Consider the following 69,923-nt stretch of genomic DNA (forward strand, 5'->3'; position numbering starts at 1 on the left):
TCTGGGTGCTGGTTTCTTTGCAGTATCTACTGGGTCTCCAGTTGATGTGGTATACATTCTGAAACCTACTGTCCAAGTTTATGTAGAGTTTGGTTTTCTGTTTCTTTTAAGTTTTGTTTTGGGTCTTTTTGTTGCAGCAAATCTGATATAAAGAGCATAAAGGTGAGGGTAGGGTGATAGGAGCATTTTAATGTGATATTTTAATAGTTAATTCCTCACATTTTGCTTAGTTAATTCCTTAACTGAATCGATTTTAATTCAATTTTTATTTTTAGGTACATTGGAGTAAATGAAGGTGAAATGAGCGTTAGGTCCATAATTACCTAGAAATGATGGAGAAGAATGAAAATGCACTAAAAAGTCAACCTTGAATATTTTCTTACTCCGGCTAGGAGAATCAGAGCCAAGCAAGGAAGAAGGAGCGGCCGCCTGACCAAATGAACTCGAAATGAGCTGAAACTCTCCAGATCCATTCTAGACACCCAAATGATCATTTCTTATGAAGAGTGCCAGAGAAAAATATGAGTGGAAGGCCTTCAAACAATCAGCCCAATTTTCTACAGAAGTAAAACCGGAAAACTGGACCTGTAAGAGGTCCAGCAGCATTTCCGGCCCAACCACATGGCATAAAGCTCTGAAAATTTGTCAGGATGATCTACACTCATAGTGGAACATTTTTTATGAAGAAGTCGAAGGCTCATTCTGAATTTTTGATGGAGAAATAATTGAAGGAATAAAGGGGAAGAAACTGACCTGAAAACAGCTCAACACCACATATTCATGTTTCCCACCCATATGAAGAAAGCATTTCTTTTTCCTTGGATACAATTTTTCTACCCTAAAAGATCATCATCACTTCCACATTTCTTCACCTTCATGCTTTGCTTTCATCATTACCTCATCTTTTACATATTTTACAAACCACTCTCATACTCCACTTTCATTATTTTTCTTCATCTCATCATTTCACTCTTCTTTTTCTTCCCTATTTAAACACCTTCTCCTCTCACTCTCAAATACCAATTCCTTCATCCATTCCATCTTCTTTATCTCTCCATTTCCCTTCCATTTTTCCACCAATTCCTTCATCCATCTCATCTTCTTTGTCTCTCCATTTCCTTCCCATTTTTCCACACATTCCTTCATCCATTTCATCTCCTTGTCTCACCATTTCCTTTCCATTTTTCCACACATTCCTTCATCCATTCCATCTCCTTGTCTCTCCATTTCCTCTCCATATTTCTTTTTCATTCTCTAGTTTTCTTGTTCTTCATTTTCAAGCCAAGAGAAAGAGAAGCCATGCAATACATCAATTTCCTAACCGCCATCCACCCTTGTGTCGTCCCTAGAAGATTGCTTGCTTTCAAGGATCTTCAAGTTCTTCGTCTCAAGGCTTTATCATTCATCTTCCAAGGTGTATTATATCCTTTCTCTTGTTTTCTTTGTTTGATTTTGTAAGACTATGAATTCTAGTTAACAATAATGTTTAGGGCAAAGTTTAAGCCCAATTTCTATGTTTAAATAAAGTTTTCGAATTCTATAATTATGATTCTAAGTTGCTTATGTGAGTTTGTTCGATTAAATTTGCTTTACAGAAAACTTTTATATGTTTATCTTATTTGGGTCGACACTTATAGGATTTGCATGTAATTGGTGCTAGGTTTAAGAACATGAAATCGACTTTTCGTTTTGTGTAACTTGAATCAAAAGTAGTAAAGGTTCTGGACAAGAATCGAATTTAATTGAAGAGAATTGCAATTAGGTGGACTTTTCCATAACTAAGTTGTACACTTGAGTTGATAGCCTTTCTCTATGTGTAATGCGTTAAACATGACATGATTGACTAGCTTTCTAGGGTTTGATTGCATGTTTGATAGGATTAATCTAGGTGCTTTCGCTTAGGTTAATTAGCATTGAAAAGTAAAATATGGGAAATCATTTGCTTTCGAATGTTTCACATGATCAACTCCTCTCTCATGACTTGGAAGAACAATTATAGGGTTTGAATCGAATTTGATTACATGGAATTGATTTTGATCTTTGTTCCTTGCGTTCCACCCTTGTATATATGTTTTTACGTTTTCTTTATTTTATTTATTTTAATTTTAATTTTAAGAATCCTAATCCCCCCCTTATTTGTGTTTACTTGTATATATTTCTATTCTTTATTTTATTTTTGTAAATAATACTTTATTATTTTAATTCTTTATTTGTTTATACAATTGTATATATTTATATTCTTTATTTTATTTTTGTAAATAATACTTTTCTTTATTTGTTTCACAATTACAAGTGTACCCTCAATCCCCGGATAGAACGATCCCTACTTACTTATACTACTAACGACATTTCAGGGTTAAATTGCGCGCTTGCTTTGAGCGACATCAATTTTTGGCGCCGTTGCCGGGGATTGAAAAATCACTTGCTAAATTGTGTCATTTATTGTATATATTTGTTGTATATAAATTGTTTAAAACTTAGTTTAAATATTATTTATATTATTGAACACGAATTTTAATTGTAGGTTGTAAATTGAGAGGAATAGGTGAAGTCTCTTTTGTTAATATTGGCCTAAACCCCTTATTGGTACCTAGCTCAGGTCCCTTAAGGTTGTGGGCGGCCTTTATTAACACTTGTTGAACTGTCTTCACACTTATGAACTTTCTCATCTTAGTAAGAAAGCCTATGTGAAATGGTGTCTAGGAAGGGGACAACGTTCACGACGGGTTTTTGAATCCAGAAGTGCTTGCAAATGGGCCTAAACCACTATGTGGGAGTAGCTCATGCCAAAATGGATTTTTCCTCTCGTGTTCGCCCTCCCCCACCTGGCCATTTTAGTAAGGTTGCCCAAACGATTTGAAAGGGAGTTTGTGTCTAGGCTACTATACTTGGGCCGCACGTCCACTTGATTTACCGCTTGGAATTTGATTCGATATCAATAATGTTTATAATAAAAGAAATACTTGTGAATACTCTATACGTGTAAATTATTTTGTTGTTTCACACTTTAATACTTGTAAAAATACTTTTCACGTTTTATACTCACTTGAGTACTTAACTTGTGTCTTATGTACAATATACTTGTTAATTATACTTGTAGTTTGTAATTAATAGTTATACTTGTTTTTATTTTGTATTTCTTTGTTAATTATAGTTACTAACTTTATTTAATGTAGGTACCGTCTGGCTGCAAGACGTAAAATACAAGCGCTACTTGGGAGGCAACCCAATTCAGAATATAATCAGATTTGCTTTCTCTTTCCCTATTTTTTTTATTTTTCATTTTTTTCTCTATTGTTTTTATTTTAGGATTTGTTTTCGTAAATGTCTTCTATCTATGCTTACTTATTTCATTGCATGCTTTTAATTGATTACATTGAAGATAATGCAATATTTAAGTGTGGGGAAGGGATTTATATTTTTGTCTTTCATTTTGAGTCCTATATTTATATTTGTCTTTTATTTTTTGAGTCCTTTATATATAAAAAAAAAAAAAAAAAAAAAACTGCATTCATTCAGTCTTATTAAATTCAGCTATTTACAAAAAAAAAAAAAAAATTAAAAATTAAAAAAAAAAAAAAAAAAACTTTATACACTATACTAAGCTATGTCTGCATTTCCGTAGGAGTTGAGGCTGAGCTCAAGGGAAATGCGAGAGTCAACGCCATAGCCGCTACCTCCCTCGGAAGTAGTCTTCATGTTGCCAAAGATGTCCTCACCATGCATGGGGAATAGTGGAAGGGTTTCAATCTCCTGGTGATCTCCTCCTCGTTGTTCCATGAAAGATTGTCCTCCTGTTGTGCCAAATGAGGCAGTACTGGTATTAGTGTTGAAGGGTGAGGAGGAATATGGGTCAACACCATAGCCGACACGTGACCCAAAGTTTAGATCAATGGATCTACCATCATCAGTAGAACTAGTAGATCCAAAATTGAGATCGAGAGATCCACCAACCGGAACGTTCCGAAATTCCTTCAACTTCTGCCTCTCACGAGCCTTGAGGTTCTGGAACCAAAAGAAGACGTTTTTGTCCTCGATCTGCCCATACTGTTTCAGATGGAGGCAGATCTCTTGAATCTGCTCTGGAGTTGGGTACTTAAAACCCTTATCATAGTAAAGGCCCTTGAGGATTCTTAGTTGAGGCGGTGTGGGAGCCCACCGGTTATTAGTCCCGGCTGCTTGGTTATTTCCTCCATCCTCGATTTGTTGCTGGGTCTGTTGCTCCATTAGTTGCAGAGTTTGTGGTTCCATGTTGATGAAGAAAGGATTTGAGTTTCGAAAGAAAGGCTGAAGGGTTGAGAGAGAAAGACTGGAACTCGGAAGAATTTTCTTTTGGAGTGAACAGTCGCTCAGAATGCACCTATTTATAGAACGAGTGAGCAGATCTCCACCGTTGGATCGACGATCTCTGAGATTAAATCTACGCGTTGGATTGAAGTCACCCGAAAACACGGAAAAGCTGTTGGCTCGTGAAGGACACGTGGGGGAACCAAACTGATCTCGAGGAGCTGTGACAGATAAGCTACAGCCGAAAGCAGGTTTAATTGCCGTGAATCAAGGAAAAGAAAGGACGCGTGGGGAATCAAACGAATCTCGAGGATCCGTGACAGACAAGCTATAGCCGAAAGCATGCCATAAATCCAGGAAAAGAAAGGAATATTTACACGTGGGGGAGTTTCTTGGGCCGTGAACTATCATAACTCTTCTCCTTCCCGGAGAAGCTTTGTTAAAACCGTATGCTTGTTGAGATTTCTAAACCTATTTTGTGCTTCATATATACATCTTTTTTGTCTCCTCCAGATTTTACTAAGGTTGTCTAAGCGTGCAGTTTCAAATTCCTTCTACTTCCTCATGGCTCGAACCAAGGTTACCCCTCGCAGGGGCGTCAATCAACGCCGTGTTCTCTCTTTGGAGGAAGAAGGTCGTCAAGCGGCCACTAGAGCTGGGCTTACTCGTCCATGGGACCATCGTCCTATCCGTGAGCGTACCCGCAGTCCCCCTCCTCTGCCTCGTCGCTCTCCCAGACTGCATCCCGGAGAGTCTTCTTCCTCACCAGCTGCTCGTGCTCCTCGCCCTATGGCCACCCTGGAAAGCTTGTCGGATTCAATTGATGATTTGCGCTCCTCTCTCCGCGATGGTATTATGGTGACAGATTGGAGAGTCAATTGCATGATCGATTACATCTCTGAGATGAACTGCTCTTTGATCCGCTGTCACACTGCAATAAACAAGCTTGCTCAGGAAGTCAATAACTTGCAGAGTTATCCTCCTGGGTTTCCTCGCAAGGACGCTACTGCATCACAACATGAGGACCCGCCTCCGAAGGCTGAAACCAGCAAGAGGGCTGCCACTCGCCCGCATACCGCTCCTCCAAAGGAGTAAATGGAGGTACAAGTCTAGGCTGAAAGACTTTAAACATTAAGCGCTGCATGGGAGGCAACCCATTTCAACTGTAGCTGTGGAGGAGCCATCAAACGCAGATTTGCTTTCTTGAACTCTTCCTTCTATTTTATTTTCTTAAATTTTAAGTTGTTTTAGGTTTTGTTGTGTTCGTTTTCTCTTCTATGCTTGATTTATGCTTTGCATGATTTATATTTGTTTATACATTGAGGACAATGCATGAATTAAGTATGGGGGAAGGGTTATTGCTTTATTGTGTTTTTAGTAGTTAGTATATAAAAAAAAAAATGAAAAATAGTTGATGTTGGATTGTGTTTTTTGTGTTTTTAGTTGATGTTGTGATACACTAAGGTATATTGGATTAAACATAGTCTTGAAAAAGGGTAGCTGTTTCAGTCCCATTGCACATCGAGACTCCCTGTTCCCGTACCTAAGTGTTGAAATTAATTAAATTGTAAAAAAAAAAAAAAAAAAAAAAAAAAAAAAAGTTGGTTTTAGAGTGTTTTTGTGTGTGTGAGTCTTAGGATGCTCCTAACGTCTAGGATGAATATGTCTCCGAATTCATGACTGAAGGTTTTCACAATCAAAATAGAACTTAATTGAATTCTGTGGTTAATCGACATTATGATACTTGTATGAAAATTTGAGATAGGATTGTAACTTGGTTCATTAAGCATGCTAGGATTAAGTCTAATTCATTTGACCCGAAGTGAGCTATTGAGCTAAAATACTTTCTTTTCGAGTGCTTAATTGATAATTCCAGAATTTCGTGGCTGTATTTGCAAAACTTCATCATTCTTTGAAAATCCAATGATCATGTGCCATAGATTTTAATGGACTAGAGAATACTAGAACTCGACTGTTGTGACTGTCAAAACTTGTATGCCATAATATGCACTGATCCTGGATATGATAGAAGGCATTAGGGTAACCACCAAAGCCAAACAAGCATGTGTCCCCAATTGTGCCCGTCGTGGGACTCCTTAGAATGAACCCCTTTGAGCCTACGTTGAAAACCTTTGTTTCATCACCCTCACTACCCTACCATGAGCTTAGTACAGGAAATCTCTACCCTTGTCTTAAGGACTTAGTAGAGCATGACATAGTATGTAGGGGTGACGATGAAAGACAAGTGTGGGGTGGGGAAAATCCAAGAAAAAAAAGAAAAAAAAAAAAGAAAGAAAAGCGGCAAAAGAGAAGAAAAATTGAAAAAAAAAAAAACTCTTGGGAAAATGTTGAAGTGTGGTTTTGGACTTGCAAATTTGTAGAAGGCTCAAAGTTGAAAATTATGCCTTTGTCCATTCCCATGTTGGTTAGAGTGAAGGTTTGGCCCAAAACAATGATATTTGGTTTACAAAAATGATGACATAAGGTGGTCCTTATATGCTCTGCTAGGTCCTTAGGATTTTTTTTTGTATCCTTAGCTTAGCCCCATTACAACCTGTTTTAAGTGCTAACTTGATCCTTGAGATGGGCAGTCTTTGGTTAGTGGAGTCAGTTACGCAGTCGAGCTTATGGTTTAGGTCCATTTGTGCACTTAGTCATTTCATGAGGTCTTTAAAAATTCTTCACAAAATGTGTTTATTGATGAAATATGCAAGCTGTTTGTTGCCTTACAATTTGTTCTCTTGCATATACTTGAGTGTGAAGCTTTTAAGCATAGCCATTTCTGAGAGAAAAATCGAGAGTATGCCCTGTAAGTTTGGATTGGACTTGTTCGAAACATGCTATCATTCACTGTATAACTTAAGTTCTCCATATCTTGCTTAGTCATATGAATGTCACAGGTTTATTAACCATGGAATTATCTTTGTGATTTTGACTAAGTGTTTAACGTGAAAGCCATGAGTTTGGAGTCTCTGAGACAACAGTTAGGAGCAATAGAGTCATTTACTTGCCTTTTGTCAAGTCTTTGTTCTGTTTTGGATTTTTTTTGTTTTGTTTTGCTAAGGGACTAGCAAAACCTAAGTGTGGGGGAATTTGATAGGAGCATTTTAATGTGATATTTTAATAGTTAATTCCTCACATTTTGCTTAGTTAATTCCTTAACTGAATCGATTTTAATTCAATTTTTATTTTTAGGTACATTGGAGTAAATGAAGGTGAAATGAGCGTTAGGTCCATAATTACCTAGAAATGATGGAGAAGAATGAAAATGCACTAAAAAGTCAACCTTGAATATTTTCTTACTCCGGCTAGGAGAATCAGAGCCAAGCAAGGAAGAAGGAGCGGCCGCCTGACCAAATGAACTCGAAATGAGCTGAAACTCTCCAGATCCATTCTAGACACCCAAATGATCATTTCTTATGAAGAGTGCCAGAGAAAAATATGAGTGGAAGGCCTTCAAACAATCAGCCCAATTTTCTACAGAAGTAAAACCGGAAAACTGGACCTGTAAGAGGTCCAGCAGCATTTCCGGCCCAACCACATGGCATAAAGCTCTGAAAATTTGTCAGGATGATCTACACTCATAGTGGAACATTTTTTATGAAGAAGTCGAAGGCTCATTCTGAATTTTTGATGGAGAAATAATTGAAGGAATAAAGGGGAAGAAACTGACCTGAAAACAGCTCAACACCACATATTCATGTTTCCCACCCATATGAAGAAAGCATTTCTTTTTCCTTGGATACAATTTTTCTACCCTAAAAGATCATCATCACTTCCACATTTCTTCACCTTCATGCTTTGCTTTCATCATTACCTCATCTTTTACATATTTTACAAACCACTCTCATACTCCACTTTCATTATTTTTCTTCATCTCATCATTTCACTCTTCTTTTTCTTCCCTATTTAAACACCTTCTCCTCTCACTCTCAAATACCAATTCCTTCATCCATTCCATCTTCTTTATCTCTCCATTTCCCTTCCATTTTCCACCAATTCCTTCATCCATCTCATCTTCTTTGTCTCTCCATTTCCTTTCCATTTTTCCACACATTCCTTCATCCATTTCATCTCCTTGTCTCACCATTTCCTTTCCATTTTTCCACACATTCCTTCATCCATTCCATCTCCTTGTCTCTCCATTTCCTCTCCATATTTCTTTTTCATTCTCTAGTTTTCTTGTTCTTCATTTTCAAGCCAAGAGAAAGAGAAGCCATGCAATACATCAATTTCCTAACCGCCATCCACCCTTGTGTCGTCCCTAGAAGATTGCTTGCTTTCAAGGATCTTCAAGTTCTTCGTCTCAAGGCTTTATCATTCATCTTCCAAGGTGTATTATATCCTTTCTCTTGTTTTCTTTGTTTGATTTTGTAAGACTATGAATTCTAGTTAACAATAATGTTTAGGGCAAAGTTTAAGCCCAATTTCTATGTTTAAATAAAGTTTTCGAATTCTATAATTATGATTCTAAGTTGCTTATGTGAGTTTGTTCGATTAAATTTGCTTTACAGAAAACTTTTATATGTTTATCTTATTTGGGTCGACACTTATAGGATTTGCATGTAATTGGTGCTAGGTTTAAGAACATGAAATCGACTTTTCGTTTTGTGTAACTTGAATCAAAAGTAGTAAAGGTTCTGGACAAGAATCGAATTTAATTGAAGAGAATTGCAATTAGGTGGACTTTTCCATAACTAAGTTGTACACTTGAGTTGATAGCCTTTCTCTATGTGTAATGCGTTAAACATGACATGATTGACTAGCTTTCTAGGGTTTGATTGCATGTTTGATAGGATTAATCTAGGTGCTTTCGCTTAGGTTAATTAGCATTGAAAAGTAAAATATGGGAAATCATTTGCTTTCGAATGTTTCACATGATCAACTCCTCTCTCATGACTTGGAAGAACAATTATAGGGTTTGAATCGAATTTGATTACATGGAATTGATTTTGATCTTTGTTCCTTGCGTTCCACCCTTGTATATATGTTTTTACGTTTTCTTTATTTTATTTATTTTAATTTTAATTTTAAGAATCCTAATCCCCCCCTTATTTGTGTTTACTTGTATATATTTCTATTCTTTATTTTATTTTTGTAAATAATACTTTATTATTTTAATTCTTTATTTGTTTATACAATTGTATATATTTATATTCTTTATTTTATTTTTGTAAATAATACTTTTCTTTATTTGTTTCACAATTACAAGTGTACCCTCAATCCCCGGAATAGAACGATCCCTACTTCTTATACTACTAACGACATTTCAGGGTTAAATTATGCGCTTCCCAAAGGCGCATCATAGGGGTGATTAAGAAGAAGAGGAACGCTGTGCTGAATACATGTTGTTGATCTTCTCAAGATTGTCCTCGATATTAATGTATATAGAAGGGTAAGTTATATGGTTCATTAGATTTTTTGCCCAAAAGAGCTTTCATATCTTGGTTTTTGATTATTGAACACCTGTCTGTTGTATTTGTGTTTGAATTTGGACTGCATTGATGAATAGAATCTTGATATGCCATTTGAATACAACTTATGATTTGTATTGAATGAAATTATTAGGCTACCTGCGTATAGGATTTGGAGTTGATGTTTATGCATGCTGTTCTGATCGACTTTTTAGTTTATCTAGGATTCATCCCCATCTGTGAATAACATTCTTCTTCTAGACTCTGAAGGGAAGCGTGTGGCTGTCAAGTATTACTCAGATGATTGGCCAACAAATGGTGCAAAGCTAGCTTTTGAAAAATCTGTATTCGCTAAGACTCTAAAGACCAATGCAAGGCTAGAAGGTACATACAGTGCCAGTCCAGTGATATTTTCTTTTTCTTTTATCGATATATATATGTTACAGAAAGTGATGTTATATCACCGCATTTACAGTTTTCATAATTTACTATTGTGTCTTATGCAGCGGAGATAATGATGTTCGACAGCAACATTGTTATATACAAGTTTATGCAGGACCTTCACTTCTTTGTGACTGGAGGCGACGATGAAAACGAACTCATTTTAGCCACTGTACTTCAGGGATTCTTTGATGCAGTTGCCCTTCTCTTGAGGTACGTACACTTAATTGGTCTTAATTCTTTCCAACTCCTTTTACTTTTGATGATCATTTATTTCGGACCTTTGTTATATATTCATACATGTCCTACTTGCTGGCACAATGTCGACAAAAGGGAGGCGCTAGAGAACCTGGATCTCATACTTCTATGCTTTGATGAGATCGTAGATGGAGGGTAGTTTCTTATATAGTCACTCTGAAGTTAGCACACTCTTTGATGAGTATGGCAAAGTCAACGAGTATCGGATTATACATCTCATGTACTTAACTTGTATTGCAGGATGATACTTGAAACAGATCCAACTGTTATCGCAGGAAAGGTAGCAACTCATACCATTTGCTGGTTGTGCTTTTGAGTTATGGGATGTATATATGCCTTGCATTAAAGCTTTTTAGGAATTATGTCAACTACTAAGTACAAACCATTTTGTTTCAGTGGGAGAGAAGAAGTAAAGCAGCATATTTCCAGGAGGATATCGATGTGGTCAGAACTGAGTGGGCAAAGTTTGTGGTTAAAACATATATGTAAGATTTGTGTTGGTACTTCTTGGAGACTTAGTTCAAAGTTTGTGGTTATGTTTTGGCTGGACAAGATCAGTAGCTAGTACTTTGAATTGATATGTAAGAAATACTTTAACAATTGGGTACTCTATTTCTAGTTTCGGTGTGTTTTGGCAATGTATGACAATGATGTGCTATAGTAAATGACATTTGAACCAATTTGTGTTTCATATTTGCCTATTTCCAGAATCAGTACCCGTAGTGCTTGCAATTAATTATGGTATCATCAGACAACACATAAATTTACACACATAATACCTATTGTCTGAGGAACATTCACACAACAGTTTTACTAAAGGACACATTGTGTGTAATTCCTTGCAACAACAGGGGAAAAAAGTATCTGTAGTCTGAGGTTCATTTCAGACAACAGATGCTTCCGGCACATTGTTATCTCATACGCATTCAGACAACACATGCATCTCGCAAACTGTTATCTTAAATAAATTTCAGACAACAGGGGAAAAAAGTATCTGTCGTCTGAGGTTCATTTCAGACAACAGATTCTTCCGGCACATTGTTATCTCATACGCATTCAGACAACACATGCATCTCGAAAACTGTTATCTTAAATAAATATCAGACAACAGGGGAAAAAAGAATCTGTCGTCTGAGGTTCATTTCAGACAACAGATTCTTCCGGCACATTGTTATCTCATACGCATTCAGACAACACTTACATCTCTCAAACTGTTATCTTAAATATATTTCAGACAACAGGGGAAAAAAGTATCTGTCGTCTGAGGTTCATTTCACTCAACACCAAAATAACAAGCAGTTGTCTAAGTCAACACGCATTAGATTTTGGGTAAATTCAGACAACAAATTTTTGCTTATATGTGTTGTGTGACTGAGCAACAGACAACTGTTTATCGACAGTTGTCTGAATGAGGTCAATCAGACATCAGGCTACTAGACAACAGCAGGTTTTTCATTCAGACAACAGTCGTTCGACAGTTGTCTGATTAACTTTGTGGTATAGTGAGATGCTCACGGCCTAGTCCTTGCTTCTTCCTTCCTTGCTTGAAAACGCCAAAGGTTGAACTAGAGAATGGAGAGAGCTTCCGCGCGTAGAGAGAATTTTCTGAATTGTCAAGTGGTGTGAGATGTTTAGGGATGTAGAGTTTATATAGGGAATGGCAATGCTTGGCCTCCAAGCCGTGATTTTCTATTTATTTTCTCAAGGAATTAAATTAATAATTCCACATAGCTTCCACCAATGAGTAATTGACAAATAAGCCTTAGTGTGTCATCCAACCAATCACAAAACTCCAAGAAGATTCCCTAAGATATTCTTACCGAAATTCCTTGAATATTTTCTTATTTTCTTCTTGTAATTTCGGCCAAAATATACTTAGGGTTTCTAGGAATGAATCTAGACGCCATTTGGTGCTTTTCTTGATGTCCACACTTTTTCTTTCCATAAACTTCACCCTAGAAAATCTCTTGCGTAATCTTTTATTTCTTCTTGATTTTTCACGCCACTTTTCTCTCCTCCCTTTGGTTTTCACGGCAACACATCCCTTGGGTTTACTTCTTGCGTCACAAACCCTAATTTCATGGGCTTTCATGGGCCTTGATCCATTCTGCCGAAAATCCATAGAGTTCTTGGGCCTCGTTGCTTCATCTTCAAGCCTTTTCTTCCTCCAACGTCTAAACACATTATTTTTCCATTTCTTTTTCATGGTTGTGTTGGAAACTTGCTTGGGAAGCTTTCCTCCATTTTGCAGGATTTCCTGGTTGGACTAGGAAAGCTTATTTCTTCATTTCTGCTCAATTGTGTGACCCATTTTGTCTCATATTCGCTCGTCTTGACGTTCGCAAGCTCCTCTTTCCATTCGTGCGTTCATTTCCATTTTTTAGCTCGGAGGTCCTGAAAATAGAAACTATACTGAAAATAGAAACTTTCTAAAAATGAAAAATAGAAACTTTCCTAAACTGAAAATGGAAACTTGCCAGAAATGAGAAATGGAAACTACAAAAATGGAAACTTCCTACAATAAGGAACTTTCCCAATCAAAGAATGGAAACTTTCCCAAACAGGGATTTTTCAAGGAAATGGCGCAGAAAAATGTAGGGAAATGCAGTTAAAACGTCGCATTAAAATGCTCCGATCAGTAAGATTTCCGGCAACCTCCGGCGAGATAATAAAACCTACTATCACCAATAACAAAAGCTACTCCTTACCAAAAAACCTATGCTCCCCAAAACGGAAAGCTATTATCCCCACCAACAAAAGATACTGTCACCAATACCAAAAACTACTCTCATCAGCAACAAATGCTACTCTTACCAAACTCTCACCAACACCAAAAACTACTTTCACTAACAACAAAAGTTACTGTCATCAACACCAACGAGCTACTCTCACTAACATTAGAGAGCTACTAACATAGGTACAGAAAGCTACGATCACTATTATGGAAAACCACTATAATAGTTACAGCAAGCTACTGATTTGAAAAAAAAAAAAAAAAACTATTGACATTAGCTTGAAAATATACTAACATAGACACATAAAGCTACTATCACGATATTGAAATGCCACTAGAACAATTACACGGAGCTGCTAACTTGCAATAATGAAAATGAAAATAGAAGCTATTGACATCATGTTAAAAAGATCCTAACACAGACATAGAAAGATACTATCACTATGTTGATAGACCGCTATAACAGTTATAGAGAGTTACTAACTACAACAAATAACATACAAGAAATGGTTCATTATTCATCAATCAAAATACATCACAACACCATCAGAAAATAGAATTCAACCACAAAAACAAAAATACAAACCAGACTAAAACACCATCAAAAACATACATACCATAAGATCAAAATTGAACAATGAGGCAGAAAATTAAGATCCAATTTCATTACCATAACTCAAAACAATACAAAAGCTACTCAGAAATCAAAACAATTGTAAAATTCATAGTAATTGCCCAAATCAAACCAAAGCTATCAAACTGAATGAAAAAAAAAAAAACAATACAGGAGTTTCTGCCATTTCCAAAAACAGTAGCAATATATGATTCAAACCACAAATCTATAAGAAAATCAAAAACTTAGCACAACGAACCATAGAACGATCAATTCTGGTGAGCTATATTTCTGCAACGTGGCAGTACAGTACCTTTTTCTTGGCCTCTTCCTCCTCTCTGTGCTTTTGGAAGGGAATCTTCTTCTGTGTAATAGAAAGGAGCACAGTTTGCATCATATTCTGAAATTAGTTAACGCCGATTCATCAATTAAATAAAATTTGCATACAGCATGAAAAAAAGATATCATTCTAAGCTAGGAATTTCAAAAGCCAATCTCCGAACCAAATCTACTTACCGTGTTTGCAGGCTTGAAGCTTAAGCTATGGAGGAGGACGACTATGAACATAGAAGGTGTATGATCAAACCACACTTAGGATGGAGGAATCTGAGGGAGTCGTCGAGGGAGCTTGAGACAGAGACGTGGCCGGTGGAGTTAAGAGAAAGAGGAGAGAATCAGAGACCTGGTTCTAGTTGCCATCGTGCATCAGAGATCCATTTTCTGAGTCCGAGATCTAGTCGAGAAACGGCGCATCTGACGGGGATTTAGTTCCAGTCGCCGAAGTGATGTGGAGAGGAGTGTTTCGCTGGAGAGAGAGAGAGAGAGAGAGAGAGAGAGAGAGAGAGAGGCAGAGGAGAGAATCGGAGATCTGGTTCCAGTCCGCGTCGTGCATTAGAGATCCAGTTCGTGCATTGGAGATCCAGTCGCGAAATGACGTCGTATGTCATGCGTCAGAGATTCAGTTCTGATCACCGACGTGAAGGTGGAGAGGAGTATTTCACCAGAGGTGGAGGGGGAGAGAGAAAGAGATAGAGTTCAGAATTCTTTTTTATAATTGCAAAGAGATATGAGAAATTTTTGTTTGTTATAAGGTGGATGGGTAAAATTGTCATTGCTGAAAATAATTTGGGTCTGAAATGGCCTTGTTTGTACAAAAAACAATAGGTGGCCTTATGGCTAATTAAAGTTTCAATGTGACACTTACGAGTAATTTTCTATAAAATTGCCCACTTGCTCCACTAACAGTTTTTTAACCTCATTACCCAAAACACTCTAAGAGATTATTTGCCTAATACCCAATTAATTCTTTTTAATTTATTTTTGGGACTTTTTTGCCCTCTCCTTCTTTCTCACTTAGAGGGAGGAGTCATCCTTCACCTTGCCGGCCTCCGGTGACCAGTGGTAGGGCGCCGACTCCCGTGACTGGAATCCGGCGATCGATGATCGGAATCCGGCGACCGATCATCGAAATCAGGAATCTGGCTACCGGACTGGTGTCCGGATTCAGGCGTCTGAATTTATTGCCCCCTAATAATACCCAATAACCATATTATTGCCCCTCAGTAATCATATTATTGCCCCCTAATACTCATATTATTGTCTCCCAATAATCATATTATTGCCTCCCAAAATCATATTATTTCCGTCCAGTGAATTGCATAAACTCCCAAAACCAAAATGAATACACTACAGGCACAATTGATCATATTATTGCCCTCCAGTAATCATATTATTGCCCCCCAATACTCATATTATTGCCTCCTAATAATCATATTATTACCTCAATAATCATATTATTACCCTCCAATAATCATATTATTGCACTCAAGTGAACCAAAATGAATACATTACAGATACAAAAAAAAAATACAAAAAAAAAAAAATCTCAGGATACCAAAAAAAAAAAATCTCTATGCACCCACTGGAGTGTGAGGCCAATGCAAGAGTGGTCAGGGAGTGTTTTAGGGTGAAGACAACGTTGGAGAGGAGTCGATTCGGGCTAGGATCAGAGTCGGATCGGCGGTGGGGCTGAGTTGTTGCAATGGGCCTTGGATCGTTGGATATGTGGTTTCGGTGACGGCGACACTGGAGGTGAATCGATCGAGTTGTTGGCTCGAAGTCGAAGGTGGGGCGCCGGAGCAGGCATGGCAGAGAGAGAGATAGAGAATCTGGTTCGGGTGACGGCGGCGCTCGGAGGTTGAGTTCGAATCTGGCAGTGCTCCGATCTTGGGGCTGGCTTGGGGGACCCATGACGGTTGAGATCATCTCTGATGGTGGTGGAGACTTGATGGAGGTGGTGGCCCGAAGCCGCCGGAGCAGCCATGGCACAAAGAGATAGAGAGAGAGCGAAGCCGGAGGTAGGGCGCGGCACAGAGAGAGAGTCTGAGAGGAAAGAGTTTAATAGGGGGCAAAACTGTCACTAGAGGTTGGATTGGGAAAATGGGGTTAAAAAACTCTTAGTGGAATAAGTGGGCAATATTCATGCTAAAATTGGGTAAGTGGTCACGGCCCCTTTTTTTTAATGAAAGAATCATATTCCCTGAATAAAGGAAGATTAAAAATATGATACCTCTCTACTTTTGTGCTCTATATGTGATGCTGATGAGAAGCCCTCCATTTGCGCCTTTATTATTATTTTGGGTTTTTATCCATTTACTCCATTTCTAGGAATTTTTTTCCCACTTACCTCATTAAGTTTTTTTAATTCCCTCTTACCCAATACATTCTAAGGGAGTCTTCCCTAATACCCATTAAGATTTTTTTTAAAATTTGTTTTTAATACCATTTTACCCCTCACCCTTTTGTTAATTAGAGAGAGAGAGAGAATGAAAGAGAGAGAAACCATAGGAGACTTTGCCGGATCCCATCACTGGCCACCAGAATCCTGTCATCGGTCGCCGGAATCAGGCCAACTTTCGCCGACGTCAGGTCGCCGGATTCCGGCCAACTTTCGCCGGATTCTGGTCACCGACCGCCGCCCATCGGACCTTTCAGAAAACCTCACTGGAAATGTTTATTACCCCAATAGACATCTATTGCCCACTAATAAAGGGGCAATAGACCTATTGCCCCCCAATAGACGTCTATCAACCATGTATTGCCCCTAATAGAACTTTTGGTCTATTGCCCCCAATAGACGTCTATTCCCCCCCCCCCCCCCATAGGACTTTCAGTCGCCAGAATAAGAACTAATCTTATATTTAGACAAATAAAACTTTGATTAAAGAAAAAAAATGAGAATATTACATCAATTCAAAACGCCTATTGTCCCCCAATAGACCCTTAACACACTTCTATTGCCCTCCAATAAACGTCTTTTGCCCCCCAGTAGACATTTAAAACTTTTTTTTTCTTTCCTTCAGTCCCATTACTTAAAAAAAAAAAATTGATTTGGGCACCCAGTCTTCTTCTTCCCCCTTCTTTCCCGGTTGCAGACCATCGAATCCCTTTCTTCTTCGTTGTTTTCCCCAGTTTCAGAAATTTTTTCTATCATAATTTCTTTTGATTGATCTGCACCCACAAAATCGTTCAATCACAGCCTTAGATTTCAAAACAAAAGGAATTAGCAACTAAAAGAGAGTGAGAGACAGAAAGTACAAACGCAGAACATGACGCCGGCGATGCTGAAGATGACGACGGAAAACGTCGGTGCTGGAAAATGATGGGGGAAAAGGCCGACAGAGGGATGAGTGCAGGGAAGAAGGCTGGACCTTCCGTCTTCAAGCCATCAAACCTAGCCAACGACGGAGAATTGGTCGCAGATGAAAGCTGGGAGGAGAGAGAGACGATTTCTTTGACCTCGTCGCCCCAGCGTCATCGGACCTCTTCGCCGGCACCTCAGATCTACAACCACATAAAGTAGAGAGAAATACTTTAGAGAGAGAGAGAGAGAGAGAGAGAGAGAGTTTCAGATCGGGAGGAGGAGGAGAAGAAGAGAGAGGGGTTGATGTTGATGACGTTATTGTAATTCTTTAATTAGTTTGAGGGCAAAATAGTCATTTTCTATTAATTTGGATAGGTGGGAACAAAAATCTCTTACTGAGGTAAGTGTGATAATTTTCCCTCATTTTGGGGCTTTGGGTCAAAGACCCAAAAAAAAAAAAAGGAATATGATTCTTTCCTTCTATAGTGAGGACTATCATAGTATCTATCATACACACAAAAATAAAAATAAAAAAATATAAAAAATTCCCCTACCAAGAAGAAAAAAAAAATCATCACACTAGAAATCAAGTGTCCACATCAGTAGCATTCCAATTAATCTAATTAAACAAATTGAAATAAGAGAAGAATAAATATAAAAACAAAATTAAGAGTAAAGGCTGATGAAACCTGTAGGCTGTAGCCATTGGACGTCATTGATAGCCATTAGACGAATTCAACTCCTTTTCCTTGAAAGTTCGAATTAATCATGTAATCTCAATTGAGAGATATTTTAATTTCAGTATCAAATGTATGAGGATTTTTTTTCAATCCCCTAGATTCCATCAATTCCCTCACCCCCTTTTACGTCTTCCCATCTCCCTGCTTCTGCACATACATGTAAGCCAAAAGTGTGTAGTACCCACAATGATCAGGTTTTAACTTACACTTTGCTGCCCAACTCGCCAACTTTATGTTCCCATGGATTTGACATGCCCCAAGCAAAGAACCCCAAATATTGGCATCTGGTGCAATTGGCATACCTTTAATAATTTCTACTGCTTCTTCCACGAGACCAGCTCGGCCAAGGAGATCACCATGCAAGCATAGTGCTTTTGCGTAGGCTCACAATTTCCTGCCAACATTCCCTCAAATTGTCTTTCCCTTCTCAATTAGGCCTCCCTAAAAGATGACAAAACTATGAAACTGAATCATACTCACACCACCTTCCCTCCACCATTGCTTCAAAGAAACTGACTGCAGAGTCAATCTCACCTCACTCCTCCAAATCATCTCATCAAAAACCTGTTTCGAAGCATTCACATTCCAACAATTGCCGTACCCATCAACCAATGCATTTGCAATAGTCATCTGGGTACCCAAACCACACTTGACAACATAGCAATGAATCTGAACCCACCATCAGTTCATCTGCGAGCTCTGCACAAATGGGCAACGCACTAATAACGATAACAACCCAATTCCCAGAGTCTTCTCCCTATAAACAATGCGGTGCCTCCAATAATTGTATTCCATGACACAACATTTCTCCAAGGCATTTCATCAGACACCTTGTGTGCATCCCTTAGATTCCCACAATCACCATAAAACGATCGAAAATATCCATCCCTTCAACACCTCCATAACATCCGAACACGCCTCGATTACAAAAGGTAAACTATGATCATCCACTTTAGCAATGATGCATGCCCCTTCTGAATCTGCGAGGGGCGGTGGTGTAACTGAGCATGAGAGAGGAGCAGAGAGACACTGGGGAGGTAACTGAGCATGAGAGAGGAGCAGAGAGAGACACTGTGGGGAGAGCCAAGGCGTGGAGTTGTTTGGTTTGGGCATTGGAGCTCAGTGTGAGGAGATTGGAATCAGGGTAATTTGTGCATGGTTTTGATTGAGAATAGTGGTGCCTTGTCAAAGTGTCTAAGAGCAACACCCTTTGGTGTTGTGGGGAGGGCTGGAGTCTGTAACTGAGAAGATGTGAATGGAGTGCAAACTTCTTTGACATGCATAGATACATGTAGGTCATGTCAACTAATGAATTACAGTATTTCGACCAGATCATCATCTTGACTAGTCTAGGTGATCTTGGGTCATTAAAGCATAAAGGATTCCCTAACAATCAGATGGTACATTTGAACAATAGGAGGTTCGAGAGTAAGGTCAAGCTTTTAACACAAGTAAACAATGGACAATCATGCTCGGGAAAAACAATTTTAGAACAACACTTTTTTCTTTTCTTTTTTTGACAATTAAGGTAAAAGAAACAAAGAAAACAGAAACAAAACAGGAAAAAAAAGAAAAGAAAAAAACCCATGAAACAAGCTCTCATGGGGGAGCTGAAACAGCATCAGACAGCAAGATGTGGAGAAGGGTTGGAGGTGGATTCTGAATCCAATTCAGAGGACACTCCGACCTTGAAGCAAGATGAGCAACGTGATCAGCTACTTTATTTGCTTCCCTACTGATCCAAGACCAGTTGATACTAGAAAGAGAAGAGGCCATACACCTGATCTGTCTTAACCAAGAAGCTGAAGACCAGGAAACCACTCCTTTAGGGGATTTCAAAGCTGATATGAGAGAAAGGCAATCAGCTTCCATAGATATAGAGTCGAGAGATTTAGATTTAGCCAAATGCAGGCCCAGTTGAGCAAAAACAAGTTAAATAATCTACACATTAATTTTCACTGAAACTATTATTGCACTTGGTGCAAGTGTAGAAAGTAGTTGCCCCCTCATCAGCTGATCTCATCTGTACAAAAAGATATCAAATAAATTAAAACATGGCAACTAAGAAGATAAAAGAGAATAGTAAAGAGCAAAGATCCGTCATAGAATACCTGTCTAGAAAAATACGTATGCTCATTGTGGCCACACTTTTCACATTTTTTCATGTCCGTCTGTTTTAGAGAGAAAATAGTATTAGAAAATTAATGAAACAAATATAAAGCCTTATGAAGATTGGAAAGTGCATTTACCTTTGCCAATTCAGTCTTTTCCTCCTTAATTGTTGATTTGCCTAGCTCCCTTTGAATATCCTGCAACAAGGACACTCAGGGAGTAATGACTTGGTGCTATGATTAGTAAGAACGTGGAAAATGATATAAAGTCTGGTTATCTATTCAGCTTGATCCAGATGCTACTATTAGATTGTAAACCGACAAAGTCAACAACTCAACATCCAGGGTGCATAATTTAACAACGATGTCAAGTATACCATCGGGTTAAAATCAGAACCTAGGCCATCATCTAAATGAAGCAAAGCCATATCATTCCTATAGTGCAAAGGGGCAAAGAACTGTCGACGCCAACAACAACCTCTGTCATGGAGTAAACCTCCCACAACTGAAATAGGACATTATCTATCATTTATCTCCTCTCTCTCATCTTGTCCCCAGTAAAAATTTATGTTTCTTGCATCTATACATGTTAGTAGTTACTAACAAACACATCTAATATGAAAGACATAAGAGCTTATCTGCATAAAAGAAGATGCACATCAGGCCATCAGCAAGTACAAAGCATACCTCTTTACTGACTGTGTATGAATATTTACATTTGGAGAGCCCTGAAACAACGATGATCATATCAGAAATTCACAAAACTAGGGAAAGAAATATTAAGATACCATTAAACTTCTAGTACATTTTTGGTTCTGAAATGGACTTGAGAATCATCTACGCCAAGCAATAGAATGCCCAAACATACACATGTCATTTATAAGAACACACTCGATTCATTTATCCCTCAATCATGCAAATCAATTTCGATACCCAAAAACAGATTATGCAATTCAGCTGGCTCTACCTTCTATAGGTCGCGGATGGTCGCAATAGGGGCATCGGCCAGGTTTAGCATAAGGAGTTGTCGTCAAAGATAGCATATACCCACAGCTGTTGCAGAACAGGAAAGCACGAGACTCTGACATGGACGACATTGTTGAAAGTAACCCTATATGCATTCACAAAAGTAAAATCCATGAGATATTTTGCTGCATGAATTCTCTGGAGCATTTGCTCAAACAGCAAATGGGCACAACTGATCTAACTCACCAAACCATCCAAATTTTGAAATGAAATTCAAGTTCAAAGATCAAAGTTCAAACAGAAGGACAAGCATAAAAGTCAAAAACAACTTCATGATTCTTCCATATCTTCCTCATCATCAAGTTGCAAAATCACCACTACTACTATTGTCATTGTGACTGCAGATTACCATAAACTCTTCATAAATCACAATCCTAAATGGCTTAAATTCCTAATGATGAACTGAACTGATAAAAGTAATGATAATCCTCAGTTCCTTACATACCCATGACCCATCAAATTATCCTCAATTCAATACCTCACATCAAGCTCAAAATAATAAACACGAATCACAGGACAAATCACCTCTATAGAGTCTCGGGAAGACACAGAGCAGTGAAGAAGAGAGAGCGGCGGGCAACCCAAAGATTGTGACTTTGCGTAAACTCTAAAACCCTTTATAAAACCCTAATCTCTGATTTTTTTTCTTCTTCTTTTTTTTTTTCTTTTTCTTTCGAGAGTGAAGATCTCTGATAAGGAAAGAGGTGCACCTACAGTGCTTGGGCACTGACAGCGTGCTGATCACGTGACCATTAAAAGTTTTATTTTTTTTATTTTTTTATTTTTTTATTATTTTTTTTTGGCACCCCTTAATCCCTTGCATGAAAAAATTGCAGATAGAATTTCAAAAGAAGTACACAGAATTGTTCTCAAACTAGCTCAAGAACTAGCTGTGTTACTGAAAAATGGAATGAATAAATAGTCTCTGTCTACATGACTGAGTTTTCCATATGAAGCGTACCAACTATAGGGAGTCTTATCATGCTCGTATACTGGTATGATTTGTTTGTTTATTGTATGCTACATACCGTACTTTTTAAACACAACTACCCTTTCATTCTTTGATGGTTCTGTTAAATGGTCTCTGTAGTTGAATTATGGGCAGCATCACATTCTATAATTGTTGTCATTGTGCTCAAGTCTGTGCCAGGTTATCTTATAGACTCCATCCTTAAGTGGATTGTCCGCGTGCTAGCATGCATCCTTCTTGGAAAACTTTAGTGTCTTCACTTCGATCAAGCTTTCAAACAGTACTGATTCTGCCCAGGCAGTGCATAAAGTTATTGTTTCAATCTTTCTTTCATCACGATTGGATGTGAGTCTACTAGATGTTGTCAGCTTAATGTTTATAATTGAAAGTCTCTGACATTTCAACTTCTTAATTTCTCTTAATCAGAGCTTGATAATGCTTTCGACACTTGATCATGCTGATCGCAATGCATGTTTGGGTAGTGAAGCAACAAAATGGACTTCAAGCAATCAGGTTTTTGCGGAGATGCTGTACGTGCTCTATCTAGTTCTTCAAATGACCTACTTTCGGCCAGGCAGGCATATCATTCTTGCTATAAGAAGTCCCTGGAGAGGATGTTGTGCATCACCCAATTGGGGACTTCTGCAAGGTATGACTTCAAGTGTATGTTTCCGCCGAAAAGGAACATGAATACTTTCTAATTAAGAAGACTTTTCTATTGAGTTACTAGATGATTGCAATTTCCTTTCCTATTGTATTGAAAACAGAAAGTGATGCACTTTTACCATTTTATGCCTTCTTTCACTTTTCAATTCATGAAAATGCCTTCTTTAATTTACAAGCAAGTAGAACCCTAGACAGATTAGACTACTATAGGCTCTAAGCCTCCCACTGATTTGTTACTTAAAACTGTCGCATAATGGTTGGTAGCAGCGGGACAGAATTAGGCCAGTTTAATTAAAGTTTCAAGCATAACATCCTATTGTTTCATAGTTTAATTAAATTTTCAAGCATAACATCCTACTGTTTCATATTTAATGTGTATATTCTTACTAGGAAATTAATCATCTGAACTTATCAATCAAATGCAATTTCTTTAAAAGTTTATTTTCTTTGCACCAAATAGAGAATTACTGCCTAACTTGCTCCTCCAGCTTCTTGTTAACTCACTGATTGATATACTTTATTAGGATGATGAGGTGAATATGACTGATAAAATCAAAGCATAAATTGCTCCATGGAAAGTTCTCAGAGAGGTACAATCATGAGGATATCATCAGAATGTTGGCTAAACGGAGCAGGGCACAAATCAATGCAACCTCTACAATTATTTTTTGGCCAGGTATCTGTAGACTTTGTTGTACTTCTTTTTCTTATTGTTATCCAACAAAAAAGAAAAAGATTGGTTGCATTTGCACCCTTATACTGTTGAGTATTTGATTATGTTTTAGCAAAATGTCACTCTAATTTGGAAAGCTCTGCTTCCCATCTCCAGAATTTATTGTTTAATCAGTGTTAATTTCAATCTTACAGGATTTGAAAGCTGTGACCCCTACAATAAGGATCTAGTCTTTGATTCCCCCTGAGAGTTATTTTGAGAGGCGATGTTAAGAGACAAAGAGCATGAAGGAGTTGACTACAATGGCTGAATGGCTCATGGAGTACTGGGAATGGAGAAAGGATCAAGCCATTTAGAAGACACTTGATGGAGATTATGAGTCCATGCTTCTCGTCTTAGTGTTGTACTATGATAATGCCAAATGAAATGCGTTTGGTTCTTTTGTTTTATGGTTATGCCTCAAATAAAATTATCTGCAACAATATGATAATTACAGATTCATATTATAGGAAGAAATAGTTTTCCTTCACCATTGTTGGCAAAAATGCTCTGACGAGCAAAACTTGTAGTGGAGAATTTGATTTTTTCCTCTTCTTGGTAAGATTGGTTTATACATAGACACGCGTCCTAAAAAACTATATATGACACAACATAAATGTTAGAACCACAGATTCTTTGCATATCTCTTCCTCAAATCAAGCTTCAGTTACAACAACCAAAACTCCTCCATTAAATGACTTATCTCCAGCTTGATATTGTTGTTGTCAAGGATCTGTTATGGCTAGAGTTTAGCATCAGTTACAAGGCTTGGATTGAGCAGCTTAATATTGTTGTAATTACAATTGAATGCTTTCTGTAAATGTAATCATGTATATTGCTATATATTGTAAAGAGTGCAATTGCACAAGTCAATGAAAATCAATTTCTTCATGGTATCAGATTAGGTCTCGGATCCTCACCTGTATTTTCTTCCTTCTCTACCCCTACCCAAAACACTTCTCAGTTCATCAAACTTACTGAAACCAATTACTTAGTATGGCTACGACAGATCAAACCTTACCTCCGTGGTGCCAATCTTTGGGGCTATGTGGATGGCACCATTCCAGAGCCTGCCACGAATGCTTCTACGACTATTTCCAACCCTGAGCATGACAAATGGGTTACCGTTGATCAACAAATTGTGAGCATTCTCAATACCTCCTTAACTGAAAACATAGCTCGTCTTACCGTTGGATTCGACACTTCCAAATCCATCTGGGACTGGTGGTCTAGCCATTTTGCTCAGAAGTCTGCTGCAAGTGCCACAAGTCTCAAGCTTCAGCTTTTCGACCTCCACAAGGGCACCCAAATTGTTGATGCATACCTCCAACAAGCAAAGTCCATTGCTGACTCTCTGGCCTCCATCAATCAACCAGTTTCTGATGCCGATCTTGTCGTCGCCACACTCCATGGCCTTGGTCAGGAATACCTCATGCTGCGTACGGCGCTTGCCCAGTCTACTCTCCCTGATTTTTCTGGTCTCCGTGCGAGGATCTTAGCCTTCGAAGCTCAACAAACTGTTCGTCCCACAGATTCCCCTGCCACTACCAACGCCGTCGTGGAGGTGCATCTCGCCCTTTCCCCACAGCGCCATCGCAGCCCGTCTTTTCTCCACCCGGGTCTTCTTCTTCTTGGCAAGCACGTCCTAATTGGCACAGTGGGCTTTTAGGCCCAAGTCCACAGTGGTGTCCGAATTGTCACACAAATCAGCATCATCTCTATCAGTGTCCACATCGTTTCACTGGCCCATCCACTGCCCCTTCCTTTGCTGGTGCCCATTTTTTGGGTGATCCTACTTGGTATCCTGATACAGGTGCTGCTCATCACATGACGGCAATGCCACTTCAACATTCTCAATCTTATTGTGGTCCTTATAACGTTTATATGGGTAATGGTGATTCTATGCCAGTCACTCATTCTGGTAACCTTCCATTCTCTGTAGGCCATTCTAAATTCTCCTTAGACAATGTCTTGCGTATACCTTCCATTCGTAAAAATCTCTTATCCGTTGCTCGCTTCACTAAGGATAATCTTGTCTTTTTCTTATTTGCTCCTGATTTTTATCAAATTCGTTGCTTACGCACTGGTTGTCTCCTTTTTCAGGGCCCTTGTAAAGATGGGCTATATCCTCTTCTTTTGTCGTCCGACCCAACAATTCCTCATGCTCTCGCAACCGTTCATTCCTCCCTCTGGCACAACTTTCTGGGCCATCCATCTTCTACTGTCTTAGATTCTCTCAAGTCAACCATTGGTTTCACTTCTTCTTTTCGTACTTTTTGTCGTGATTGTGCTCTTAGCAAATCACACCAATTACCTTTCCCATCAAATAATGTATTTGCTTCCGAACTTTTTCATATTATTCATAGTGATGTGTGGATGTCTCCTGTGTTGTCGGTTAGTGGCTTTAAATACTATGTTGTGTTCACCGATGAATTCTCACGTTATACGTGGATATATCCTATGCGCCGCAAAAATGAGGTTCTCTCGCATTTTCAAACTCTTGTTGCCATGATTCGGAATATTTTTAATGGGGCTATTAAATTCCTTCAGAGTGATAATGGTACGAAATATGTAAATAATGCTTTTTCTCAATTTTGGAAGTCTTTGGGTATACAACAAAGATTCTCCTGTCCCTATACACCGCAACAAAATGGCCTCGCTGAACGCAAACACCGCCACATTGCCACCATGACCCGCACTCTTCTTCTTACCTCTGGGGTTCCTCAAAATTTATGGGTAGAAGCAGCCTTAACCTCTGTTCATATTATTAATTTACTTCCTACTCCTGTCCTAAATTGGTCTACTCCTCATTCTCGCCTTTATGGCACCCCTCCATCCTACTTATCTCTCTGTGTCTTTGGTTGCTCTTGTTTTCCACATTTAGGTTCCTATATTTCCAATAAACTGTCCAGTCAAAGTGTCGAGTGTGTCTTCTTAGGGTACAGCCCTAATCATAAAGGCTATAGGTGTCTTCATCCCCAAACTGGTCGAGTCTATGTGTCCCGTCATGTTTTATTTAACGAAAATTCTTTTCCATTCCAAGATTTACAGCTAACTACTGCCACTGATCCGCTAGAATTTGTACTATTGTCTAGCCCTGTTCCTCCGCAGGCCCACCTGCCGAGCCCATTGTCATCCCCATCTGACGTGAGCCCATCCCATGTGCCTTCTCCTTCTAAAGATGTTGACCTCTCAACGGTACCAACGTCACCTGCGTCACAACCAATTTCCCCAGCTCCGCGACTTCCGACCCACGCCCCTCCTTCTGAGCCCATGCTCCCCCAATCTTCCCCTGCTGGTCCAGTCATTTAGTACACTCGTCCCCGTCGGATTCAGTCCGTTCTAGTCCCACCAAACCCGGCCGCATCCTCCGCCGCTGGTCCTTCATCCGGCCCTCCGCTTCCCGATCCATCCTCCGCGACCCAAGTCACGCCGGATCCTCTACCGTAGGTTTCAGCTCCGTCACCAGCAGCTGCACCTGACGCTACTCCTCTGCCGCAGGTTTCAGCACCTCCTCCCCGTCCCGGCATGGTGACCCGTCTCAGTGACGGGATTGTTCAACCCCGACAACAGACCGATGGGACGGTTCGCTATCCGGTACCTCGTGCTCTTCTCTCCTTGGTGGAACTTGCTGAACCCACCTATTACTCCCAAGCTTCCCAAAAATCAGAATGGCATCAGGCCATGACAGAAGAAATCAATGCACTACTCAAAAACAACACATGGACCCTTGTCCCTTCCTCTCCTTCTCAGAATGCAGTAGGTTGCAAATGGGTCTTTCGTATCAAGAAGAAATCAGATGGCTCTATTGAAAGGTACAAGGCCCGTCTTGTTGCCAAAAGCTTCCATCAACAGCAAGGTATCGATTATGATGAAACATTTAGTCCTGTTATTAAGCCTGCCACTATTCGTACTGTGATTACTATTGCTATGTCATGAAGTTGGCCTCTCAGGCAATTAGATGTCAAGAATGCCTTCCTTCATGGTATTCTTAAGGAAGATGTGTTCATGGTTCAACCTCCTGGCTTTGTTGATCCTTCCCAACCCCACCATGTCTGCAAACTTAACAAAGCGCTTTATGGGTTGAAACAGGCACCACATGCTTGGTTCCATCGTATGAGCACATTTCTCTTATCTGTTGGTTTCACTCAGAGTATTGCAGACCCTTCCCTGTTCATTTATCGTCATGGTCCACATATTATCTATTTTCTCTTATATGTGGATGACATTGTGGTGACTAGGAGTAATGACCATCTTCTTCAGAGCTTTATACAGTGTCTTGGGCGAGGTTTTGACATCAAGGACCTAGGTCCTCTTCATTATTTTCTTGGCTTACAGGTTACACGTCATCAGCATGGGCTCCACCTAAATCAGCTTAAATATGCTCATGATATTCTCTCTAAGAACGATCTTTTGTTGAGCAAGCCTACCAGTACACCAATGTCTGCCAAGTCAAATCTTAGTTCTACTGCTGGATCACTTCTAGAACATCCCACAACTTTTCGGGAATTGGTTGGTTCATTACAGTATCTTACTATAACTCGTCCTGACATTGCATTTGCAGTCAACATGGTGTCTCAATTCATGAGTCAGCCGCGTGTGCCCCATCTGATTGCTGCCAAACGCATTCTCCGATATGCTAAGGGAACTCTTGGACATGGATTACTCTTTACATCTCAGCGTCAGCCTGTTACTCTCTCCGCCTATTCTGATGCTGATTGGGCTGGTTGTCCAACCACTAGGCGTTCCACTTCTGGTTATCTCGTGTTCCTTGGCTCCAATCTCATCTCATGGTGCTCTAAGAAGCAGCCCACCGTAGCTCGCTCTAGCGCAGAAAGTGAATATCGCTATCTTGCTCATGCTTGTGCGGACACAATGTGGTTAGGCTATCTTCTCTATGAACTTGGTACCAATATTCAGTTTCCTGTGTTATTACATTGTGATAATTTGAGCACCATATACATGGCTTCCAATCCCATTTTTCATGCTTGCACGAAAACACATAGAACTTGATTACCACTATGTCCGGGAAAAGGTTGCCGTTGGGAGCCATAGGGTCTGTTTCATTCCTTCCGTAGATCAACCGGCTGATCTCCTCACAAAGCCATTGCATAAGCATCGCCATTCCTTGCTGTCACGCAAACTTGTGAGTCCAGGACCCTCAAGTTTGAGGGGGGATGTTAGAACCACAGATTCTTTGCATATCTCTTCCTCAAATCAAGCTTCAGTTACAACAACCAAAACTCCTCCATTAAATGACTTATCTCCAGCTTGATATTGTTGTTGTCAAGGATCTGTTATGGCTAGAGTTTAGCATCAGTTACAAGGCTAGGATTGAGCAGCTTAATATTGTTGTAATTACAATTGAATGCTTTCTGTAAATGTAATCATGTATATTGCTATATATTGTAAAGAGTGCAATTGCACAAGTCAATGAAAATCAATTTCTTCAAGCTGATTGGCAATATAAAAACTATCTCAACTTCAATGAAACAAATAGGCATTACATTTTCCGCAACATTGAACCGCATATCCACAATTCAACATAAGTACTTCTTGCAAAGCTTTCCCCATTTCATTTCAGAATTCTTTATTTTTCCATGGAGTTTCACTCTAAAAAACTCTCTGTAACTTGCCAAGCCTAAACTTGTTAATTTGGAATACCTTGCCCAGATTCAAGGTTACTCAGACGTCATCTGCAAATAACTTAAAAATCTGTACATAGATGTAGTTAGTATGTCATGCACAGATGTAGAGCATAATTCTAGCAAATGCCCATTTTCAAGAGTCTTGAAAGCAAGTACTTGTCAAATAGACCAAAAAAAGAAAAGATAATGAAGACTATAAAGCACCTTTGCAGCTAATTCAATTTATTATGTTTGTTCTCCATAAACATAGTGTCGGTACATGGATCAACAAATCCAAAATATCTGTCAGAATAAGCAAACCAAATGGGCAAGATTTAAACACATGGTCGTATAATTTAACATTAGGTTGTCAATTAGACTCAAAACTTTGCAGGCAAACAGAAGGAGGCAAACGAAAAGAATTATTAAAGAAATACAGCTTAATCACACACAGGCATGAATGCTTTCAATAATACAACTTCATGATTACCATAGCTATAAATCATAATACTGAGTAAACTGAGCATAAGCTTACCATGAGAAGATCCAACATCCAACACTAAATCAACTGCATAAAGATAATACAGCACCCAGCTGAATAGTCCACAATAGGTTTTAAAATCATCTTGTATGTAATCACCATCACCTCGAGCGAAAGTATTTCCTCTGAAATTGCAGCACCATGATATCGTAAGATGTGCCACCTCCATCTGAACCACTAACATATAACACTTTGTTTTTGTTTGCTTTATCTACAACCAATATTAATAAATTGCCATTAGTATACACATTATAGTGAACACAGATTAACCTTGAGCTGTTTACTATTAGTAGATAGATAAAACAGTTTGCAAAGAACTAACTGTAAGAAAATAAGTTCAACAAGCAAGTTACTATCATTTTTGAGTAATGGTTTATTTCACACTGTTAATTCTTAATACAAAAGAGCAAGAACTAAGTGTTCTATATCTCGAGCGGGAACTAAACTCCATTGCACAAGACAGCAGTTTACGATCATACCAAGCTCTATAGTATTAGTTGTAAGCTTTTATTTGGACTTACATATAACACATAATTCATCAAGCACATGCATTACTTAAGAACATGAATTAAAGTTTGTACATTGTGGGAGTGGTCAACTTTTGCTGGGTCTGCAATTAAGGCAATTAACTCCGTAGTTAGTATGGCGATAAATTTCAGTCATAAATGCGGCTATTATTACAGCCTTTACTACAATAATAACTACGCGCAATGATTACGGTTATGAACGAGCAATGAATGACCATCATAAATGAGTCATGATTAACTATCTTTAATGCAGTAATGATTATCATCATAAGTATCTAAGTAAATGCGACCATAAAAGTGGGAATAATGGCGGCTTGTCCCCAAGTAAGTCATCACCTATATAAAGGCAGCCCGCCATCAAGGTGAATCATCCCATTTCGACTCTTTCTATTCCACTCGACTAAGAAACGTATTGACTTAGGCATCGGAGGTTTTTCTGCAGGTATTCCCCCCTCCCCTTTGAGCCGACGATCAAACTTCCGAGTTATTGCTCCAACGAAGCTTCTCGATTGTTCCCAGTCAGTTTCCTCTCCAGTTCGCATTCAACGGCGAGTCAAAATTCTTTTCGAAATTTTTCATCACCAACAGGTGGCGCCATCTGTGGGAAACATTTTTCCCTAAAAAGTGATGTCGGGAGCTGCCCCTTACAGGATCCCATTTTTGTCACTGAGGACTGGTAGCGACGAAATTCCCCCCCCCCCCCCCACAACCGTCGAATGGGTCCATCCCAAACCCAAAAGGGGACCTGAACTTGCCTCCCATTGACGAGACGCAAAGGCTGAGGCAAGAACTTAAGCAACTTCAGAGGGAACCTCGAGGCTCGTCGTTGGTGAAAACTTGAAAAAATTCTACAACTTGACAGCGATTAATCAGAAGACGACACCATCGGCGACCTCTGTCAGACCAACAACGTGGTAGCAAACGTGGGCACCAGGGCACCATCGAGAAAGTTTCCAGAGGAGCCTTGTCGAGGGGATGGGAGGCACGTCGAATAGGGGGCAGAACGGAGGAACCGGACTAGGCCAATCCAAGAGAGCGCGCAACGAATCATAGAGCAAAAAGAAGGAGAAAATGATTGATGCATGCAAGCGTGCCGGCCTCGAGAGGTCACAGTCAAAATTGCCAGAACATCAGTAAGACTCCCTTCACTGTTAACATCCTCAATGCCACGAAGCTTCGCATGTTCACCACCCTCATGTTCCAAAAGTATGATGGGACGACCGACCCCATAGATCACATCAAAAGGTACAAACAGCAGATGTCCATTGAAACAATCGATGAGAAGTTGATGTGCAATCTCTTCCCCTCAAGGCTCACAGGGTCGAAATTAAAATTCCAATAACACATTTTTTTAAAAATTCGGATAAAGACAAATTTTGGATAAACTGATCCAAAACGGTTGTAACTGTTCACGTCAAATTCAACTTGAACGAACAGTTACATTTTCTTGTCCGTCCTCTATAAAAATGGCGTGAAGGTTCAGTGCAAACATCTTCTTGAACATCTCTTCTTCTCAAAATACTATAGAGAAACACAAGTGAAGTTCGCCAGGTTTCAAGGCATCAATGCAAGGCGTTGGAACGAGAGTTGTATCCTATAGCGTAGACATCTACATTCAACCACAACATCGGTGAGGGGACGTATTTCTGTCTTAGGACATTGGGCTGCATACGCAAGCCTCTCTCACAAGATCAAGTCAGTGAATTCTAATCTTCTAATCAACTTAGTTGTATTTATTTGCATATTACTTTACATATACCTATATATTTGTTCTTTCTCTTTTTGTTATTGTATTCTGTTGATCATAAATTTTCCAGCGAGTAGGATTGATTAGAGGTTGTCAATCCCTACTAGATTTAACAATCTAAGATAGAAATAAAAGTACTTTCTGTATTTCAAATGGATCAATCGGCGACAGTCACTAAAACCGCTCATGTTGAGAAGCCAGAAAAATTCAAGGGGATCGACTTTAACAGATGGCAATAGAAAATATTGTTTTATCTCACAACTTTGAATTTGGCACAAGTAATCTAGCAAGAGAAGTCTATGGCAGAAGAAGAAGCGTCAAAGGAGACAATGAATGACATTGACACATGGATCCATAGTGAATTCCTATGCAGGAACTACATCCTCAATGGATTGGACGACACACTCTATGATGTGTACGTCACCTGCAAAACCGCAAAAGAGTTATGAGAATCTCTTGAGAAAAAATACATGTCACAAGCAGCAAGTGCCGGCAAGTTCATCATTGGTAAGTTCATGCATTATAAGATGGTGGATCACAAGTCAGTTCTCAATCAAGTTGAAGAATTGCAAATCATAATCCACGAATTGCACACTGAAGGCATGGAGTTAGATGAGAAATTACAAGTGGGTGTGATCATTGAAAAGCTTCCTCCTTCCTGGAAGGACTTCAAACAACAATTGAAGCATATGAATTAAGAAATGTCGATGGAGAAATTGGTTTTAAAGCTTCGAGTGGAAGAGGGCAACTGAGTGAATGAGAAGAATGATGCCTTATCCATGGAGGCCAAGGTCAATGTTATTAAAGGAGACAACTCAAAGTCCAATCCTATATTCCAAAAGAAAAATAAAGGCAAAGGCAAAGGCAAGGCAGCATCCATTGCTCCCAAGGGGAAACGTTTCAAACCTCAAGGAGGCTGCTGGGTGTGTGTGGAAAACCAAGCCACAAGCCACAAGAAAGAACACAATGCTGCTGGAAACCAAGGTAATAATAACCAAGCAAATGTTACTGTTGCTACTGAATTTGTTGGTATGGTTTCAGAAATTAACTTTGTTGGTGATATAAATGATTGGTGGGTGGATACTGGTGCAACAAGGCACGTATGTGCAGAGGAGTCTGTTCACTACTTACCAACAAATTAATGGCAAAAATCTGTATATGGGGAATGCCACTACATCTGCTGTGAAGGGGAAGGGCAAAGTGATACTCTCACTTACTTCTGGAAAGCAATTGGCTCTCCTTGATGTGCTCTGATAGGCGCATTTTAATGTGATATTTTAAATGTTAATTCCTCACATTTTGCTTAGTTATTCCTTAACGAATCGATTTTTAACTTAATTTCTTTTTTTAGGTACATTGGAGTAGATGAAGAAGAAATGAGTGTTACGTCCATAATTACCTAGAAATGATGGAGAAGAATGAAAATGCACTAAAAAGTCAACCTTGAATATTTTCTTACTCCGGCTAGGAGAATCAGAGCCAAGCAAGGAAGAAGGAGCGGCCACCTGACCAAATGAACTCGAAATGAGCTGAAACTTTCCAGATCCATTCTAGACACCCAAATGATCATTTCTTATGAAGAGTGCCAGAGAAAAATATGAGTGGAAGGCCTTCAAACAATCAGCCCAATTTTCTACAGAAGCAAAACCGGAAAACTGGACCTGTAAGGGCAACTCCAACCATGGGATTCATTTGGGGGTGCTATTCTCATTTTAGCACCCCCTTGTTGCACTATTCATATAGGACTGAATTCTCATCTCCAACCATGGGGGGTGCTATTTTCACTATTCTTGACTAAAATATAATATGAGTATAATTTTGATGAATATTATATTAAAAATATGTTAATTTAATTAAATAAGGTAAAAAAATAATTTAACATTTTATCATAATATTTAAAAATTATGATAATTTATTTAATGAATTTAAAAAAAGTTTTAAAATTTTTTTTTGTGTCGGCATATACGACAAAAGTGTCGGCACATACGACAAAAAATGTAACTATTTAGAAGATATTTTGATGTTTTGTGTCGGCATATATGCCAAACAGCCGAATTTCGATGTGATATCAGCGCCACGTGTCAATCTCTAATTGGCTGTCCAAATTACGGTCGAGTCTTTGTCCGCCACGTGTCATATCTTATCTAATGAAATGAACTCAATCCGTCCATAAATATGGGGTCATTATCATCCTCATCTCTCACAAATTCACAAACACTTGTCATATCCAAATCACACAAATCTTTCTTTCTTTTCCGTTTTGATTTTGTCAAACCATTTCTGCAATGAATCGTTTGACGAAATGGTTGCAGAAAGATCAAGAAGAGGCCGTCACGAGAAGCCGTCGACGAAACTTGATGATGTCTGCCGCTGCCTTGCAAATCCAAAATCTGGAAGATGAGGATTCACAATGGGGTGGTTCTTCAGAAGGTCGTACCTATAAGGCCAGGGATCGAGAGCTGATGGATCTTCGACTCAAAGCTCAATACTTCACGGATCCGTGCAGGTATGAACCAAACATTTTTCGCAGGCGATATAGAATGCAACCTTGGGTCTTTGACAAGATGATGCGCGACGTGGCCAACTACGACCCATATTTTGTTCAAACAAGAGATGCTTGTGGGAGACTCAGCTTATCCACTGAACAAAAGCTGACATGCGCCATGAGAATGCTCGCGTATGGCATCACAGCTGATTTCTGCGATGATTACCTAGATATTGCGAAGTCCACTGCCATTGAGATTTTTGAGCACTTCACAAAAGCAATCTGGAATGTGTACCATGAGACTTACCTCCGCCGACCAACACCGGCAGATTTGCGACGGCTGCTTGACAAAGCTGCAGAACGGGGATTCCCGGGGATGATCGGTAGCCTTGATTGTATGCATTGGCAATGGAAAAATTGTCCCACCGGATGGGCAGGGCAGTATACTGGCTACAAGGGGAAGCCCACAATCATCTTAGAGGCGGTGGCCTCCTACGATACTTGGATTTGGCATGCCTTCTTCGGACTTCCAGGTTCCCTGAATGATATTAACGTCCTTGGATGTTCACCGTTGTTCAATGACGTATGCACCGGTGAAACCCCTGAAGTGAACTACCAGGTACATAATAGGCATTATCGTCAATGTTATTACCTAGTTGATGGCATATACCCTAAGTGGGGTTCCTTTGTACAAGCAATCCGAAACCCGAGGTCGCCGCAGACACAACATTTCACAAGGATGCAGGAAGCATACAGAAAAGATGTGGAGAGAGCATTTGGTATTCTCCAAGCTCGTTGGGCAATCATAAGAGGACCAGCTCGTGGGTGGAGTAAGGAGAACCTTCAATACATCATGATGATGTGCATTATCTTGCACAATATGATTGTTGAAGATGAGCATGATGAAGATGCAGCGCAGCCATTTGATCCGGATGATATCCCAACCAGACCAAGGAAAGCAGAGATATATAAGAGACCAGTAATGGACACCGATGTTGATCGCAATCCGCAACAACTAAATCAATTCTTGCGTCGTTATAGGGAGGTTAGATGTCCAGTGATGAATAAAAACCTCCAAGAAGATCTAGTCGATCACCTATGGACCATGAAGTTACAAGCTGATCAGAACCACCAGTGAGCATTCGTCCTTGTTTTGTGCTTTCAATAAGTGGCCATGTTGTCATGATAAGTGGTCATGGCCTACTTTGGTTGTATTGTTGTGTGGTATGCTTTTACTTTGTGTTGTGTGCTTTTTATTTGTGTGGTTTGCTTTTACTTTCCGTTGTGTGCTTTTTATTTGTGTGGTTTGCTTTATCATGAAAATAAAAGTTCAATGCTTTTTTACGAAGATGATATACTCAACATAAAAAATTTTATTATCATAAATTAAAACACAAACCATTCAAAGCAACCAACAATATTAATTACATCCAAGATGTCTCGCCAAGTGGATCATAAGTGGTCAATCCAGTGTTGTCTCTTTCAGGGGGTGTAGGATATTGAGATTGTTCCGGGATGCTTGAAGTTTCGGCCTCCTTATCAATTATTTGTTGTTGCTTCCTCTCCCAATAACTCCTCTTTCTTGGGGTGAAAATTGATGGATCCACCTGCATCGTGCGAGCATCCTCAGCGCGTTGCTCAATTAGTTGACCTTCCTCAAACTGTCTTTGCCTTTGTTGGTACTTGCGTTCGGTTTGTTCATAACATTTCTGCATTTGAACTCGTAGGCCATCCGCATCCTGCTTATTGCTTTTTTTCTTAGCTAGCTTCTGAGCTTTCTGTCCTTGAGGACGTGCCTTTCTTGATGAGGGAAGCTCATCCTCAGTAGTGGGTGTTTCATCGCTATCCAAGTTGACATGATTAGGACTAAAGTGGGTGTTTTCCATTGATGGCGTTTTCCCAAACTTTTCCGTATTTTTCAAGTATTGCCAACAATGCTCAAACACAAAATCGCAACCTTCCGAGTCGTAGTACGTTGATTTAACATTCATGAGCTACATTTAATATTAAGTAAATAAAATATTAAAAAAAAAACCCTTCATATAAATCAATCAATAAACTATATAACAACATTTTACTTTTAACAAATACATGAGAAATAAAAAAATTATCATTATTGAACATATTTCAATATAATTACCTCGTCCTCCATATTTTCGCCGCTTCTTCGTTGAAAGTGTTCGACCTTGTTAAGAGCTTGGCGCCACTTCATACATGCCGGACTTATTCTCTTCCAACGAGAGTGGCAACTAGAATGTGTTCTCTCCATGCAACCGGCCGGTCTGTGAGCATTGTACTCCTCCGCCACACGACTCCACAATAAATCCGACTTTTGATCTTTTCCGATGCAACCATCACCCCCAACGGTGATCCAAGCTTGGCAAAGAATAACTTCTTCATTGTGCCTCCAAGAATCCCCTCTTGGAGCCATTTTTTCCAAGACAAAATAAAAAAGGAAGATATATTTAAGAACAAGAAGATGGGTTAATGAATGGAAAATTGTGAAGGAGATGGAGGATATTTGGTGTGAGGAAATAGAAAATAATGGGTAGGTATTTATAGAATTTCCTACAATTCACTGTTCCAACGGGTAGATTTTTTCCCTTAATTTTCTGGTAATTCTTTTTTTTTTTTTGAAACAGAAAGGATATAATAACCCTTCAATTAATAAGAGCCGTAGATGAGTTTTTTTCCCTCAAATCTGAGCCATCAGATCGAAAATAGATCCGTTCAGTAAAAAAAAAAAAAAAAAAATTTAATGCAACATCGGACCGTCCATTTTCAAAATGGAGCGATCTCAGCCGTGCATTTCGTGACCGTTGCTTGTCCCAACGGTCGGCAGCAGACAAACTGAGCCCCGCGGGGCCCACTGGAGCAGACCACCAGCAGCTGCTTTTTCTCTCTCCAGCGCAAGTAGGCGCGTCTTCCTCCTCCCATCTTCTCCCTGCTGCGCGTGCTGCCCACAAAACTCATCCAGCGCGTCACTCCACTTATTGGGCTGGGTAATCAGAAAGCGTGGTCCCGGGCCACTGTTCTCAGTCCTGGATCTGGAATTGTCTCAAATATGAGACTACAAATGAGACTTGGACTCAAATTTATAGGACCGGATCCACCAAAAATACATGGTTGGAGAAGAAAAAGTCTTATAATTGGCAAAATTTTGGTTTGGCACCCCATGGTTGGAGTTGCCCTAAGAGGTCCAGCAGCATTTCCGGCCCAACCACATGGAATAAAGCTCTGAAAATTTGTCAGGATGATCTACACTCATATTGGAACATTTTTTATGAAGAAGTCGAAGGCTCATTCTGAAGTTTTGATGGAGAAATAATTGAAGGAATAAAGGGGAAGAAACTGACTTGAAAACAGCTCAACACCACATATTCATGTTTCCCACCCATATGAAGAAAGCATTTCTTTTTCCTTGGATACATTTTTCTACTCTAAAACATCATCATCACTTCCACATTTCTTCACCTTCATGCTTTGCTTTCATCATTACCTCATCTTTTACATATTTTACAAACCACTTTCATACTCCACTTTCATTATTTTTCTTCATCTCATCATTTCACTCTTCTTTTTCTTCCCTATTTAAACACATTCTCCTCTCACTCTCAATCACCAATTTCTGAATCCATAACACACATTCCTTCATCTATTCCATCTTCTTTGTCTCTCTATTTCCCTTCCATTTTCCCATCCATCCTCTAGTCATCTCCACGAGTTCAAGCAAGGCCAAAGGAAGAAGAAGAGAAGCCGTGAGCATCACCATCCATATCCATCCTTGAAGCTTGCTTTCAAGATTCAAGAGCCCACAACGTTTATCATCCATCTCATCTTCATCCACGGTGTAATCCGATTCTCCTTTGTAACCTTTGCTTTGAATTTCGTTGGTTATGAACTAGTTGACACATGTGTTCGAACAAATATTAATTTCTGGAATTTTTATGATTAATTGAGAATTTTCAGATTCATATTATTGTTCTTCGAGAGTTGCTTATGTGGGTTTGTTTAATAAAATTTGCATTATAGATATCCTTTGTGTATTAATCTTATTTGGGTCGACACTTATAGAGTTTATGCATAATTGTTGCTAGGTTTAAGAACATGAAATCGACTTTTCGTTTTGTGTAAACTTGAACCAAAGTAGTAAAGATTTTGGACAAAGATCGAATTTAATTAACGAGGATTGCAATTAGGTGGACTTTTCCATACTAAGTTGTACACTTGAGTTGATAGCCTTTCTCTATGTGTAATGCGTTAAACATGTTATGATTGACTAGCTTTCTAGGGTTTGATTGCATGTTTGATAGGATTAATCTAGGTGCTTTCGCTTAGGTTAATTAGCATTGAAAAGTAAAATATGGGAAATCATTTGCTTTCGAATGTTTCACATGATCAACTCCTCTCTCATGACTTGGAAGAACAATTATAGGGGGAATCAATTTTAATCATATGTTTCGATTTTGATCTTTGTTCTCTCATTCCATTCGTATTTTTATGTTTTTGCATTTTAATTATTTTGTTAACTTAGTTTTATTTTCGAAAATCCAAAAACCAAAAATCCCCCCCCTTTTCGTAAAAATATTTATAGTTGTGAATATATTTGTGAATATTATACTTTGCTTTAATTTTAATTGTTTAATTGTTTGACAATGACAGGTGTACCCTCAATCCCCGGAATAGAACGATCCCTACTTACTTATACTACTAACGACATTTCAGGGTTAAATTATGCGCTTGCTTTGAGCGCATCAATTTTTGGCGCCGTTGCCGGGGATTGAAAAATCACTTGTTGAATATGTGAATATTTGTTTTGTTTATATGTTGTGTTCGAAAAAAAAAAAAAAAAAAAAAATGGTTAAGTTGTGACGTTTTGTTAATAGTATTGTTTGAAAGTTTTTGTTTATAATGTGTCTAACCTTACTAAACAAAAGAAATGTAAAGCATTAATTATAAATATCGTTAATTTCTTGATTATTGTAAGTGTGTAAAATCGTATGAGTAGATAAGGGCCCTTTTGTTAATATTGGCCTTAACCCTTCATTAGTGCCTTTCTGAGGTCTTATGAGGTTGAGGGCGGCTTTTATTAACATTTGGAGAACTGTCTAACACATGAGTTATTTCCAAGCTGAGTAAGGGGCATATAGATGGTGTCTTAGGTTGAGACCCTGGGTGATGGGTTCAAATTGGATCTCAGAGATACTATAGACCGTGCGTAAACCACAATGTGGGAGTAGCCAATAGGGGCCTAAACCTCAATGAGGGAGTAGCCTCCGTAGTGTCACCAAAATGAGTCCTCCCTCTCACTTACCTCTTAATCTGGCCATCTAGCCTTCTGAAACAAAGGAAAGCGACTTATGTCTAGGTTACTATCCCTAGATCGTATCTCACCAATAGTAGTGGTTTCTATTGGGCTCGACTTACAACTTGTAATCAATAAAGATATTAACTTTATTTGTAAAGATAATAATACACTTGAACATAACCTCCACATGTAAATTGTGTTGTTTTGTACATTTTATACTTGTATAAATTTCTTACGTGGTTCATTTGTGAAGATTGTGCATATTTTTGTAATATATACTTCTCTTTATACTTGTATAAATCGTGAATAGTAACTTATGAATAGTAATGTGTGAATAGTGACGTTGATGTATAAATAATAGTGACGTTGATGTATAAATCACTAACTTGTTTTTACTTCACTATACAATTTACTAACTTCTCTAATTCTTAATGATGTTCAGGATTTCTATGAATGACCGAGCCTTATAGACCATCTACAATAAAAGAAATTGAAGCTAGGCTCGCTCGTTTGAAGAATCCTTCACTTCTTGAGTACACAAGCCCCTCCCCTTCGACATACAAAGAGTACACATTTAACGAGCAAGGGAAGAGGATCTACTTTTCTGAGGAGTCTACATCACCTACACCGTCTCCATCTCCTCCTTCATGTTCACCCTCACCTGTGGTTTCGTCCAATTCTACACCACCACCTTCACCACCACCTGAAGAAGTCAAGAAAGAGAGAATGGCATCTATTAGGGAACTCTCCACAGCAACTGTCGAAGGAGGACCTCCTTCAGGCATCATTTACCCTGCCCCTGCAGCAGGAAGACAAGCAGAATTTGAGCTAAAGAGTGGATTGTTGCACAAGCTTCCTATGTGCCATGGCCTCAATATGGAGGACGCCAACAAGCATATCAGAGAATTTCAGTCTGTGTGTGCAAACATGCAACCACAAGGAGCAGATGAAAACATTCTAAAGATGAAGGCATTTCCGTTCTCCTTAGCTGACAGAGCCAAAGATTGGCTATATGAGCTCCCTGCTGGACGTATCACATCATGGGAAACCATGAGGAAGGCCTTCTTGGAAAAATACTTCCCAGCTTCCAAGGTCATCACACTCAGGAAGAAGCTCAGTGGAATAGAGCAAGCCCATGATGAATCCTATGCTGCCTACTACGAGAGGTTCAACTCCCTACTTGCACAATGTCCTCAACATCAGATGAAGGATGAGACCCTACTTACATGTTTCTACGAAGGACTCCTACCCTTGGAAAAGCAAATGCTTGATGCTGCAGCTGGAGGAGCTTTTGTGGATAAGTCACCTGCAGTTGGGAAGGAACTTATAGCTAATCGTGCCTTAAACACCCAACAATATGAGGGAGTAGGACACTCTACTCGTAGGGTACATGAGATGAGCAAGAATACTGCCATTGAAGACCAACTGAATAAGCTTACTCTCCTCATGAACCAAGTGATCAGTTCCAAAGGACCAAGTGCGACAATAGCTTGTGGGGTATGCTCTATGCAAGGGCATGTTACAGATCAGTGCCCTCAACTTAATGAAAATGGAGGATGGGAATCTGCAAATGCTATTGGAAGGTATCAAGGAGGATATCAAGGAGGACCCCAACGTCCTAGGCATGACCCTTATTCTAATACTTACAACCCAGGATGGAGGGACCATCCCAACTTCAAGTGGACCAACAATGAAAACGTTCAAAATCCTCTTGGTGGGAACTTCCAACGTCCTCAAGGGCCTTCATTCCAAGGATCATCTTTTCAAAGGCCTTACATGCCTCCTCCTCAGCAGAACTCAGGACCTTCAATGTCTCACTATGACAAAACGTTGGAAGCCTTGACTAGTTCTACCCAAGCCTTGACAAACTCTACTCAAGCTTTGATTCAAGGACAACAGACCCACACTAAGGATATTGCAGATCTTAAGAAGCAGATGGGCCAAGTTGTGGACTTCATGAGCAAGATTCATGAGACTGGGAAGCTTCCTAGTAATACAATACCCAACCCTAAGGGTAATGTGGAGAATGCATCAATGGTGACTACAAGGAATGGAAGACCATTTGTGGATCACCCCAAAAAGGCCCAAGTGAGCATAGAGATTGAGGAAGACCAAGAACCCACCAAGTTGGGTAATGAGAAGGACCCTGCAACGTCCAAGGAAGAGACCAAGGCGTCCTCACCATTTAAGGCAAAACTGGAAATTAAAGGTACTAATTCTAACTTATCAAATTCGGTTATTGCTAACCCTTCTTCTTCTTGCATGCCCTTCCCACGCAGGTTTGCCCAATCTAAGAAGGATGAAAGTGACCAAGCTATCTTGGAGACTTTCAAGAAGGTGCAAGTGAACTTACCTCTCCTAGAGGCCATCAAGCAAGTCCCTAAGTATGCCAAGTTCCTCAAAGAGCTTTGCACTACTAGGAGAGTAAACCGTGAAAAGGAGGTGGTAAAGGTAAGTGAGAATGTCTCTGCCTTGATTCAGAGAAAAATTCCTCCAAAGTGTAAGGATCCTGGAAGCTTCACTATTCCATGTACTATTGGTAACTCTAGATTTAAGAATGCCATGCTAGACCTAGGTGCATCTGTTAATGTTATGCCCTATTCTGTTTATGAAACCCTAGGTCTAGGGGAACTTAAATCTGATAATGTTATAATTCAGTTAGCTGACAGATCCAATGCATACCCTAGAGGTTTGTTGGAGGATGTGCTTGTACAGGTTAACCATCTTATCTTCCCAGCTGATTTTTATGTGTTGGAAATGGAGGACTCCCCTGTGAGTTGCACTCCATTGCTTTTGGGACGTCCTTTCTTAAGGACAGCTAGGACGAAGATTGATGTATATGCAGGCTCTCTCACAATGGAGTTTGATGGTGATGTTATAGGCTTCAACATTTTTGAAGCCATGAGGTATCCCCTTGACGTAAGTGATTGTTGTTCTCTTGACATTTTGGATGATCTTGCACAGAAAATGTTTGATGTCATGAATGAGGATACCCTAGCCACAACACTTGCACAAGGAGTAGGTTACACAAAAAGTGGCGTCACTATCTCAGAGGAGGAATTGAAGGACACTTGTGAAAGAAAGATCATTGAGAACGTCTCACTCCTTGAGGCATCCCCCTATATAGGTAAGTCTATTTCTCCCTTGTCCATTCAGTTATCTGCTAACAAGACTTTACCTTCAGTGGTTCAGGCTCCAGAACTTGAGCTAAAACCTCTTCCAGACCATTTGAAGTATGTCTACTTAGGAGACAAGGAGACCTTACCAGTGATCGTGTCCTCTGCACTTACAACTCCACAAGAAGAGAAGTTAGTGGAAATGCTGAAGCAACACAAGACCGCCATAGGATGGACATTGGCGGACATCAAGGGAATAAGCCCTACAACTTGCGTCCATAGGATACTTCTAGAGGAGGGGTCTAAATCCACTAGAGAGGCTCAACGTCGTCTCAACCCTCCAATGATGGAAGTTGTGAAGAAGGAGGTTATCAAACTCCTTGATTGTGGGGTAATCTACCCCATTTCAGACTCCAAGTGGGTCTCACCAGTTCAGGTCGTGCCCAAGAAATCTGGGGTAACTGTGGTGAAAAATGCTGAGAATGAACTGGTGCCCCAAAGGACAGTCACAGGCTACAGAGTATGCATTGACTATAGGAGGCTCAATGCAACCACAAGGAAAGATCACTTTCCTCTTCCATTCATTGATCAGATGCTTGAGCGCCTAGCTGGACATGACTATTACTGCTTCTTGGATGGCTACTCAGGCTACAATCAAATTGCCATAGCCAATGAAGATCAAGAGAAGACAACCTTCACTTGCCCCTTTGGGACGTTTGCCTATCGACGTATGCCCTTTGGACTTTGCAACGCTCCAGGTACCTTTCAGAGGTGTATGGTAAGTATCTTTTCAGATTATATTGAGAAAATCATAGAGGTATTCATGGATGACTTTTCAGTTTTGGAAAGAATTTTGATGATTGTCTTAATAATCTGGAGATAATTTTGAACCATTGCATGGAAACTAACCTTGTACTTAATTGGGAAAAATGCCATTTTATGGTTAAACAAGGAATAGTTCTAGGACATATTGTCTCTGCTAGGGGTATAGAGGTTGATAAAGCCAAGGTGGATACTGTGCGTCACTTACCCTCTCCCACTTCTGTGAGAGAGATTCGTTCTTTCCTTGGCCATGCAGGTTTTTATAGGAGGTTTATCAAGGACTTCTCCAAGATTTCGAGACCTCTATGCCAACTACTCCAGAAGGATGTGACATTTCATTTTGACAAGGAGTGTCAAGACGCTTTTGACAAGCTTAAGGAGTTGTTGACGTCTGCCCCCATCATGTTACCTCCGGATTGGTCCTTGCCCTTTGAGTTGATGTGTGATGCCTCTGACTATGCAGTTGGAGCTGTTTTGGGGCAAAGAAAGGACAAACGACCCTATGCCATCTACTACGCCTCAAGGACTCTAAATGATGCACAGATGAACTATTCCACCACAGAGAAAGAGCTCCTTGCAGTTGTCTTTGCCCTTGAAAAGTTTCGTTCTTACTTGCTTGGTACCAAAGTTACTATCTATACTGACCATGCAGCTTTGAAATACTTGATGACCAAGAAGGAGGCGAAACCAAGGCTCATTAGATGGATCCTACTGTTGCAAGAATTTAACGTGGAAATCAAGGACAAAAAGGGTAGTGAAAACGTGGTAGCTGACCACTTGAGTCGTTTGGTGCATGCAGAAGACCCTCTCCCTCTAGTGGAGACGTTTCCAGATGAGCAACTCTTTGGACTTCAGGTAAGTGAACCATGGTATGCAGATATTGTGAATTATATTGTGTCTAGAAAGATTCCTGATACCATGTCACGTGCTCATAGGGATAGGCTTAAGAAAACTGTTAAGCAATATGTTTGGGATGAACCTTATCTATGGAAATATTGCTCTGATCAACTGATTAGGAGATGTGTGCCTGAACATGAACATAATGCCATACTTTCTTTTTGCCATTCTAAAGCATGTGGGGGTCATTTTGGGTCTAAGAAGACTGCATTTAAGGTACTAGAGTCTGGGTTCTATTGGCCAACATTATTCAGGGATGCACATGCCTATTGTTTAACTTGTGATAAATGCCAAAGAACAGGAAATCTAGGTCCTAGAGATCAAATGCCTTTGTCTAATATCATAACTGCTGAAATATTTGATGTCTGGGGTATAGATTTCATGGGACCTTTCCCATCATCTTTTGGGTTTCTATATATCTTACTTGCAGTGGACTATGTTTCCAAATGGGTGGAAGCAAAGGCCACTAGAACTAATGACTCTAAGGTTGTTGCAGATTTTATCAAGTCTAACATCTTTAGCAGGTTTGGAATGCCTAGAGTACTCATTAGTGATGGTGGATCCCACTTTTGCAATCGGACGATTGAGGCTCTCTTGAAGAGATATGATGTGACACATAAGGTTTCTACACCTTATCACCCCCAAACTAGTGGGCAGGCTGAGGTCTCTAACCGTCAGATTAAAGGGATATTGGAAAAGACTGTGAACCCTAACAGGAAAGACTGGTCCTTGCGTTTAGAGGATGCTTTGTGGGCTTACAGAACTGCATACAAAACTCCCATAGGTATGTCACCATATCGAATTGTCTATGGCAAACCTTGCCATTTACCTGTGGAGTTAGAGCACAAAGCTTGGTGGGCTGTGAAGCAGTTCAACATGGATATTGATGCAGCTGGGCTTCATAGGAAGTTGCAATTGCAAGAATTAGAGGAGATTAGAAATGATGCCTTCGAAAGTGCTAAGATTTACAAGGACAAGACTAAGGCATTCCATGATAAAATGATTCGAAGGAAGACTTTTGTTGTGGGCCAAAAAGTTCTTCTCTTCCATTCCCGTCTCAAACTCTTCCCAGGTAAACTTCATTCTCGTTGGATTGGGCCTTTTGTTATTACTCATGTGTTCCCCCATGGAGCTATGCAGATAAAGAGTGAACAAACAGGTAACGAGTTCAAGGTGAATGGCCATCGCTTGAAGCCTTACTATGAGGCATTTGTGGAACATGAAGTGAAGGATGTACCCCTCCAGAACATTCCTAACCCTGAGGATTAAATGGAGGTACAAGTCTAGCTAGGCTGAAAGACTATAAACATTAAGCGCTGCTTGGGAGGCAACCCAATTCCGAAGTAGCTGTGGAGGAGTCGTCAACGCAGATTTGCTTTCTCTTTCCCTTTTACTTCTTCAATTTTCCTTTGTTTTAGTAGTTATTTTCGTAAATTTCATCCCTATATGCTTACTTGTTTCATTGCATGCTTTTAATTGATTACATTGAAGATAATGCAATATTTAAGTGTGGGGGAAGGGATTTATATTTTTGTCTTTCATTTTGAGTCCAATATATATTTATATTTGTCTTTTATTTTTGAGTCCTTTATATAAAAAATAAATAAATAAATAAATTAAAAAAAAAACTGCATTCATTCAGTCTTATTAAATTCAGCTATTTACAAAAAAAAAAATTAAAAAATTAAAAAAAAATAATAATAATAAAAATACTCTATACTAAGCTATGTCTGCATTTCCGTAGGAGTTGAGGCTGAGCTCAAGGGAAATGCGAGAGCCACCGCCATAACCGCTACCTCCCTCGGAAGTAGTCTTCATGTTGCCAAAGATGTCCTCACCATGCATGGGGAATAGTGGAAGGGTTTCAATCTCCTGGTGATATTCTCCTCGTTGTTCCATGATCGATCCATCAACACCATAGCCGACACGTGACCCAAAATTTAGATCAATGGATCTGTCAGTACTAGTAGAACCAGTGGAACCAAAGTTTAGATCAATGGACCTACCATCATCAGTAGAACTAGTGGATCCAAAATTGAGATCGAGAGAGCCACCAACCCGAACGTTCCGAAATTCCTTCAACTTCTGCCTCTCACGAGCCTTGAGGTTTTGGAACCAAAAGAAGACGTTCTTGTCCTCGATCTGCCCATACTGTTTCAGATGAAGGCAGATCTCTTGAATCTGCTCTGGAGTTGGGTACTTAAAACCCTTATCATAGTAAAGGCCCTTAAGGATTCTTAGTTGAGGCGGTGTGGGAGCCCACCGGTTACTACTCCCGGCTGCTTGGATGCTTCCTCCCTCCTCGGTTGGTTGCTGGGCTTGTAATTCCATTTGTTGCTGGGTTTGTAACTCCATTAGTTGCAGAGTTCGTGGTTCCATGTTGATGAAGAAAGGATTTGAGTTTCGAAAGAAAGGCTGAAGGGTTGAGAGAGAAAGGCTGGAACTCGGAAGAATTTTCTTTTGGAGTGAACAGTCGCTCAGAATGCACCTATTTATAGAACGAGTGAGCAGATCTCCACCGTTGGATCGACGATCTCTGAGATTAAATCTACGCGTTGGATTAAAGTCACCCGAAAACACGGAAAAGCTGTTGGCTCGTGAAGGACACGTGGGGGAACCAAAATGATCTCGAGGAGCTGTGACAGATAAGCTACAGCCGAAAGCAGGTATGATTGCCGTAAATTAAGGAAAAGAAAGGACGCGTTGGAGAACCAAACGGTTCTCGAGGAGTTGTGACAGACAAGCTACAGCCGAAAGCAGACCTAATTGCCGTAAATCACGGAAAAGAAAGGAATATTTACGCGTGGGGGAGTTTTTCATGTGCATACGTGTTTCTTGGGCCGTGAACTGTCATAACTCTTCTCCTTCCCGGAGAAGCTTTGTTAAAACCCTGTGCTTGTTGAGATTTCTACCCTATTTTGTGCTTCATATATACATCCTTTTTTGTCTCCTCCAGATTTTACTAAGGTTTGTCTAAACGTGCAGTTTCAAATTCCTTCTACTTCCTCATGGCTCGAACCAAGGTTACCCCTCGCAGGGGCGTCAATCAACGCCGTGTTCTCTCTTTGGAAGAAGAAGGTCGTCAAGCGGCCACTAGAGCTGGGCTTACTCGTCCATGGGACCATCGTCCTATCCGTGAGCGTACCCGCAGCCCCCCTCCTCTGCCTCGTCGCTCTCCCAGACTGCATCCCGGAGAGTCTTCTTCCTCACCAGCTGCTCGTGCTCCTCGCCCTATGGCCACCCTGGAAAGCTTGTCGGATTCGATTGATGATTTGCGCTCCTCTCTCCGCGATGGTATTATGGTGACAGATTGGAGAGTCAATTGCATGATCGATTACATCTCTGAGATGAACTGCTCTTTGATCCGCTGTCACACTGCAATAAATAAGCTTGCTCAGGAAGTCAATAACTTGCAGAGTTATCCTCCTGGGTTTCCTCGCAAGGACATTACTGCATCACACCATGAGAACTCTCCTCCGGAGGCTGAAACCAGCAAAAGGGCTGCCACTCGCCCGCATACCGCTCCTCCAAAGGAGTAAATGGAGGTACAAGTCTAGGCTGAAAGACTTTAAACATTAAGCGCTGCATGGGAGGCAACCCATTTCAACTGTAGCTTTGGAGGAGCCATCAAACGCAGATTTGCTTTCTTGAACTCTTCCTTCTATTTTATTTTCATGAATTTTAGGTTGTTTTGGGTTTCGTTGTGTTAACTTTCTCCTCTATGCTTGATTTATGCTTTGCATGATTTATATTTGTTTATACATTGAGGACAATGCATGAATTAAGTATGGGGGAAGGATTATTTCTTTATTGTGTTTTTAGTAGTTAGTATATAAAAAAAAAAAAAAAAAAAAATAGTTGATGTTGGATTGTGTTTTTATTGTGTTTTTAATTGATGTTGTGATACACTAAGGTATATTGGATTAAACATAGTCTTGAAAAAGGGTAGCTGTTTCAGTCTCATTGCACATCGAGACTCCCTGTTCCCGTACCTAAGTGTTGAAATTAAATTAAATTGTAAAAAAAAAAAATGTTGGTTTTAGAGTGTTTTTGTGTGTTTGAGTCTTAGGATGCTCCTAACGTCTAGGATGAACATGTCTCCGAATTCATGGCTGAAGGTTTTCACAATCAAAATAGGACTTAATTGAATTCTGTGGTTAATCGACATTGTGATACTTGTATGAAGATTTGAGATAGGATTGTAACTTGGTTCATTAAGCATGCTAGGATTAAGTCTGATTCATTTGACCCAAGTGAGCTGTTGAGCTAAAATACTTTCTTTTTGAGTGCTTACTGATAATTTCAGAATTTCATGGCTGTATTTGCAAAACCTCATCTTTCTTTGAAAATCCAATGATAATGTGCCATAGATTTTAATGGACTAGAGAGTACTAGAACTCGGCTGTTGTGACTGTCAAAACTTGTATGCCATAATATGCACTGATCCTGGATAGGATAGAAGGCATTAGGGTAACCACCATAGCCAAACAAGCATGTGTCCCCAATTGTGCCCGTCGTGGGACTCCTTAGAATGAACCCCTTTGAGCCTACGTTGAAAACCTTTGTTTCATCACCCTCACTACCCTACCATGAGCTTAGTACAAGATATCTCTACCCTTGTGCTAGGGACTTAGTAGAGCATGACATAGTATGTAGGGGTGACGATGAAAGACAAGTGTGGGGTGGGGAAAATCCAAGAAAAAAAGAAGAAGAAAAGAAGAAAAAATTTTGCCTTGAAAAAAAAAAAAAAGAAAGAAAGAAAGAAAGAAAAGCGGCAAAAGAGAAGAAAAATTGAAAAGAAAACTCTTGGGAAAATGTTGAAGTGTGGTTTTGGACTTGCAAATTTGTATAAGGCTCAAAGTTGAAAATTATGCCTTTGTCCATTCCCATGTTGGTTAGAGTGAAGGTTTGGCCCAAAACAATGATATTTGGTCTACAAAAATGATGACATAAGGTGGTCCTTATATGCTCTGCTAGGTCCTTAGGATTTTTTTGTATCCTTAATCTTCATTTCGAAAACCCTAGCTTAGCCCCATTACAACCTGTTTTAAGTGCTGACTTGATCCTTGAGATAGGCAGTCTTTGGTTAGTGGAGTCAGTTACGCAGTCGAGCTTATGGTTTAGGTCCATTTGTGCACTCAGTCATTTCATGAGGTCTTTAAAAATTCTTCACAAAATGTGTTTATTGATGAAATATGCAAGCTGTTTGTTGCCTTACAATTTGTTCTCTTGCATATATTTGAGTGTGAAGCTTTTAAGCATAGCCATTTCTGAGAGAAAAATCGAGAGTATGCCCTGTGAGTTTGGATTGGACTTGTTCGAAACATGCTATCATTCACTGTATAACTTAAGTTCTCCATATCTTGCTTAGTCATATGAATGTCACAGGTTTATTAACCATGGAATTATCTTTGTGATTTTGATTAAGTGTTTAACGTGAAAGCCATGAGTTTGGAGTCTCTGAGACAACAGTTAGGAGCAATAGAGTCATTTACTTGCTTTTTGTCAAGTCTTTGTTCTGTTTTGGATTTTTTTGTTTTGTTTTGCTAAGGGACTAGCAAAAGCTAAGTGTGGGGGAATTTGATAGGCGCATTTTAATGTGATATTTTAAATGTTAATTCCTCACATTTTGCTTAGTTATTCCTTAACGAATCGATTTTTAACTTAATTTCTTTTTTTAGGTACATTGGAGTAGATGAAGAAGAAATGAGTGTTACGTCCATAATTACCTAGAAATGATGGAGAAGAATGAAAATGCACTAAAAAGTCAACCTTGAATATTTTCTTACTCCGGCTAGGAGAATCAGAGCCAAGCAAGGAAGAAGGAGCGGCCACCTGACCAAATGAACTCAAAATGTGCTGAAACTTTCCAGATCCATTCTAGACACCCAAATGATCATTTCTTATGAAGAGTTCCAGAGAAAAATATGAGTGGAAGGCCTTCAAACAATCAGCCCAATTTTCTACAGAAGCAAAACCGGAAAACTGGACCTGTAAGAGGTCCAGCAGTATTTCCGGCCCAACCACATGGAATAAAGCTCTGAAAATTTGTCAGGATGATCTACACTCATATTGGAACATTTTTTATGAAGAAGTCGAAGGCTCATTCTGAAGTTTTGATGGAGAAATAATTGAAGGAATAAAGGGGAAGAAACTGACTTGAAAACAGCTCAACACCACATATTCATGTTTCCCACCCATATGAAGAAAGCATTTCTTTTTCCTTGGATACATTTTTCTACTCTAAAACATCATCATCACTTCCACATTTCTTCACCTTCATGCTTTGCTTTCATCATTACCTCATCTTTTACATATTTTACAAACCACTTTCATACTCCACTTTCATTATTTTTCTTCATCTCATCATTTCACTCTTCTTTTTCTTCCCTATTTAAACACATTCTCCTCTCACTCTCAATCACCAATTTCTGAATCCATAACACACATTCCTTCATCTATTCCATCTTCTTTGTCTCTCTATTTCCCTTCCATTTTCCCATCCATCCTCTAGTCATCTCCACGAGTTCAAGCAAGGCCAAAGGAAGAAGAAGAGAAGCCGTGAGCATCACCATCCATATCCATCCTTGAAGCTTGCTTTCAAGATTCAAGAGCCCACAACGTTTATCATCCATCTCATCTTCATCCACGGTGTAATCCGATTCTCCTTTGTAACCTTTGCTTTGAATTTCGTTGGTTATGAACTAGTTGACACATGTGTTCGAACAAATATTAATTTCTGGAATTTTTATGATTAATTGAGAATTTTCAGATTCATATTATTGTTCTTCGAGAGTTGCTTATGTGGGTTTGTTTAATTAAATTTGCATTATAGATATCCTTTGTGTATTAATCTTATTTGGGTCGACACTTATAGGGTTTATGCATAATTGTTGCTAGGTTTAAGAACATGAAATCGACTTTTCGTTTTGTGTAAACTTGAACCAAAGTAGTAAAGATTTTGGACAAAGATCGAATTTAATTAACGAGGATTGCAATTAGGTGGACTTTTCCATACTAAGTTGTACACTTGAGTTGATAGCCTTTCTCTATGTTTATTGCATTGAACATGTTATGATTGACTAGCTTTCTAGGGCTTGAATGCATGTTTGATAGGATTGATCTAGGTGCTTTCGCTTAGGTTAATTAGCATTGAAAAGTAAAATATGGGAAATTGTTTGCTTTTAACGTTTCACATGATCAACTCCTTTCTCATGACTTAGATGAACAATATTAGGGTTTGAATCAATTTTAATCATATGTTTCGATTTTGATCTTTGTTCTCTCATTCCATTCGTATTTTTATGTTTTTGCATTTTAATTATTTTGTTAACTTAGTTTTATTTTCGAAAATCCAAAAACCAAAAATCCCCCCCCTTTTCGTAAAAATGTTTATAGTTGTGAATATATTTGTGAATATTATACTTTGCTTTAATTTTAATTGTTTAATTGTTTGACAATGACAGGTGTACCCTCAATCCCCCGAATAGAACGATCCCTACTTACTTATACTACTAACGACATTTCAGGGTTAAATTATGCGCTTGCTTTGAGCGCATCATGCTCCATGTACCTGATATTCGCAAAAACCTTGTGTCTGGTCATGTTCTCGTTTCTAAGGGATTTAAGCTTGTCTTTGAGTCTGACAAAGTTGTAATAACTAAGGGTGAACAATATGTAGGGAAGGGATACCAAACTAATGGTCTCTTCAAACTAAACATTAAGCCTATTGATGCTTGTACTACTATTATTACTACTATAAATAAAATAACTAGTGCTTCTACCTACTTGCTTGAGTCTATTGATCTATGGCATGCCAGATTAGGGCATGTGAATTATTTCTCTTTAACCAGAATGGTAAACTCAGGATTGATACAAATGTGAAGTTTACACATAATCTGAATTTAAAAGATTACCTTTCAAATATGTGGAAAGGTCAAATGAAGTATTGGGATTAATACATACTGACCTTTGTGACTTCAAAGCAACACCATCTCGTGGAGGAAAAAACTATTACATTTCCTTTATAGATGATTGCAGCAAATACTGCTATGTATACTTAATATATAGCAAAGATGAAGCCGGCCTTGGATATGTTTACAAACTACAAGGCAGAAGTAGAGAATCAACTTGACAGAAAAATTAAGGTCATAAGATCTGATAAAGGTGGAGAATATGAATCCAATGCATTTTTGGATTTCTGTTCTTCACATGGAATTGTTCACCAAACGATTGCACCTTACACTCCACAACAAAATGGAGTTGCAAAATGTAAAAATCGAACATTTAGGGAAATGATCAATTCCATGTTAAACAATTCTGGAGTTCCACACAACTTGTGGGGTGATTGTCTATTTGCTGCAAATGAAATATTGAATCGAATTCCTCACAAGAATACAAGTCAGTCTCCATATGAAGTTTGGAAAGGAATAAAACCTTTATATAAAAAGCTGAAAGTGTGGGGTTGTCTTGCCAAAGTTCGAGTTCATCTTCCAAAAAGAACAAAACTTGGACCTAAAACTATAGATTGTGTATTTATCAGATATGCAAAGAATAGTGCAGCTTATAGATTTTTGGTCTTCAAATATGAAATTAATGGCATACATGTGAATACAGTAATAGAAAGTGATGATGCTGAGTTCTTTGAATATATTTTCCCATACAAGGAAGAAAGAACTAACACCACAAATAAAAGAATACGTGATGAAGATTAAAATTCATCTTTAAGTGTTCAACAAAATGAACAAGGTTCATCTTCTAGTGATCAACAAAATAGAAATGATGAAGCAACTGAACCTAGAAGAGCAAGTAAAAAGGCACGAGTTGCTAAAGACTTTGGACCTAATTTCCTTACTTATATCACCGAAGGAGAACCACAAACTTACAAGGAAGCTATGGCATCTCTGGAAGCTCCCTTTTGGAAGGAAGCAATTAATAGTGAGATGAAATCCATTTTGTATAATAATATAAGGCAATTGGTAGACTTACCTCCTGGAAGTAAACCAACTGGTTTTAAATGGATTTTTAAGAAGAAATCAAAACCAGATGGTACTATAGATAAATATAAGGCTCGCCTTGTAGCCAAGGGATACCGTCAAAAAGAAGGGTTAGATTTCTTTGATACATATGCACCTGTTTCTCAAATTACTTCCATAAGAATGCTAATTGCAATAGCATCTGTATTAAATTTGGAAATACATCAAATGGATGTAAAAACTGCATTTTTAAATGGTGAACTAGAGGAAGAAGTGTATATGGAACAGCCGGAGGGCTTCGTGGTTAAAGATCAAGAGTACAAAGTTTGTAAACTTGTGAAGTCTTTATATGGGTTAAAACAAGCACCTAAACAATGGCACGAAAAATTTGATCATACATTATTGTCACATGGATTCAAAACAAATGAATGTGACAAATGTGTGTGTGGAAAATTATCAAAATAATTTGTGTGTGATTATATGTTTGTACATCGATGATATGCTCATCATGGGTACAAACAAGTATGTAATCAATTCCACAAAGAGTTTCTTGAGTTCATGCTTTGACATGAAAGATTTGGGTAAGGCAGATGTAATACTTGGAGTTAAAATCCAACGAAATAATAATGGTTATATCTTTACTCAATCTCACTATGTGGAAAAAGTGTTAAAGAAGTTTGGACACTTCGATGATAGACCTATCACTACTCCTTTTGATCCCAACACTAGATTGGTAAAAAATTACGGAGAAGGAATTTCTCAATTAAGGTATTCTTAAGTGATTGGGAGCTTAATGTATATCATGAATAGTACTAGACCAGATATTACATTTTCGGTTAGCAAACTAAGTCAATATACAAGCAATCCCGGAAAGGATCATTGGAATGTCTTAGTTAGACTATTAAGGTATTTAAAACATACCATAAACTATGGTCTACATTATACTAGATATCCAGCCGTGTTGGAAGAATATAGTGATGCTAATTGGATTTCCAATAGCACCGGATCGAGATCCACGAGTGGATATGTGTTTACACTAGGAGGTGGAACCGTATTGTGGAGGTTGTCCAAGCAAACATGCATTGCACGATCGACAATAGAATCATAGTTTATAGCTTTAAACAAGGCTGGAGAGGAAGCGGAAGAATGGCTTCAAAATTTCCTAGAAGATATTCCATTGTGGCCTAAGCCTTTGACTGCCATATGTGTATATTGTGATAATAAAGCTACTGAAGCTTGAGCTAAAAATAAAATTTACAATGGAAAGTCAAGGCATATAAGGCGAAGACATAATACCATAAGACAATTGCTCAATAATGGAACAATTTCCATTGATTATGTAAAGTCAAAGGAAAATATAGCGGGTCCTTTGACAAAAAGCCTACCAAAGGAGCAAGTTGTCTCTACATCGAGGGGAATGGGCTTAAAGCCAATTCAATGAACTAACTCGGCGGAAACCTAACCTAGTTGATTGGCAATCCCATGGTCTAGGTTCAATAGACAAACTGGTTGGGAAGGTTTAAGAGTTTATAACACACAATTTCACCCATTCACATGATGTACAAAGTGTGTTACCTGTCGAAGTGTAGGATGAATATCTCTATTCTTAATGACACCAATATCCTTTCATTAGAAGGAATATGGCAGGATATTCTAAAATTAGTGTCACCTACATGAGAGTGATGTGGGTCGCATCTATGAGAATTAAATGGCTACATTCTCTAAAGCTCTCATGAATTCAGGATATGTTCAGGACCAAAATGAACACAACCGTAAGAACTGAAATGTGCTAGGTTCGGTAGGTGTGACATTTGTTGTCTTGATTTACTATAAACGCGAATAGTTCAAGAATTCATTTCATTATGTGGCAAAGTAGATCCGACAAGTAATCACTACAGAAGGTTCAAGTCCAAAAGACACCTCTCCTGATGCCTATCGAGTCTTCTTTTCTCTCTGGTCATATTAGAGATGTTGGTATCCCAATAATTCTTATTTTCTATTCAAATGTGGGATATTCTCTTAGTTTGAATCGAAAATGTGGGGTATTGTTAGAACCTATTGGAACATGTGGGAGATGATCCCACATTGAAGACAAGGCTCTAGTTTGCTCCCTTTATATATGTTTACACTAAAAACATATTAAATGGACAAACTTAAAAGGAAGGCCCATTGGATGGGAAGCAATTCTCTTTCCATTGGATTCCATTTGATATATTGTAAATATTAAATATATATTTAATATATCATAGATAGGACCTTGAGCCTTGGGCCGAAATTAAAATTCCAATAACACATTTTTTTTTTAAAATTCGGATAAAGACAAATTTTGGATAAACTGATCCAAAACGATTGTAACTGTTCATGTCAAATTCAACTTGAACGAACAGTTACGTTTTCTTGTCCGTCCTCTATAAAAATGGCGTGAAGGTTCAGTGCAAAACATCTTCTTCAACATCACTTCTTCTCAAAATACTATAGAGAAACACAAGTGAAGTTCGCCAGGTTTCAAGGCATCCATGCAAGGCCTTGGAACGAGAGTTGTATCCTACAGGGCAGACGTCTACATTCAACCACAACATTGGTGTGAGGACTTATTTCTGTCTTAGGACATTGCGCTGCATACGCAAGCCTCTCTCACAAGATCAAGTTAGTGAATTCTAATCTACTTAGTTGTATTTATTTGCATATTACTTTACATATACATATATATTTGTTCTTTCTCTTTTTGTTATTGTATTCTGTTGATCATAAATTTTCCAGCGACTAGAATTGATCAGGGGTTGTCAATCCCCACTAGATTTAACAATGTTTTAGTTTTATGTTTTGTCATGGCGATTGTAATTGCTTAATGAGTGCTATAATTGCGGTTGTTTCATATTTGCATTTTCATGTCTTTTACCACTGTTCTTGTTCGGTAGACCCATGCATCACCACTAACTATAGCCTAGCCAATGTGATGCAGGTGTAGCCAAACAAGTCTCTCTAGCTATTGCGCTTGACTGTTGATGAGAGGCTGTGGCAGTCCCTAATTTAGACTGAGTTAGAGGGGTGGACATGAGTTGCAAGTGTTATCGGCTCTTGATCGAATTCTCTCCATCTCCCGTGATATAAGAGGTGACTATTAGGAGGGTCGACGTAGGTTGTTCAGAGAGTTTTTTTTTTTTTTTTTGCCGGGGGCGGGGAGGGTGGGGGGGAGGTGTTGTGTGAGTCTTAGATTGGCTTGGAGGGCAAGCATGACAAATTGGTTATTGGGATTAACCCGATGTGTGTGTAAATTTAAGATGCGTTGTTGGGCAGCTAGTTTCTTGAGGTGGCTTCTAATTGTTTCATATTTGCTCTAGATTAGTTGGAGGGCGTACAACTGATGGTAGGAGGTGGTAGGTGTACGGGTGGTGGTGCGATGGTGGTAATGAGTTAGTGGTGCTAGGCTTCTTGCATTTTCCTCTTTGGGCTCAGTGATGCTTGCTCCTCTGTGCTACACCTAGGTCCATATTGGTTTATGTGTAATTGCATTTTGTTTATTTATTTTTTCGGGGCTTTATACCAATAATAAGCCCCTACCTTTGTTCAGTAAAGTGAGGTGCACTCTGTCCCAATTGCGCCTTGTTTGCTCTAGGTATGCAGTTAGTTTGTTAGGTCAAATGGGCTTTGCCTCCTAGTAGATGAAATGAGCCGTCGACGGTTTCATTGCTCATCAAAACATAGTGGGAAACCTAGTTTATTTGCTTGATTGCGTTGTATTACATTATTTTCTTTAATATGTTACCTTTATTATATAACAAACAGAGTTCCTAGTTGGTGCTTATTTAAAAACAGAGATTTTATGGATGTTCATACTATTGTTCGGGACGCTCTCAGTATGTTTATTCTAATCATGGGTTTAGGCTTTACGCCTCTCCTATATTTAATAATTTCATTAATTAAGTTAGAGGACATCCGCACCGGCCTTTATTTATTATAAAAAAAAATTAAAAAAATTAAACAAGAGAAGAAAATGCGGAATAGATGTGTGGCATCATTTGTCCCGTAACACATATCGTAGCATCTATCACAAGTACATGTGATCCAAAATTTGTAAAATCCTAGAGAGAACGAAATGCGCTTATTGGTGGACAATGGAAAGTGGGGGCCTGAGAGACCGGCAGGTAAGAATTTACGCTATCTTTCTTTCTTTCTTAGTTTCTCCATTGTTTTTTTTGGTTCCTAAAAGTACAAAATTTTATAATCAATCCTTTGATTCTACGTCGTCCAACTGGTCAAACAGATGCTACTCCCACTGAATCTGAAACCCAGATCAAATTTCCGTTTTTTGATTTTTCTGGGTTTCCTCCGCATTACATTGTAGAATGAGTCCCACTCCCACTCTCACAAAATCATCATCATCTAACTTCTTCTTCTTCTTGTGTCAATGGTAAAATGTCATCGAGCAATTTGAAAGGGTTCATATTGGCCGTGGTCTCAAGCGCCTTCATTGGCTCCAGCTTCATCATCAAGAAGAAGGGTCTCCGCCGAGCCGGCAACAATGGAACTCGTGCCAGTATGCTTCCTCATTCATTCATTCATTCATTATCAAGTTCCTTTCTTTCCCACGATTTTCCGGTGTTAATTCTTGATTTTTGGATTTGGGTTTTGATTTTTTATTTTTGATTTTGGACTGTTTAAGGTTCTGGAGGATATGGGTATCTGCGGGAGCCTCTATGGTGGATTGGAATGGTCACAAGTAAGTTAATTGCTACTTGTGTGCTAGTATTCATCGTTTCAAGAATTTCAAGATTTATGCCATTGTGCTGAGCTAATGGAGTTTCGATTTTATTGGGTTGAGTTTTTGTTTAATATTTTCTCCTGAAGAGTTCATTTCAGTTGCAATTTGTGCTTTCTTTATTTTATCTGCTTTTGCTCTGCTACATGGGTTGAATGCTGATGCTATTCATAAATTTTGGACAATTAACAGTGGTTGTTGGAGAGATAGCAAATTTTGTAGCATACATATACGCACCCGCCGGGCTTGTCACGCCGCTTGGTGCTTTGAGTATCATTGTTAGGTACATTGGATTTCCCTATTCTCTAGTGTGTATAATTAATTTATTTCAATCTCTCTTTTCAACCATCGAGCCATGTTTCTGACAAGGCGAAGTGTGCATGGATAGTGCGGTGTTAGCGCATTTCCTGTTAAAGGAGAAACTCCAGAAAATGGGAATGTTGGGCTGCCTTTTATGCATAGTGGGTTCGGTTGTGATTGTACTCCATGCACCCGAAGAGCAGACTCTTACTTCCGTCCAACAAATCTGGGATTTAGCAATACAACCAGGTAACCTCTTAAAAGTTCAATAACTAGTGGTTGCTCTTCTTCTTCATTTTCTAATTGGTTTGTTGTCTTTTTCCAGCTTTCCTTTTGTATACAGCCTCAGTGATAGCTGTAACGCTAGTCCTTATCTTGTATTGTTCCCCCCGCTATGGCCAAACCAATATACTGATTTATATAGGAATCTGCTCAATTATTGGATCATTGACTGTAAGTTTTGCCACTTACAATTTTCATACATCACTTTTGAAGTAACTATTTATGGTTTCCTCATATGTGATTTATCTTTCCAAATTGCAGGTCATGAGCATAAAAGCCATTGGCATTGCAATAAAACTCACAATAGAGGGCACAAACCAGGCAGTATACTTCCAAACATGGATTTTTGCAATGGTTGCAGTTACATGCATCATCACTCAATTAAATTACCTAAATATGGTCAGTATCTTGTTATGCACTATTATGTGTGCAGGAGAGCTTATATTCTTTTCTTTTATAATGCTAGATAACTTTCTCTTCTTTATCCTCTGAAATTTTTTGTTATGTATTCTTTTGTTTTAGAAATCTAAGAGATGGTAATTAGTGGCATATGAAATTTTAGAAGTCTGTTTCAATGTTGATCAGATTAGAGTTAACCAGGATAGGGAAATAATTAATGTTCAGTGAGCCAATTTTGTTACTGTAGTAGTTTAGTTTATAATCATTCTTCACATTCAAGGTGATGAAGTGAAACAAGACAAGATAGGGCCCTCACTTTCATGCATCTTGTGGTTCAGGATCCTGAATTAAGCAACTGTATAAACAGGTTTATAGCTGCTTTTTATGGTTGGTAGGAGACAGGGTTTAGGAGTACTTTCATGGAAGGAAAATTGGATGTAATTTTATTTTATTTTTTGTTCTGATTGGGGTATGCAAAGTGGGAGATCTTTAGGTTGCAGAGGCTGATCTTCTGACCTACAGATTGAAAATACATTACTCCTAGTTCCCAATCTGTGACATACTCGTAAAACTTTTTAACTGTGTTAGAAATGCCTGTTTGACTGATAGCAGATAACTTAATGTACTCCACCATATCCAATCCTCTATCATTGGCTCGCATTCCTATATGAAAAGAAACAGAACTAGTAAACCAAAAAGGATACTACTAAAATCATTTAGCAAGTACTAGTCTTTATATCAGATTAGATTTCACTAAAAGTCAAAACTCTAATATCTTGACATCATTTGGACAATGGGAAACCACCAAGGAGGTGCTTCCTCATTTCATTTCAAGTCCCCAGTACAGGTCATAGCATGTTTAGTTAGAGAATAAGCGACCATATGATTATGTTTTGGGATCATGGTCAGGAACATGGTTGCTCCCATGCGGTAAGGTTCGAACCCCCTCAAGGAACTTACCTAGCTATTTGCTAGAGTTTCCTGCCCCCTAAAGATTGCAGGGGTTGACAGGAGGTCCAAGTTTCGAACCTGGGTCTGCAAAGCAGTTTTGGGGTTTTTCTCGATATCAAATATATCTTACGTGATGTAGGCAGAAAATTATAAGAGACAGTCCCTTACCAATCACTGCAGCCCAGACAATCATTGTTCCATTGAGTATAGTAAATCAGGAATTTAGGTACACTCAATGATTTCCAGCGCAGAGGGCTTCTTTTTGTATTGTTCTTCCTGTGTGGATCTCTTATCCACAGCTTTGTTCTTTTTAAAGTCTGTTTTAGTATAGTACAGAAGATAAAAAATTAACAGTACAGAAACCTCAGTCGAGGCAGAGTTATTAAGCTTGAAGAACTTGATTAAAACTTAATCAAGAGGGTATTACAATATCATGTTTAGGGTTTAGGCCAGGGTTGTTAATCAAGGGTTCCATTAAGGTTTCAAATTATTAGAAATATCCAAAATAAATGTTCTGGTCCAGGAACTGAATTTTTCCATCCTTTTGAAGTCTTAACTGTTGCTGCCAGCTACATTTTCCCATCATCAGTGACTGAAGCCCCACCCCGTTTCTCTCTCTCTCTCTCCGGGGTCTTATCATCTCTCCTGACCTATCCTATTTTGTTTTCACCAAATCCATAAAGCCTCTCTTGGCTAGGATATGCTACAGAGCCTGATATATGATTTTACTTGAATGATTTTACTGTAGCTTGTGAGATTTGTTATGTGATTGTATTAGTATTCATGATTCAGTGTTTACATTTAAAGAGAGACCTGGTTTTCCTAGTGCGTGGTATTTTTTTTATTTTTAAGTGAAGGGTTTTGATAGTTTCTTTATTGTTGCTTGTCAGCTGTTGGACATTACTGTTGTAGATTGCTTGCTTTAATTTTTTAAATTTTTTTTATATATGTTTCCAGAAATGTGTGAGTGTTTGTCCTGGTTTCTGACTTTGGGTGCTGTTGCAGGCATTGGATACTTTCAACACAGCAGTCGTTTCTCCCATCTATTATGCTATGTTCACATCTTTCACAATACTTGCGAGTGCAATAATGTTTAAGGTATTGCTACCTTAACGTAATGTGTTTGTATTGGTTTGCTTATGAAAGGTATTGGAAATCTAAAATGTGTATCCTTTGGTAGGATTATTCTGATCAAAGTGCAAGCAGCATAGCTTCAGAATTTTGTGGATTCATCACTGTGTTATCTGGGACTGCTATATTGCATAGTACAAGAGAACCAGATCCACCTTTACTTACAGGTTTGCATCTAGTGTACCTTAGGCTGCACGACAGTTTAAAATTCATGTGCACTTATTAAAATGGCAACTACCTACAGTTTAGAAGCTTAAGCCAGGGCTGCTTCTTACTGTATCGTGCATAGGCTTTATTGATGCTCGTTTGTTGGTAAAAAAAAAAAAAAAAAACGACTACACAACAGGGAATTTCTGTCCATTTCCATCGAAACATCTCCTCTCCATTGCCTTGTTTTGATTCCTGAAATCATTAACCAAATTAGTTATAGATCCTAATAGCTTAAGCAGTTAAGCTGTTAGATGGAGAGACTCAATAGGTAGGCATTGCGTTGTTACATGCTTACCCCAATCAATGGGACTGGTGTCCAACCCAGATCTATTTTCAGTGTTGAGATTACTTTTTTCCCCCAACCAATAGTTTAGATGCTTGTGACCCACAGTACTATCTGACTTGACTCTAGATGAAGCACAGCCGCACACTTCATAATTACTTGATTGATTAAGACCAAATTTTGAAGATAAGAAAGGGTGTTGATTGTGATGGTGTAGTGGTCAGACTTCATAATTACTTGATTGATTAAGACCAAACTTTGAAGATAAGAAAGGGTGTTGATTGTGATGGTGTAGTGGTCAGACTCCATAATTAAATTAATATTAACATAATGGGCAGTGTTGCACATGGATGCAAGTAATTTTTCAATCTGGATGCTTGAGTTGAAATCACAAAATTTCAGTTGTGTAGTCGGGGTACTATTGTCTCCGATTTCATATTCAGTTACATTCATGCGTTGAGTGAATATGCTTGACTCTTGGTTTCTAAATGTGCAGATTTGTATACGCCATTATCTCCTAAAGTATCATGGTACATCCAAAGCAATGGAGAATGGAAGCAGAAGGATGAAGACGGTTCAGCCCCCAATTTCATCACAGTACTTCGGCCAGACTATTTCAAGTAGCGGAATATGCTCAAGATATTTACCCTTAGTCACATCTTACAAGTTGTGCCTGGAATGATTCCTCCCATTTTCATCACATTCTCCAGCCAGGGATATCCACTTGGGACTGTAAAAATCGGTCGTGCTCGCAAATACCAAGTGATATATTTTTTTGCAGTGATTTTTTTCTTTCTCACCTTTCCCATTCAAATTTTGAGTGCAGTGTGTGCAATTGTCAAATAGCCATAGTTTTAGGGAGCGAGATTGTTCTCTCCGTTGCGTCCTCCAGACTCCCCCGTCTCTTAGTTTTGATGTAGACAAAGATCCATCTCCAGTTTACAGCTGAGTAGCAATACGATTGTAATTGGTTCTTCATGTAATCTAATTGAATTGATTAATCAAATTATAGTTGCAAAAAGTCGCAGCTTGGTTTACTCTCTGATGGATCGAACCCATGAGCGCTCTGCTTCAGAATTTAGAGTTTAGGGTTTTAACTTTTACTTCTGACAATTTATAGATACGTTTCCACTCTTCGTTTCCAATTCTGGTACTGTAATGGCGAGTTGAGTGGAAATGACGACAATGTCCTTGTTGCTTTTTGCATATTGCCATATATAGGTGTCGTTTTGTGACACACTCTTCTTCTCCACTGAGACCTCCACTCTTGTGCAGTCACAGACCAGTTGATCCTCCAAACCCTAACACCTCCTCTCTCTCTCTCTCTCTCTCTCTCTCAGATGGGCCATTGCATGAAAAGGACTCTGTCTTTGAAGCAGCCGCCGATTTTGGCTCAGTCCAAACCCTCCTCCTATTCGTCGAAACCGAACAACTTCCGCTTCCTATACTCCAAGAAGCTCGGCGCCCTACCGTCGCTCAGCCTCCGGTCATGGCCGCAGTCGCAGAGTCATCGTCCGAGTTGCCGAGTCAACTCGGTTCGGAGCGAGTCGTTGTCCGACGGCGGCGTGGCGGAGAAGAAAGAAGAAGCGAAGGCGGCGAAGGCGCCGGGGAAGGTGGGGAAGAGGACGGACTTGAAGAAGATTATGATACTGGGCGCCGGGCCGATTGTGATCGGGCAAGCTTGCGAGTTCGATTACTCGGGGACTCAAGCTTGTAAAGCTTTGAAGGAGGAAGGATACGAGGTCGTTTTGATCAATTCCAACCCGGCTACGATCATGACCGACCCGGATTTGGCCGATAGGACCTACATTACGCCGATGACTCCGGAATTGGTGGAGCAGGTGCTTGAAAAGGAGCGGCCGGACGCTCTTTTGCCGACCATGGGAGGCCAGACGGCGTTGAACCTGGCGGTGGCGTTGGCCGAAAGCGGTGTGCTGGAGAAGTATGGTGTGGAGTTGATTGGAGCTAAGCTGGAGGCCATTAAGAAAGCTGAGGATAGAGAGCTGTTCAAGCAGGCGATGAAGAACATTGGGGTTGAAACGCCGCCGTCTGGAATTGCCAACACCTTGGAGGAATGTGTGGAAATTGCGAAAGAGATTGGTGAGTTTCCCTTGATCATTAGGCCAGCTTTTACGTTGGGAGGGACGGGAGGTGGTATTGCATATAATAAGGAGGAATTTGAGACTATTTGTAAGGCCGGGCTGGCGGCGAGTTTGACCTCTCAGGTTTTGGTGGAGAAGTCACTGTTAGGGTGGAAGGAATATGAGCTTGAGGTGATGAGGGACTTGGCAGATAATGTTGTTATTATTTGCTCCATTGAGAATATGGACCCGATGGGGGTTCATACGGGAGACTCTATCACCGTGGCGCCTGCTCAGACTTTAACTGATAAGGAGTATCAGCGGCTGAGGGACTATTCGATAGCTATAATAAGAGAGATTGGAGTGGAATGTGGTGGTTCTAATGTGCAGTTTGCTGTGAATCCTCAAGACGGGGAGGTTATGGTGATTGAGATGAATCCAAGGGTGTCACGGTCCTCGGCTCTGGCATCCAAAGCAACTGGTTTTCCGATAGCGAAAATGGCTGCTAGGTTGTCAGTTGGATATTCCTTGGATCAAATTCCCAATGACATTACAAAGAAGACACCGGCTAGTTTTGAGCCTTCCATAGACTATGTGGTAACAAAGGCAAGTGCCTTTTCATTTCCTCTGCTCTGCTAGTTTATGTGTTTAATGTAAAGCTGTTCTTCAATTTTGCCTTTTGGTTTTAAAAATTCTGTCTTTGGTGAATGTTCAGACCTTAGATAGGACTTGCGTGATTATCAAATGTTAGATAGCTTTGTGCATTAGCTTCTTGCATGTTTTACTAATACTATTACTTCTGCAGAGAGGAATACCGGCAATCCTCTGATTGATAAAAATACATTTCTGTTAATCCATGCATTTTATATATGTTTTCATGCCAATTTTTTCTTAATTAATTTCATCATACTGATCATGCAGATTCCCCGGTTTGCTTTTGAAAAGTTTCCTGGTTCAGAGCCAATACTGACGACCCAGATGAAATCTGTCGGTGAGTCAATGGCACTAGGGCGTACATTTCAAGAATCCTTTCAGAAAGCAGTTCGGTCTTTGGAATGTGGTTTCTCTGGATGGGGCTGTGGGAAAATTAAGGAACTAGACTGGGATTGGGAGCAATTGAAATATAGTCTCCGAGTCCCTAACCCAGATCGTATCCATGCTGTGTATGCTGCAATGAAGAAGGGAATGAAGATAGATGAAATTCATGAGCTGAGTTTCATTGACAAATGGTTCCTCACACAGCTTAAAGAATTGGTGGATGTAGAGCAATTCCTCCTGGCTAGAAACTTGTCTGATCTAACAAAGGATGACTTCTATGAAGTGAAAAGAAGAGGCTTTAGTGACAAACAAATAGCTTTTGCCACTAAATCCTCTGAAAATGAAGTGCGGTTGAAGAGATTATCATTGGGTGTCACTCCAGCATATAAGCGGGTAGATACGTGTGCCGCAGAGTTTGAGGCCAATACTCCTTATATGTACTCGTCTTATGACTTTGAGTGTGAATCCGCTCCCACCCAAAAAAAGAAGGTTTTGATTTTAGGTGGAGGACCAAATCGAATTGGTCAGGGTATTGAATTTGACTACTGCTGTTGCCATACATCCTTTGCCCTTCAGGTATGTGCTTAGTATCTGTTTGCTATCTGACTGGCTTTCCATTTTGAAGCCCTTTTATTAATTCTTATTTTTCCTAAAATTATCCATGAATATGTGGATAATGTTCAACATTGCTGGTTGCTATAATTTAGATCTATTTCTTTTACAGAAACATTCTAAAGCAAGAAATTAACCTTCTGTATTGTTGGTTTAATATGTTTACTTTTGCTGGTATCTTTTGTTGTGCATTACTTATTTGTGTTTTTTTTTTATTTGCAGAAAGCAGGATATGAGACAATCATGATGAATTCAAATCCTGAAACAGTATCTACTGATTATGACACAAGTGACCGTTTATATTTTGAGCCCCTGACTGTTGAAGATGTGCTGAACATAATTGATTTGGAAAGACCTGATGGGATCATTGTGCAGTTTGGAGGTCAAACACCTCTGAAGCTAGCACTTCCCCTCCAGCGGTATTTAGATGAAAACAAGCCTAGATGTGCAAGTGGTGCTGGACATGTTCGCATTTGGGGTACCACACCTGACTCCATAGATGCTGCTGAGGACAGGGAAAAGTTCAATGCAATTCTGAACGAGTTAAAGATTGAACAGCCAAAAGGAGGAATTGCCAAGAGTGAAGCAGATGCTCTTGCCATTGCCACAAACATTGGCTACCCTGTTGTTGTCCGACCCTCCTATGTATTGGGCGGCCGTGCCATGGAGATAGTATATAGTGATGAAAAACTTGTGACCTACCTAGAAACTGCTGTTGAGGTGGACCCGGAACGTCCTGTATTGATTGACAGGTATCTATCCGATGCCATTGAGATTGATGTTGATGCACTTGCTGACTCTCATGGGAATGTCGTCATTGGTGGGATAATGGAGCACATCGAGCAGGCTGGGGTCCATTCTGGTGATTCTGCTTGCTCGATTCCGACAAAAACCATCCCAGAGTCTTGCTTGAATACAATCAGGTCATGGACTATAAAATTGGCTAAGAGGCTGAATGTATGTGGGCTGATGAACTGTCAGTATGCAATTACAATGTCTGGAGATGTTTATTTACTCGAGGCAAATCCTCGTGCTTCCCGTACGGTCCCTTTTGTGTCCAAGGCAATTGGACATCCGTTGGCTAAATATGCTTCCCTGGTTATGTCTGGGAAGTCTCTTCATGATCTTGGTTTCACAAAAGAAGTCATTCCTGCACATATGTCAGTGAAAGAAGCTGTTCTTCCATTTGAGAAGTTCCAAGGTTGTGATGTATTGCTTGGGCCTGAGATGCGTAGCACTGGTGAGGTGATGGGTATTGATTTTGAGTTTCCAATTGCATTTGCCAAGGCTCAGATTGCTGCTGGGCAGGCGCTACCACTTTCAGGCACTGTGTTTTTGAGCTTAAATGACTTGACCAAACCCCATCTTGAGAGAATTGCAAAGGCATTTTTAGGCCTTGGATTTAAGATTGTTTCAACTGCAGGAACAGCTCATGTTCTTGAACTAGCGAAAATTCCGGTGGAACGAGTGCTGAAGCTACATGAGGGGAGGCCTAATGCTGGTGACACGGTTGCTAATGGGCAAATCCAGTTGATGGTGATTACAAGTTCTGGTGATGCACTCGATCAGATTGATGGACGGCAGCTAAGGAGGACGGCCCTTGCTTACAAGATTCCAGTGATAACAACAGTTGCTGGAGCTTTGGCAACTGCAGAAGCAATAAAGAGCTTAAAGACCAGCTCCATTAAGATGATTGCACTTCAGGACTTCTTTGATGACGAGAATAAAGCTGTCAGTGATAAAAAGTTGCAGTCTTCCTCTGTCTCTCTGTAAGAAAACCTGGATTTTGTGGTAAGACACTTGGGCTTCCTCAAAATCTTATTTATTTTGTTTCTAAGTTGTGTATCGATAGTGTTCTCTGGATCAAGTTTTTCATCAAGTTATTAGTTTTTAGCACAATTTTGCTAGTTTTCCTCCCAGTTTGCTTAAGCTTATGATGCAAAATATGGGTAGCTATTTGTAGGATCTTTCTGAGGCGTTGACTTGTGTAACATAGAATGAGTTCAGTGTTGGGTTTTTCTTGGCGTAGTTCAGTGGTGGTACAATTAGACAACATTGTTACTGTATTCTCTTGTGCACAGACATGTACTTATCCAAACTGCTTTACAGCACAGTTGAATAATCAGAGAGCTTCTGCATTAATGAAAAAGTGAGTATCCTATTGTGTACCAAATCTAAAACCTGCAACGCTTGTTTCTGTAACTCTTTTTATTTCTAGAAATACCCTTGACAATTTTTGGAACAGCCACTTAATCAACTAGTCAAATTTATGAGTACTTCAAATTTTTAAACAATATCATATTGAAGGTTTTGCCCAGGCTCAAAACCAAGACAGGCTCTTGGCAGATGTTTCACACTTTCATCTCATTTTATTTTACCATACTATGCTCATGACATGGCGTTCAGATGTGCTTTGGTTCAAATCTGCCTGACCTGATGTTGTCAATTTCATTGTTTTGAGCTAGTAAAATTTTGTTTAAATGTGGTGTTCATGTGTCGCTCATCATTTTTTATTTTTTCTTTCTATTTTAATTTTTAATTTTACTCATTTATTTAGTTTTTATTGTTTGGCTTCAAGACTTGAAATAGGTTTTACTTCCAACCCTTGCCCATTTCATGCCATTGCTACTTGAGCTGGACCACAAGGGGGTAGTAGATGAGTTAGAAAATCAGCAGTTTCTGTTCTAAATGTGTAAATATTTGTTTTGGACTTTGTGAACTCATTCTTTTAAAACAGTCCAAATACTTCCAAAATGACATAAAACTTTTTCTGCAACCGACCGCAATTGCTGGCTTTGCATAATCAGCCATGATCTGAAAATGCCATCTACAAGTAATCTAGTATGGAATGTTCATTATGTTTGCACTTCGAAATACGTTGAACTTCCCACTCTTTTTCGTTTATGGTCTGATTCGTGACCCCTTCTTTCTTTGGGGATTATGATTTCTGATGAAACGGTTCTTCAGAATAGATTTTCCTTCTCCTGATTATTCTTTTCTTCTTTTAAAGAGCTATATATTTGTTAGGCACTGAAGCTTCCTCAAACATCTTGAATCAGTTCTTGGGACTTAAAAAAGTAGTCAATTAAAATAGTAGGCCAAAGCATAAGTCAATATATAGAATCTCGTGCAAATGAACTTAATAGTAATTCTGATGGGATCTTGCAGAATGTATAATTGGTTTTTTCTTAATTGATTATCAATGAACAGACTGGACAGCATAGTTGGTAACTCGAAGTAACAAATGATTAGTTAAATCCAATACTGCATCTACGCATTTACAAAGTACAACTAACTCGACTTAATCTGGTACAACACCGCATAATACAATTGTAGTCGAACAATGGACTACAACATTATCTAATTCAAATAGTACAGTCCAATCTGGTATACCCAATGATCCTTGATTGGTGTGAGATGAACACAATTGCCTGTAAACTGATTGTGGCCGCTGTGTGTATGAGATGGTACTGATGAGGCACCAGAACAGGTTAATCTAGCCTATGTGACCCATCTAACCTATGAATTTTGCTGGGAAGCAAAGGCAGATTGTTGGAAATGCAATAGAACTCTCAAGACCTATTATATTTTGGTTAGGAGCGGGGAGCTTCGTTGAACCATAATGAACATTTTATTACCTGAATTTGAAGCCACCGAGGGAGTTTGTTAAGAAACTAGCGGAGTGTGCGGAGAAATTGAATTGCACAATGTGCCGACCAGCGGAGTTTGAGTATGAACTACTGGAGTTTCATCTTTAACATTTAGGTTTGAAGTTGCTTCATCATGGGATTGCTGTGCTCCTCCCAAACCATCTACTTGCATCGTTCCTACTGGGCCATCAGCTTGTTGTCTTCCTCCTCTAACTTCCACGTGCTGTGCTGTTCCTGAACCTTGAGTTTGCTTTCCTTTCCAGCCTTCCTCTGGCTGATTTTCTTCCCAGCCTCTACTTACTCGCATCCGCTTTGTCTGGTGACCATTAAGGAGTGGAGGATGCTTAGCTTTGCTCGGGATGTATACTGACTTCGTGCCAAACAAAAGATCCACCAAGTTGTTTCCCTCCATCTGGTTGTCTGAAAATGCTAACAGGTGACTGAGAGAAGAATGAATACACCTATAGATCTTTTGAAATTCTCTTGTTCCTACTGCCCTTAAAACATTTTGAGATGGATCTGTGAAATCCTCAACCTGTTGGAAATTGTAGTCAACACACATTGAAC

General features: G+C 39.3%; 8 protein-coding genes across 9 annotated transcripts in view; 5 read left to right on the forward strand and 3 right to left on the reverse strand.

Annotated features, from left to right (window-relative positions):
• Window positions 1-9,569: 9,569 nt before the first annotated feature.
• Window positions 9,570-11,091, forward strand: LOC112184246 (coatomer subunit zeta-2). Its single transcript, XM_040513393.1, has 7 exons — window positions 9,570-9,584; window positions 9,653-9,682; window positions 9,926-10,085; window positions 10,208-10,355; window positions 10,458-10,535; window positions 10,641-10,680; window positions 10,797-11,091. Exons 1-7 carry the CDS (start codon window positions 9,570-9,572, stop codon window positions 10,887-10,889), a joined length of 564 nt encoding a protein of 187 aa, XP_040369327.1. The 3' UTR covers window positions 10,890-11,091.
• Window positions 11,092-19,615: 8,524 nt separating this feature from the next.
• On the reverse strand, window positions 19,616-21,931 carry LOC112188774 (DNA-directed RNA polymerase I subunit RPA12). The gene is made up of 6 exons (XM_024327982.2): window positions 21,793-21,931; window positions 21,209-21,352; window positions 20,929-20,969; window positions 20,380-20,439; window positions 20,242-20,301; window positions 19,616-20,153 (listed from the first exon to the last, which is right to left on the reverse strand). Exons 2-6 carry the CDS (start codon window positions 21,336-21,338, stop codon window positions 20,079-20,081), a joined length of 366 nt encoding a protein of 121 aa, XP_024183750.1. The 5' UTR covers window positions 21,339-21,352; window positions 21,793-21,931; the 3' UTR covers window positions 19,616-20,078.
• A 5,212-nt stretch (window positions 21,932-27,143) lies between these two features.
• On the forward strand, window positions 27,144-28,628 carry LOC112184247 (uncharacterized mitochondrial protein AtMg00810-like). Its single transcript, XM_024322511.1, has 2 exons — window positions 27,144-27,430; window positions 27,569-28,628. The coding sequence occupies exons 1-2, from the start codon at window positions 27,144-27,146 to the stop codon at window positions 28,626-28,628; spliced, it is 1,347 nt and encodes a 448-aa protein (XP_024178279.1).
• Window positions 28,629-34,417: 5,789 nt separating this feature from the next.
• Window positions 34,418-35,680, forward strand: LOC112184248 (putative nuclease HARBI1). The gene has a single exon (XM_024322512.1). It carries the CDS (start codon window positions 34,418-34,420, stop codon window positions 35,678-35,680), a length of 1,263 nt encoding a protein of 420 aa, XP_024178280.1.
• Window positions 35,681-35,966: 286 nt separating this feature from the next.
• Window positions 35,967-36,988, reverse strand: LOC121051235 (glutathione S-transferase T3-like). The gene is made up of 2 exons (XM_040513394.1): window positions 36,683-36,988; window positions 35,967-36,536 (listed from the first exon to the last, which is right to left on the reverse strand). The coding sequence occupies exons 1-2, from the start codon at window positions 36,971-36,973 to the stop codon at window positions 35,967-35,969; spliced, it is 861 nt and encodes a 286-aa protein (XP_040369328.1). The 5' UTR covers window positions 36,974-36,988.
• Window positions 36,989-57,807: 20,819 nt separating this feature from the next.
• LOC112185527 (probable magnesium transporter NIPA6) lies at window positions 57,808-62,996 on the forward strand. Its single transcript, XM_024323785.2, has 9 exons — window positions 57,808-58,197; window positions 58,324-58,380; window positions 58,612-58,702; window positions 58,808-58,968; window positions 59,045-59,172; window positions 59,263-59,400; window positions 61,357-61,449; window positions 61,532-61,649; window positions 62,472-62,996. Exons 1-9 carry the CDS (start codon window positions 58,077-58,079, stop codon window positions 62,597-62,599), a joined length of 1,035 nt encoding a protein of 344 aa, XP_024179553.1. The 5' UTR covers window positions 57,808-58,076; the 3' UTR covers window positions 62,600-62,996.
• Window positions 62,997-63,138: 142 nt separating this feature from the next.
• LOC112185526 (carbamoyl-phosphate synthase large chain, chloroplastic) lies at window positions 63,139-67,879 on the forward strand. 2 transcript variants are annotated; one of them, XM_024323784.2, is made up of 4 exons: window positions 63,139-64,662; window positions 64,978-65,670; window positions 65,929-67,497; window positions 67,660-67,879. In XM_024323784.2, exons 1-3 carry the CDS (start codon window positions 63,316-63,318, stop codon window positions 67,477-67,479), a joined length of 3,591 nt encoding a protein of 1,196 aa, XP_024179552.1. In that variant the 5' UTR covers window positions 63,139-63,315; the 3' UTR covers window positions 67,480-67,497; window positions 67,660-67,879. The 2 variants fall into 2 exon arrangements, with proteins under 2 accessions (XP_024179552.1, XP_040371656.1); XM_040515722.1 differs by having other exon boundaries at window positions 65,929-67,879.
• A 1,055-nt stretch (window positions 67,880-68,934) lies between these two features.
• LOC112188215 (protein HESO1) overlaps window positions 68,935-69,923 on the reverse strand; it is a 7,771-nt gene continuing 6,782 nt past the window's right edge. The window contains exon 10 of the mRNA XM_024327297.2: window positions 68,935-69,891. Within this exon, the coding sequence (XP_024183065.1) occupies window positions 69,373-69,891 (519 nt within the window). The 3' untranslated portion in view covers window positions 68,935-69,372. The remainder of the gene's footprint in view (window positions 69,892-69,923) is intronic.

The sequence above is a fragment of the Rosa chinensis genome, chromosome 2 (assembly GCF_002994745.2).
Source record: "Rosa chinensis cultivar Old Blush chromosome 2, RchiOBHm-V2, whole genome shotgun sequence".
NCBI lineage: Eukaryota > Viridiplantae > Streptophyta > Magnoliopsida > Rosales > Rosaceae > Rosa > Rosa chinensis.

What these genes read in the sequence shown, in the direction of transcription:
- LOC112184246 (XM_040513393.1), top strand. An exon ending in ATATTAATGTATATAGAAGG is followed by an intron (nt 9,683 to 9,925) that starts GTAAGTTATATG and finishes TAGTTTATCTAG; the next exon opens with GATTCATCCCCATCTGTGAA. An exon ending in CAACTGTTATCGCAGGAAAG is followed by an intron (nt 10,681 to 10,796) that starts GTAGCAACTCAT and finishes ATTTTGTTTCAG; the next exon opens with TGGGAGAGAAGAAGTAAAGC.
- LOC112188774 (XM_024327982.2), bottom strand. Translation starts at nt 21,338, where the DNA reads ATGTCGTCCATGTCAGAGTCTCGTGCTTTCCTGTTCTGCAACAGCTGT. An exon ending in CATACACAGTCAGTAAAGAG is followed by an intron (nt 20,440 to 20,928) that starts GTATGCTTTGTA and finishes TCCTTGTTGCAG; the next exon opens with GATATTCAAAGGGAGCTAGG. An exon ending in AAAAGACTGAATTGGCAAAG is followed by an intron (nt 20,302 to 20,379) that starts GTAAATGCACTT and finishes TCTCTAAAACAG; the next exon opens with ACGGACATGAAAAAATGTGA.
- LOC112184247 (XM_024322511.1), top strand. Translation starts at nt 27,144, where the DNA reads ATGGTGACCCGTCTCAGTGACGGGATTGTTCAACCCCGACAACAGACC. An exon ending in TCAGATGGCTCTATTGAAAG is followed by an intron (nt 27,431 to 27,568) that starts GTACAAGGCCCG and finishes TTGGCCTCTCAG; the next exon opens with GCAATTAGATGTCAAGAATG.
- LOC112184248 (XM_024322512.1), top strand. Translation starts at nt 34,418, where the DNA reads ATGTCTGCCGCTGCCTTGCAAATCCAAAATCTGGAAGATGAGGATTCA.
- LOC121051235 (XM_040513394.1), bottom strand. Translation starts at nt 36,973, where the DNA reads ATGGCTCCAAGAGGGGATTCTTGGAGGCACAATGAAGAAGTTATTCTT. An exon ending in GCGAAAATATGGAGGACGAG is followed by an intron (nt 36,537 to 36,682) that starts GTAATTATATTG and finishes TATTAAATGTAG; the next exon opens with CTCATGAATGTTAAATCAAC.
- LOC112185527 (XM_024323785.2), top strand. Translation starts at nt 58,077, where the DNA reads ATGTCATCGAGCAATTTGAAAGGGTTCATATTGGCCGTGGTCTCAAGC. An exon ending in AATTAAATTACCTAAATATG is followed by an intron (nt 59,401 to 61,356) that starts GTCAGTATCTTG and finishes GTGCTGTTGCAG; the next exon opens with GCATTGGATACTTTCAACAC. An exon ending in CGAGTGCAATAATGTTTAAG is followed by an intron (nt 61,450 to 61,531) that starts GTATTGCTACCT and finishes ATCCTTTGGTAG; the next exon opens with GATTATTCTGATCAAAGTGC.
- LOC112185526 (XM_040515722.1), top strand. Translation starts at nt 63,316, where the DNA reads ATGGGCCATTGCATGAAAAGGACTCTGTCTTTGAAGCAGCCGCCGATT. An exon ending in TAGACTATGTGGTAACAAAG is followed by an intron (nt 64,663 to 64,977) that starts GCAAGTGCCTTT and finishes CTGATCATGCAG; the next exon opens with ATTCCCCGGTTTGCTTTTGA. An exon ending in ATACATCCTTTGCCCTTCAG is followed by an intron (nt 65,671 to 65,928) that starts GTATGTGCTTAG and finishes TTTTATTTGCAG; the next exon opens with AAAGCAGGATATGAGACAAT.